The sequence below is a fragment of the Hibiscus syriacus genome, unplaced genomic scaffold (genome assembly GCF_006381635.1).
Source record: "Hibiscus syriacus cultivar Baekdansim isolate YM2019G1 unplaced genomic scaffold, ASM638163v2 tig00110895_pilon, whole genome shotgun sequence".
Taxonomy (NCBI): domain Eukaryota; kingdom Viridiplantae; phylum Streptophyta; class Magnoliopsida; order Malvales; family Malvaceae; genus Hibiscus; species Hibiscus syriacus.
In genome coordinates, this window is record NW_024062903.1 from 1,201,883 (window position 1) to 1,262,202 (window position 60,320).

General features: G+C 34.9%; 4 protein-coding genes, 1 long non-coding RNA gene and 1 pseudogene across 5 annotated transcripts; 4 read left to right on the plus strand and 2 right to left on the minus strand.

Annotated features, from left to right (window-relative positions):
- The first annotated feature begins 11,510 nt into the window (after window positions 1-11,510).
- LOC120146099 lies at window positions 11,511-13,447 on the plus strand. Its single transcript, XR_005518183.1, has 3 exons — window positions 11,511-11,761; window positions 11,852-13,094; window positions 13,212-13,447. It is a non-coding gene; the product is annotated as an uncharacterized LOC120146099 (long non-coding RNA).
- Window positions 13,448-14,979: 1,532 nt separating this feature from the next.
- LOC120146097 (alpha-amylase-like) lies at window positions 14,980-16,767 on the plus strand. The gene is made up of 4 exons (XM_039159753.1): window positions 14,980-15,088; window positions 15,180-15,309; window positions 15,622-16,406; window positions 16,497-16,767. The coding sequence occupies exons 1-4, from the start codon at window positions 15,002-15,004 to the stop codon at window positions 16,746-16,748; spliced, it is 1,254 nt and encodes a 417-aa protein (XP_039015684.1). The 5' UTR covers window positions 14,980-15,001; the 3' UTR covers window positions 16,749-16,767.
- Window positions 16,768-18,914: 2,147 nt separating this feature from the next.
- LOC120146096 (protein WEAK CHLOROPLAST MOVEMENT UNDER BLUE LIGHT 1-like) lies at window positions 18,915-23,496 on the minus strand. Its single transcript, XM_039159752.1, has 3 exons — window positions 23,411-23,496; window positions 21,330-22,277; window positions 18,915-21,118 (listed from the first exon to the last, which is right to left on the minus strand). The coding sequence occupies exons 2-3, from the start codon at window positions 22,242-22,244 to the stop codon at window positions 19,226-19,228; spliced, it is 2,808 nt and encodes a 935-aa protein (XP_039015683.1). The 5' UTR covers window positions 22,245-22,277; window positions 23,411-23,496; the 3' UTR covers window positions 18,915-19,225.
- Window positions 23,497-31,774: 8,278 nt separating this feature from the next.
- On the minus strand, window positions 31,775-33,054 carry LOC120145930 (annotated as a pseudogene).
- A 7,776-nt stretch (window positions 33,055-40,830) lies between these two features.
- On the plus strand, window positions 40,831-44,006 carry LOC120145863. The gene is made up of 7 exons (XM_039159586.1): window positions 40,831-41,186; window positions 41,270-41,358; window positions 41,451-41,595; window positions 42,769-42,867; window positions 42,979-43,101; window positions 43,351-43,619; window positions 43,718-44,006. Exons 1-7 carry the CDS (start codon window positions 41,027-41,029, stop codon window positions 43,826-43,828), a joined length of 996 nt encoding a protein of 331 aa, XP_039015517.1. The 5' UTR covers window positions 40,831-41,026; the 3' UTR covers window positions 43,829-44,006.
- Window positions 44,007-51,340: 7,334 nt separating this feature from the next.
- Window positions 51,341-51,925, plus strand: LOC120145931. The gene is made up of 2 exons (XM_039159632.1): window positions 51,341-51,555; window positions 51,679-51,925. Exons 1-2 carry the CDS (start codon window positions 51,341-51,343, stop codon window positions 51,923-51,925), a joined length of 462 nt encoding a protein of 153 aa, XP_039015563.1.
- The last annotated feature ends 8,395 nt before the right edge of the window (window positions 51,926-60,320 follow it).

Genomic DNA, 60,320 nt, shown 5'->3' on the forward strand with positions numbered 1-60,320 from the left:
CAAACCTATAAGCAAATGAAATTATTCTAATGAAATCTACAATTTTTGTTCTTCATTTGAACAAGGAAAACACTGGATATCTAGATAAGGGATGAGATCAATCACCCTTCATGTTACTACTTCTATTTTGACTTCCTTCTTCCTACCTTTTCTCTTGACCAGTTTCCTTTTGTGACAGTGGTGTATGTTGGACAATGTGATTTTTTGATGATATATAAGGTCGCTGGAAGTGATTTTGATGGTTACTGTTGGAATGGTTTTACAAACTTAAATAAGTAAAGTGTTCAACTCCTAAATAAATAAATAAAATTTAAAAATAATTATATTTTCAATAAAAATATAATTTAATTATATTCATATTAAAATTTATATCAAATAATAATAAATGGTTAATTGTGGAAATGCTATTATACTCTTTTATATTTATTTAATAAGGATAATTTTGTTAGTGATGTGCATCGGTGTGTCACATTAATGATGCGTTTTGGTATATGGGTGCGTTCTAGAATTTGTCATGTTTCATAATCTAAAAATAATATGGATATTTATTAGGAAATTAACTTTTTTAATTCATTGCTTCATTCATTTTATTTAATTATATCAACTAATAGTTGATAAAATAAATTTAAATATAAAACATTATTATTATTTATTTTATTTTATTATATCAATTAATAGTTGATAAAAATATTTTTTTATAGAAAGTTGATAAAATTAATTTAAAATATAATATAATATAATATAATATATTATTATTTTTAAAAGTGTTAACTATACGTTGATCACTTTTGTTTATGTTTTGTCTACTTTTCCTCACCGATTTAAAAAAAATTGGTCACTTTACTTTTTATTAACTAAGATATAGTCACTTAAAGTTAACTGACATTAGATATTTAACTTATTGATGACATGACATGCTAATAAAATAGATTAATTTTATTTTAACCCATGACATTCAGATAAAATACTAATTATGGATCTTTTTATAAATCAAAGGTAGTTTAGGGGAAAAAATTCAATTTACCCTTTTCTAATATGTTTTCTTCCCAAATTTAGCTTCTCCGCCGCACACTCCGATCGATTCTCCGACAAAATCCCCAACCACTTCATCCCCTCCACAGTGAATAACACAGAGTCAAATACCTCTCAAATCGAAGACGTTTGCCAAGCAATTTCTCTTGGTTGCATCCTCAAAGATACCAAGTTTAATGGTTGCATCCTCAATAACACGGGAAAATTCAAGAGTCACTTAGTTTGGCTCGTAAGATGGTTTATTCAGGTGAAGAGCTCGATGGATTCAAATTTTCGACGATTTTAAAGGCTTTTGCTTGTGGGAGTAGTAGAATGATGTTACCGTAGTTCTTAGGAAGGATTGCCAATGCCCAGATGGTGAAATTGAATGTGGAGCCTGATGAAGTGCTTTACACAGCACTGCTTCACTCGTATGTGAAGAATGGAAAGTTTGAATATGCGAGGATTGTTTTTGACATGATGTTGGAAAATAATGTGGTTTGCTCAATGGCATTGATCGCTGGATACATGAACAATGGATCGGTGGATGAGGCTGAAAATGTGTTTAACAAAACAGTTGGAAAAGATGTGGTAGTTTTCAATGCAATGATCAAAGGTTACAGTAAATCAGTTGAATCTGATAAGAATGGAATTGATATTTTGACTGTGGAGGGGATGAAGTAGTTGGGGATTTCTGGATAATTGGTTGGAGTGTGTAACGGAGAAGCTAAGTTTGGGAAGAAAACATATTAAAAAAGGGTAAACTGAAATTTTATCCCTAAACTACCTTGGATTTATAAAAAGATCCATAATTAGTATTTTATCTGAATTGCATGGGTTAAAATAAAATTAAACTATTTTTTAACTTGTCATGTCAGCAATCCGTTAAATGTCTAATGTTAGTTAACTTTAAGTAATCATATCTTAATTAAATAAAAAAGAAAGTAATCAAATATTATGTTTTTTGGAATTAATGAGGAAAAGTGGAAAAAAACATAAACAAAAGTAATCAACCGTATAATTAACCCTTTTTTAAAATAAGGGTAAACTACATAAATGAACACCCAACTATGGGCTTGATCTCGAAGTGACCACCATTTTCAAATTTGCGTAAATATGACCACTGAGCTATTCAAATGATTTCAATATAACCCCTTGTCGTTAACATTTAACAGAAGTATTTAAATGGAAGTTAACAAAATTGGTCTAACTAGGGTATGAGTCCTTGTAAAGTTACGTGTCACATTTTGATTGGATTAAAAATTTATGAAATTAAAAAAACCTCATCAGATTTGACATGTGTCACAATTTGATTGAAGAAATAAATTTATTAAATTAAATTGAAATTATGACTTAATTAAAAAAATTAAGAATTAAAGTTAATCTTGGTGATCAATTAATTGATTCTATAATATAAGGGATTTAATCTATAAATTTAATACATGACTAGATAAAAGATTTTAAAGTTAATGATTAAATTAAGGCATTAGACAAATTAAAAATAGAATCAGGATCAAATTACATTAAATGAAAATTCGATGAAACAAATCATATACAAGTAGTGACCAAAATGGAAGAAAACAAAGCAGGGTACCAGTGTCATGAATATGCAACTTTACAAGGACTCGTGCCCTAATTATACCAATTTTGTTAACTACCACGTAAACTATAACATCTTAATCTGATCCGACCCGAAAATCGAAGGACCAAGGTATTACACGGACTACTGAAACAATTGACCCAAAATTTTCTTTAAATTTCACATGTGATTAATCATAAGAAAATCATCCATGATAGTTATAAAGTAAAACATAATAATAATTCAACTTATAAAATAAAAGAAATATGCAATGGTAAATCTCCAAAATACAATAAGTTTGAATAGAGTTATGACTTGAATTTATACAAGGTTTATAAAGTTCATGCCCTCTAAATGACTCAAAACATACTATAGAAAACAACTGATCTAGAATGTATTTGTACGATAAGCTCATCATCGATCATATAATGACCTGCACATAGAAATAAATTTCGAACACTGAGCTTAAGAGAGCTGTGTCACACTAATAACTATACTATACTATATGCATTTATTTTATAAACATGCTGAAAAGTAGATGTATGTGCATACAGGAGTATTTAGTACGTGCTAAGGTAAGTTTAGTGGTGTGATCGGAGGAATTTTTCGCATCTTAAGATGACACCCTAGCCTATCATGGATACCCTCAGGTATCGGGGTGATATCTAAAATTTTCTACATCAAAAGCATACACCCGACCAACTTACTCCATCAAGTCTTAGGGCATCTATGCCTAGTCAAAAATTGAAGGCCATCCCTGAACCTCCTATAATGGTGAGCCTCTAATGCTACAAGCTCTCGTGCATATCGACTTAGTATAAGGAACTCTCACTCATACTCGAGTACAATTCTGTCGCCCTGCATAATATGCAGAAATTGGTCCCTCAATTCATCTCTCCGATATATATCTGCTGAAACTACGATAAAAAATACTCCTATATAGGAATCTATGGCTTCATAGAAAACTCTACATTCTTCCATAAATCGATTGTATCACCCTTCAGAAGGCTAGTGATACAATCTAACTTGCCCTCGGGAGTGAGATACAACTTGCGCAACGTATGAAGAGTCTCCCTAAGCCACTGGTTTGTTACGATGAGGTCACCATCTCTGGAATCGTAAAAGTCAATGGTCTTGTACCTATGGAGCCTCTCAACTTGAGACTCTTAAGGGGTTGGTACAGGTGGGGTTGCTGGTGCTGCAAAGGTAGAGGGTGCAACTAGAATACTAGGAACGATGTGAATTATCTGCATGTGTGTGAACTTGAGGTCCTTGAAGAAGGTCGCCTTGTCGACCCCTACATCTTTCGATACCTCAAAATCTAATTTTAGGACGAACTCGTCACTGGTATCATCAGTAAGGAAGACACGACTCTCTTCCTGACCTTCGTGACTCGGAGCAGTACTATTAGCCATTGTCTTAGTCTGCAATTAGAAAGAAAAAAGAGGTCATTATCATCATTCTATAGACTTAAGTATTATTGAAACTATAGAGGCATGTATTTAGACACACACTTCATTAACTCTAACATGCGGGCCCTATGAAGATCCAACCTGAAGATCGAAGGACCAAGGTATTACACGAACTACATAAACGACTGATCTAAATTTTTTTAAAAATTTTATGTGCAATTAATCATAAGAAAACTACCATAATAGATATAAAGTTAAACATAATAATAATTTAGCTTACAAAATACTGGAAATACCCAATGGTAAATCTCCAAAATACAATAAGTATGAACATAGTTATGACTTGAATTAATACAATGTCCATAAAGTACATACCCTCTAAAAGACTCAAGACATACTCTAAAGCGACTGATCTAGAATGTTTCAATGTGATAAGCTCCTCGCCGATCCTCTACTGACTTGCGCACATAAACAAATTCTGAACGCTGAGCTCACGAGCTTAGTATCACACTAATAATTATATTATACTACATACATTCATTTTATGAACATGCTGACAAGTAGAAGTATAAGCATACATAACTATATAGTACGTGCTAAGGTAGGTCTAGTGGTGTGATTAGAGGAATTTTTTGTATCTTAGGATGACACCCTAACCTCTCTAGGACAACCTCGGGTATTGGGGTGAGATTAAAAAATTTCTACATCGGAAGTATACACCCGACCAACTTACTCTGTTAAGTCTTGGGGCATATATGCCCAACCAGCAATTGAAGTGCCTTGGCACTAGCATATATTTTCAGATGATTCTAACGAACTAATCGTGTTCATCTACTAAAGTAGCTCGGGTGTCCTGATCATTTCCCAATAATCAAACAAGGGCTAGTTTTATGTCATCCTAGTTTTATTCCATTTCTAGTTGTGTTTGCAACTTTAAGGTGTTGTAACATCTCAAAGTCTGGGCTAGTAGTTTCGGGTCGGTAGTAAGGTCTGTTTCAGGATTTTTGATAAAAAAATATTAATATCCATATATTTAATTGATAAATATGTTCTAAAATGATTTAAAATAGTTTTGAATTATGATTACTATATTTAGGAATTTATAATTGGTTTTACAAAGTGACTAAATTGAACAATTTGAAAATTATGATTTTAGTGACCAAATTATAAAATATCCTAAATAAAAAATCTATGAAGCTTATTTTACCAAAGCTTATGTTCAGTGTTTTTCCCTCCAAGTTTAAATGTATCTTAATATCTCTTTTTGCCAAATTTCCATCTAGATTCATTCTCTTCATCTTTCCTCATTTTCATTTTTAATTGTTTCTTTCATTTTCTCTCATCCAAACACTATCATATTTTTCTCCCAAATTCTCTCTAATGGATGGAACTCTTATTTTTCTTCAATTTTTATTCCTTTGTTGTTGATTCTTGTTCCTTTCTTCTTGATTTTCTCTCTTCAATCAAGATCGTTTCTTCTATTTTCTTCCTCTTGTCGTTTTCTTCCTTAATCACTTTGGTGTTACCATTGTTTATCTTCATCTTCATAGCTAGTATGGTAATTCTCTTTTCCTTGGTTCATTTTTTCTTCGATGATTAATTATTTAATGTGATTGATGATTTTAATTGAACAATTGTTTTAAAGAGAAGTTTGTGGATTAAAAGTGATTTTCGGAGGTATTTAATGTTCTATGTTCTTGATTGCTTTTCAAGATTTTCTTGTGTTGATTAAGATTTTTTTATGATATTATTAATATACTAAATCAGTGTTTCAATCTCATTTGATTTGGATATCGATTTCATTAAAACAAGCTTGATTTTGATTTTTTTAGAAATTCGAGAATTAGAATTTGTTGAGGTTAATTCTGAGGTTTTATTTGAGTTTAGTTACTGAAATTAGTTGTTCTTGAACAGCTCTTGTTGAGGAGAAGTGGTATCGATTGAATCTAAAGTTTGGAGAGTAATTTCAGTAATGTTTTCAGCAATTTTGATCTTTTCGCTCTGTTCTAGAAACAAAAAATTCTGCTTTGTTTTGGGGGTGTTTTTTATGGGTTATTTTTTCCAAGGTGTTTGATGTGTTGATTTTTGAGGAAAAAATGGTTCTTTGTGTTTTGGTGAGCGTTTTCTAAGTGTTCAGAAGCTATTTAATTAGTGGACAACAAAAGTGAGTGACTTTCATTCTGTGAGGATGAATAAGTTCAAGGGTAAAAGAAGGTGGTTTAAGGTGTTCTTTAGCTTGAACTCTGGTATATATGATTCATTATTGATGCATTTAATTGATATGGAATGAGATGTGAGAAGTGGATGTGTTATGTGAATTGTGTTTGTGTTGCGAATGATGCATAGAAATTTAAAAAGCTATTTAAAATGATGAGTTGACCTTGTCGTTGTCCATGTATGTGTGGTTGATCATGATAACCAATTTCAATTAGTGTTTCAAAATGTGTTTGAAAGTGTATATGTGAAAAAATATGTATTATTAACAACCAGTTTTGATGAACTTGGATTAATTAGCTATTTATTCTTAATGAAACCTTTGGATATGAAATACATGCCTAGAAAAGAGTACTCTAAGTGTTTTATATAAGTGTATTTGATATCGGGGTTATACGGGGTAAGGTTGATGCGTTGAGCTATGCTTCGAAAAGATTACGGGGTAAGGTTGGTGCATTGAGCTTTATTCCAAAGTAAAAAGGGGGTTGTATGAAGTTTGTTTATCTAATGAGTGAGTTGTGTTTCAAACAAAAGGTCATTGATCTTTAATTGAGATAATGTGTGCAATGTGTGTGACTTGCTAAAGAGGTAATTGTGCGTGACTGTATGTGTTTGCTACTGGATATACAAGAATAAGATACATACGAATATTTTGGATTTTATGTGCATTTAGTGTGTAATATGTGAACACAAAAATATGACATGATGATATGAATGTTGAGGTAAAAACAAGTGAGGTGTGATTGTATATATGGTTTTCCTTTAGCTTTGATATGTACATAACTTATAATGTTAGTTGTTCACTAGGCTTTTTAGCTCACACTCATTGTTAAACACTTTTCACAGGATTAGTAGCCGCGTCAGAGGTGGGAAGCTAGTATTCAGAGTGGTCAACCAAGGCATTTCTAAATAAAGTGTATGTGGTTCAAATCCATGTGATGGTAATGTGGGAATAATTTTGGGACCTAGACATTTGTTACTATGTTGAGTTATAATGAGTGTGAATTTTTTGTGGACCATTAGTTTTGTGTTAGAGATTTTTAATTGGTTTGATTTGTTGTTTTGGAAATGTTTAATGCATGTTATTGGTTGAATTGATCATGAAAATAGCCAAATGTTAATTGGTACCTTAAAGAAGTGTTTGATGTGTACAGACAAGTGACACTAAGTGTACTAAACTTATTAGACTCACAGGATGCATGAAATGATCCAAAATGCATAATTGGACTAGGTGACTTGTGTTAAAAATGAACTTTTATGCAATGTTCAACTTTTGGTGCCAAATCCTTGTATGATGTCGTGACTTGTGTCATATATATGAAGTGGTATGAAACTATCCAAGCATGTATCTAGTCCATAGGATTGATTATGTGGTTTGATAACTCGTTTATGCATATTCTTAAGGATTCTGCACTTTTCCAGAAAAATAATCGACTCTTTTAGGGGAAATGATCGATCTCTTTTTAAAAATGATTGATCTCTTGGCTAGAATGATCGATCTCAAACTTTATGTTTTGCAAATGATTTATCCCCCGTGAAAAACGATTGATTTCTTGTCTATGTGCTCGATGAAAAAAATGGTAAAATTGCATTCATTATAGGTCATGTGTCCCTAAGTATTAGTTTGACCTCAAAATGTTTGTTTAAGTTTAGAATGGTCCTAAAATTGATTTGTTAATTAATATTAGACCTTAACTTGAAATTTATTGAGACTTGAGTTGTCACACTTTAATATACCTAATTACATAATGGAAGTGTCAATTGCATGTTTGCTGAAGGTACGCAACTTTTGAATTATTTATGTTTTAGTCCCTAAAAATGTATATTCAATTAAGTCCCTATTTGATATCCGATTAATTTGGAAATTTGCATGTCATTAATTAAGGATTAATTATGAATATTAGTAAGAATAATTATGTAATTTACATTGAAATTGTTTATGTGAAATGATTGTTTAACCCTTATTTGGTTGATGAATTAGATTTTGTAACGTTTTGATTTTTAAGTAATGTTAGTTTATTATTGATATTTTTTTTGCCACATGTTGCATGATATATGTTTTTAAATTTGAATGCTTTCACATAATGCACATGATTAGGATTTTGTTTTTTCCGACAAGATCAAAACTTAATGTACGCTCAGGTATTTGGGCATTTCTTCATAATCAGGTATGGGGTGTTACAGATGTTATCTTTTGTAGTCTTATTTCATATGTTCAGGCAACTCTAGACCCCTTTTACCCGAATATTTAACTTAAAAGGATTTCTTATCCAAATCATGATGAGGGTACTAATACACTACTTAGGGTTCAATACTTACGAGCTGAAGTATTGATACTTCCCTTGGTATCGATACAAATTTTTTGGTTTGATGTTTGGAAATAAAGATGAGTATCGATACATTTATTTAGGGTATTAATACCCTCTTTATGGTATGGATACTCCATTGAGTATCTGTACCAAAATGGCCTACTGGAATACAACTATAAAAATTGGTATTGATACACCTCTATGAGTATTGATACCCTAAAATAGTGACTCTCTATGAACTAGTATCGATACTCTTGACCCCCAGATGCCTTATTTTGAACCATCTAAATAATATTATCGGTATTATTCCTCCAGTACCGATATTCAGACCTAGAATACCCTATTTTGGGAATAAAAATATACCCGAGACCCTACCTATTCACCTTCCTAAGGCCACCAAAGTAATGTTTAAGTCTTATGTGAGTTATTAGAGGTTAAAAGGAGTCACCTTTCATGCTTAAAAATATTACAAATGAAATTCAACATGAAAACGCTTGGGCATGCTTCATGAACTAAACTAACCAACCATGCACATCTAATGAACTACATATGGTATAGACAAGTTAGAAATGTGTTATCTTTGTGCTAGGCTACTGCAAAACGTCCTATTTCAACCAAGAACCAACTTTTCCTTGCCTTTGGTCTTGAAACTTTCTCCAATCTCTTTCACTAATCACGACAAAGAAAATGTTTTATTAACCTATTTAAGATGAGGTTAGGAATATTTCCTTAAACTTAAATCTATAAAAAAAATTGAGTTGTGATCTATGGTTTCATAAACCCCCTTAAACCTCTATTTAGGGTCACTTGACCAAATCTTAATTTTAAATGCTTGAATGAAAGCTAGTGAGGAATGGATTAGAACTCTTACCTTGGTGTTTACAAATTGGACTTGCAAGATCACAAAGTTCCAACATTTTATTGATACTTGGAGAGGAAGAATGAGATGAGAAATAGGAAGAAGCCAAGCGAGCGTGGGGAAAACAAAAAGGAACTCAGACGTGATATCATCAAACATAAATATGAATAAATCCTTGTTTTAGAAGATGGAATATTAGCCTTTTTAGTCCTTCATCTTTTCTCATGAGACTAAAAATATCTTTTTTTTTATTTTAGGGTTAACCCAAGCCCAAATTCTCACCCTCTTGGATCAAGGCTTTACACAAAGCTAATGGGTTTACCTAAGGCCCTTACGGTTTAGATCGAGACTCCTAACCTAGGATTTGGGGCATTACTGATACATGCATCACAAGGCTCACATCAAAGGAAGATGGACTAACGCTTACAATTGATTAACGCGATCAAACCTTTGAAAAGAATATCAAAATAACAATAGACTTGCGACAACTTTATGAATTAGATCCTGGTATTATTTGGTTAACATGTCTTCTAAAGTTATAAGTGAATGTCTCTTAGCTTTCCAAAGGTTATTGAATCGTGTCAATCTGATATCAGGAACTCAAAATATGCTCGTTTTAGTGATGACATTGCATGCATAAATTCCTGTACAAAATTAATACGAGATTTTGTAATTATTACGTACTTTTAATATTTTTATGATTATTTGTAATATAATTTAATATAGGATGATGCATTATCTTTTAAGATTAAATTTATTATTTTATTAGGAATTAAGATCACATTAAAACATTATTATTAGTTTATTATTATTTAGTAGGAAATAGAATTAGAACATGTTTAGTTTTTTATTATTTTTATTCATTAGCTATCTAGAGCTATTTAAGGAGGCTTTTATTCAACTTTGTAATCAAATCTTTTCTTGAATACAATGCATTGAGAGTTTATTTTTGCAAGTGTTGATTACTTGTTCCTTCAAAGCTTCTTTTCATTAAGTTCTTTTCAAGTTCTTTGTGAGAGAGATCTTCCCACTCTGGTTTGCCTCTTCATTGCGATTAGGAGGGATGGTTAGAGTCATTTATCGAGTTTGCTTTTCATTGCGACTAGAAGGGTTCAATAGGATAATTATCCATCTATTTTCATCTTCCACAACTCCATCGTCGTCAAATCACTGTTATCGCCTATCACCACCAAAACCCCAATTTTGGCTAAGTATCTCTATCATTTTATATTCATTGTCTTCTTTTATTTTCTTATTTTATATTTATTATCCTACTCTTATTTCCTTTTATCAATTTCCAACAACCCTAAATCTCTTAAAACCCTAATTGTCATCTCCCCTTTAATTATCTCTTCCATCTCGTTCTTTGATCGAATCTAGAGCTTTCTAGGTTTGATTCTTTGACAAGAGCAACAATCCTTCATCTGATGTCGTTTCTCTATCAGTTACATAAACACCTCCGTTAAATGTTAACGGTATGTGACTACATTAAAACCATTTAAATAATCTAATGGTCATATTGACGTAAATTTAAAAATGGTAGTCATTTCGAGACCAAACCTCATAGTTGAGTGGTCATTTATGTAGTTTACCCTTAAAATAATTTGAAACCACTATGACTTCAAAAACTTTCTACTATGCATATATACCTCCATACTATTAAAGTAAATACTCAATATGTTAAAAACCTTTATTCAATATGCATTTATTATTTTTTAATAATTTTTTATAATCTAAAGTGATTCTAAAAAAAATTATATCATTGAGATTATTGATGTCTTTTGATAAATATTATTTTTTATTAGTTTAGGGTGAATGTAAGATAATATATGTTTTAAAAAAATTTAACAACTTAATAATGAAAAGTAACACTCTTATAATCTATGATGTTTAAATTTATAATCTCTAATAATAACAATAATTCTTTTAGCTAGTTAATTCGTGCGTTTAAATAAACATTATTAATAAAATATAATTTCTTTAAATTGTGTGGATGAATATAAATTTTGTAGAGAAATGGAAGTGACGTTATGGGTGTTCACTTTGATGAACATCATTTCTTTAATTTGTTCTTCATAGAAATGCGTGTCACGTTGGATGCGTTACCTGATCCTTTAGCCGTATAAACTATTGAATTCTCTCTCGTCAACTACCTTGTTCCACTGCCTTTAAAAACCAATTTCAACAGTAATCCAAACCCAATTCCCTCATTCATCACTTCTTCATTTTGCTCCATTTTTATTCTGTAATAATGGCCACTACTGATTTGAAATCCGATTACTTGTTTGAGATGATGAAACTTCACTTGGCTTCTGATGCTGGTAAATAGCTCATCAAGAAGATTGGCCTCGTTTACCAAATCAATATTGCCCCCAAGGTTAACCCTTAACGCTTTTTCAATTTCTCCCCCCAAACCCCTGTTCTTCACTTTCGATTTCATTTTAATGATCTGTTTATGTTTTTATAGAAAATTGGGATGGATGAGGTTTCTTACGTTGTTGATCTCAAGAAAGGAGAAGCTACCTAACGTTAGCGGAGTTGTCCTTTTTCTGCAATTATATTCTGCTCTTGTTTTTTTTTTTTTACTTTTCTTTTGTTATTATAGCGGTGTTTGGGTTTGTTTCTTTTGCTCTGCCTGTTGATAAATTGTAGCTTTCTAACTTGTAAGGATGGAATTGGGTTTGAAGTTTGTATCTTCTGCAACCTATATGTTATGTGAATATGTAAGGTATGAAACTTGAATCACACATCGAAAGTATTCTTCTAGTTAGAGCAGTTCTGGTATAATATGTAGTTTTTCTGGCGTTGTTTTCCAAAGAATTACATCAATTGGGGTTGAAACCATGCACCATATCTCTTGCTGCAACCGTGTCACACCAATCATGGGGCCGAAATAGTAGTGTATGTCCCGAGCTAGATTAAGTTAAGCATTGTGGCGTCCGATGGGGTGTCTTAATTGCGTTGTGATAGGTGTGCATAATTGCATGTCGTGAGAGTTAAATCTCACATCGAAAATGTTAGATTTCCTTATGGAATTTATATGGATTTAAGCTCTCATATTCTGATATTGGCGAGTTAACCATTGCTCCTTTTCCAGTAACTATATTCTGAAGCCATTAGGGATCTTTCCCTTTTCTTATGCCTTCTCAGCTTCTCTATCGTCTTTATTTGCGTATTCAACTATCGCTATGAAAACCGTAGCAAAGCAGATCCCATTTAACTAATTCAATAGCTTCACCATTGTTGTTTTTCACCATCAACACATCCTATTTAGTTTCTTTTCAGCTTTCCCTTCTTTCCTTTATTAGTTTTTCAATGGCAAAATCCATTAATTTCACCTAACTAGCAGGTTAGGGGGTTATTGGTTACCTAACTCTCTTTAACAGATGATCTTATGTTAAAGATAAGCGATACCGCTTGTTTCAGTAAGTATTTTGCCTTTTGAAATTGCTTCTCATGACTTTGCATGTGGTTACTAAATTATCTCTGTAGCATGCTCTTAGAGATTCAAGCATGATTACATCAATGAATAGATTTAAACGAGCCATTCACTCTTTCACTAATATGATTTATGAAGTTGATAATGACCTATTGCTCTGAACATTAGGTAAATATGAAGGGGGAAAGCCTGATGCTACGTTTTCCTTCAAAGACAACGACTTTGTAAAGGTCGCCACTGGGAAGATGAATACCCAGATGGCTTTTATGAGGTGAAAAATCTCAAATTTCTATTTCTTTTCCCTTTATTATTCCATGGGAGTCAGCAATGTTAATCTGCTTAGACTTTTGAGTCCGACAATTAATACACAGTGCCATTGATGATGTAGGGGTGCGATGAAGATCAAGGGAAGCTTGAGTGCTGCTCAGAAATTCACACCCGACATTTTTCCAAAGCCAGCAAAGATGTGAGCAGAGATGTTATGGTGCTTGAATGCTATGATATTAGTAGGTTACCAAATAGGATGGCTTCTAATCGTTAATGATTTGGATTTTAAAAGCTCCTGTCGTATTTATTGATCAATTGCAGCATGTTTATTTATTCCACTGAAATTATATGCTTTGTCGCACCATATTACTCATCTTTTGGGTCGTTTTATAGTAATGTGCAATACTTGTATCTACACATATTTATATCGATCTCGGATAACTTTATTTACGGATTCATATCTCGAAGCTTGTCTGGCTCGCTCTAGCCGAGTGGTCCTTGTTAGGGTGCATCAAAATTCGACCCAAGCTAAGATGATCGAAACTGAATTGACTTCTGATGCACCCTAACAAGGCCATGGATTGTTTTGCGAAGTTTACATATATGAGATGTACAATATTCATCATATTGTTCAAAGCTGAGAGATCGCACCGTATAAACATCTCTTTTAACAGGTTTTCCTTGAGAAACACGTCATTACTAATAACAAAATAACATTAATCTTTACTTTAAAATATTAAATATTTTTTTCTCAAATAAATAATTTTGTTTCTAAAGTTTAAAAAAAAAAATATCACGTCCAATCAAACTCTCAAATTCTGTTCATATTCTCCCACTCAATAAATTATTGATTCCAATGAAAATTTCAGAAAGAATCTTCTGCCGTTGAACACTAATTTAATTTTGAGTAAATTACACCAACTGCCACTTAATAAGTCTATTGGTTACTTAATTTTAGAAAGTCGTAATTGAATCACTCAATTAATCGATCGTAATAAATAGATTATCGTGTAATTAAATTGCAAACACCATTTTTATGTGGAATATTGTAACTATATTTCAAAAAAAAAAATGACCAAGTCAATTGATTATAACAATCATATCATGTAATATAAAATCTAGCCTTCTATGGTAGTCGATGAACCTTAAATTTCATCATAAATTTGATACCGATATCCTCATTTGATTCATTAAATTATATTCTTGAGAATATTTCTCGAAAGCCATGAAATCATTTTAAAATGTTCAAACTTCTTGAACCTCTATCTCTATCATCCACTGTGAGATGTTCTTTGTCTTGAGGTATGTTCTTCCTCTCACTGATGATAGCTCGACCACTGTTTCTATTCTCCAATGGATCACCAATATTTGAGAAGCCCAAAATCTAAATAACTCATTTGCAGTAAAATTGAATAAATTGATTGTAATTTTTCTTTTAAAATTACAATGATCTATTTGTAAGCTTATTAATAAAAGAGTAAACTATGGTGTAATTTACCCCAAAAATAATTGAAAATATTTTCCTACAAACGGTCAAGACTTAATTACATGAGCTTATTGTTACAACAGACTAATAGACTCAATTGTGACTTTTCAAAATTCAATGACTAATTAATAAACATACTGATAATAAAGTAGTATATACTGTAATATAACCTTTAATTTAAAAGTCCACGAAGCAACCAACACGCAGAAACGTTAAAAATTTCCCGAAATAAAACCAACTGATAGTTCAAAAAGTTGATATTCATCTTCCTCCAGCCAATAATTTCCCAACTCCGTAAAGCATCAATTACGCGTTAATGGCTAAAAAATCCAAAAATAAGCTGGCGAAGACACACACAAGAGATAGTTTAAAACCCTCAGCTGCTCTGTGCCCCAAGGACACACAAAACAAAACTAAAGGTAAATATGTTCAATTTACTTTGCTTCATCTTCGTCTTCTTCGTTTTCTTCGTTTTCTTCTCCCCTTTTGCCACCTCCACCTTATTGTTCCAGGTACTCTCTTTCTCTCTCTTATTAGGGTATGAATGTATGTTAAAAACATGATTTTTATGTTTGGGTCTTTGAATTTGGATTTTTTTTCCAGGGTTTCAACTGGGAATCATCCAAAAAGGCTGGATGGTACAACTTTCTCCGGAACTCCGTTTCCGATATAGCCAACGCCGGCGTTACTCACGTTTGGCTCCCACCACCCTCCCATTCAGTTAGTCCCCAGGGTACGAAAATTGAACTAGCTTAATCAAGTTCAAGCTTTAGTACAAAAATTGGTAAACGAGTTTAATCGAGCTCGAGCTCAATTGATGTTTGATGGAACTCGAGTCGCGTATTGAATCCCCAGTTTTGGATTATGCTTGATGAGGCTCAGACTTGCCACTATTCTGAATCGACTCGGCTCGATTACACCCCTACTATATATATGTGTGTGTGTGTGTTAACTGATGTGAATGATTTCCATGAATGCTGCAGGCTTTGTGTTTGTTAAATTGTGTTGAATTAGCAATCTTTTGACTGTATATGAATATGCTCAGGATACCTGCCGGGAAGGCTATATGATCTCGATGCATCAGTGTATGGATCTGAGGCCGAATTGAAGTCGTTGATCGATTCTTTCCATCAAAAGGGAGTCAAATGCGTTGCTGACATTGTGATAAATCATAGAACAGCCGAGAGGCAAGATAGCAGGGGTATATACTGCATTTTCGAAGGTGGAACTTCTGATGATCGTCTAGATTGGGGACCATCTTTCATTTGCCGAGATGATACGGCCTATTCCGATGGCACAGGGAATCTCGACAGCGGAATGCCCTATGAACCTGCCCCGGATACCGATCATCTCAATACGAGGGTACAGAACGAGTTATCCGATTGGTTGAATTGGTTAAGGACTGAAATTGGATTTGATGGATGGCGTTTTGATTTCGTAAAAGGGTATGCCCCAAACATAACCAAAATCTACATGGACCGAACTTCACCGGACTTTGCGGTCGGAGAGAAATGGGAACAGTTAAACGACGGACAAGAAGATTCACATCGTGCCGACTTGAAAGATTGGATCGAAGCCTCCGGAGGCGTCGTGACGGCATTCGATTTCACCACAAAAGGGATTCTGAACGATGCTGTGCAAGGGAAGTTATGGAGACTGAAGGACTCCAATGGGAAACCTCCTGGACTGATTGGACTCTTACCCCAAAATGCAGTAACTTTCATAGACAACCACGACACTGGATCCACACAAAACCAATGGCCGTTTCCAGCTGATAAAATAATGCAAGGATATGCTTATATTCTAACCCATCCCGGCATCCCCTCCATAGTAAGTTCACACACTTTGCACTTTTCCATTTTCGTCTCAGGGTCATTTTATTTCACTGACAACAGATTCTTCTGTTTTCTCGCACTCCAGTTTTATGATCACTTTTTCGATTGGGGGTTCGAAGACGAGATCAATAAACTGGTGGAAATCAGGAACAGGAATGAGATTCAAAGCACAAGCACAGCTAATATTCTGGCTTCGGAGTCTGAACTTTATATGGCAGCCATTGATGATAAAATCATAATGAAGATTGGACCAAAGATGGATCTTGGAAACCTTGTTCCTTCCAACTACCAGCTCGCCACCTCTGGGAATAACTATGCAGTGTGGGAGAAGAAGTGACCAAATTGAAAAAATAATTGAACAAAAAGAAACAAATTGTCATTTAGATTATGTTGTAAAGATTGGCCATTTGTTGTATCTTTTTACAACTAAGTTAAATTCTGGCAGAGTGTGAACTTGTAATTCATTTGGTCATTGTTTCTTCCATATTAACAAGATGAAACCATTCCAAACCAACTTCAACACAAAGAGACATCAAGGGCTTACCCCTCAACCTGCAAGCCCAAGCAAGTTTCAGCTCCCAGCACATGACACTCCTATTCAAGTGGCACAGACGTAGGACCTTCTCCCAAACCTTCTTAGAGAAATCACACTGGAAGAATAAATGATCTCGGGTCTCCATCTCATGTCTGCAAAGGATGCATAAACCGTCGACCTGCAACCCAAACTCAATTAGTCTACTTTTATTTGGAAGCCGATCTAACACCGTCATCCATGCTATAGTCGAATTCTTTGGAATATGAGCAGGGTGTCACACTAATCTCTCCCAAGAGACCTTGTCCTTCTTCAACCTAATCTCTCCCAAAATATGGCCAACCGAAGAGAAGGCTGAGCCTAACATCCCCTGGATGCTAGCAGCCTTGCTTCTGAGGCGCAACAAACATCTCCACACCCAACTACACCCTTGGGGATCCTCAACCTGCCAAAAGGAATCTCTTTTGAGAACATACTACTAGATCCATGCAATCCAAATCGAACCATCCTTCAAAAGAATCTTCCTGATCAATAAGAGGAAGCAAGCCTGGCTCCATCAGAGAAGGTCCTTAAACCCCGATCCACCCTCCGATTTTGGGCTGCAGATGGCAGTCCAGCTAACCCGAACACCCTTGATAAGCTTGTAATTATGGATGCTATGAAGAACAATTTGGATGAGCTGCAGACTCCCCGCATATGAGAGCTTCCTTGATTTTGAGTTTTTATTTTGGCTTCAATTATGACAATGAGCCGTTAAAATCTGAACGGTATGATGATGCCAGTAAAACCACATCATTTTGATGTGGTTACGATATTCAAAATAACGTTATTCTAGATATTAAATTTTAGGGGTGTATTGATTTATCATTAAATTTTTAAACCATTCACGTTGAACTTTTTTGTCTCCACTGACAATGAATCATCACCCTTCACCGGTCGTCATTCGCAACAAGATCTATATTAAAACGTTCGTATTTTACTCTTTCTTTTCCTAGGATTAGTTTTTCAATAAATTCACTAAAAATCGATGAAATTAAACAAAAAACCCTACCTTTTTTTAGGTTTGAAGACTTTCTCAAACTTGAGGGGTTGAAGTGTTTGTTCAAAAGTTAGAACGGTTAGAAGCATAAGTTTGAGATGACAATCAACATAACTAGTCTTATTGGATGACATCAAAGTGTTAGCATGTCTAACCTTTAGATAGATTTTCTTTTAATTTTGAGTAAATTTCATGGAAAACCAATTCGATGAGAAGAAAGATAAGTGAAATGTAAATATTTTGAAATCCATCTTGTGGCGAATGTCAATTTGTGACAGGCGGCAATTAACTGTCACTGGCGACCAAGAAAATTCAGTGCCTAAAATTGAACTTTTTAAAGTTAATGATAAAACCGATACACTCTTAAAGTTTAGTGTCTATAATAGTATTGTTTTCAGCATGAATAACCATGCCAAAACGACGTCATTTTGTTTGTATCGTCAAAGTGACAGAAAGATTTGGCCTCATCATCGTGCCGTTCAAACTTAATGGTCGAATATTATAATTGAAGAAAAAACCAAAGTTCAATGCTATAACTAAAGTAATCGAAGGATCAATGGTTTAAACGATACATGGTGTGTTCAGTGATATCCCATGTAGTTTACCCTTTGTTTAAATCCGGTATTATTCAACTTGCATACATACGAACCGGTCTTCTTGTATGTAAACTTGTATTTGAAGAAACGGTAGAAAAATATGTAGTTTCTTGGAATACCATGATTGTTGCTTATGGAAAAAATGGCTTGTTTGATGAAGAGATGATTTTAATATAGAAAATGAGAGCACAAGCTGTGGAAGCAAATTATTTAACAGCTGCCTGTGCCTTCTATCTGTGCTAATGCCAGCCCATGAAACCATCCATTGTTTTGCTATTAAAGCTGGTATTGTCAACAATGCTTCTGTAATTACTTCTTTACTTTGTGTACATGCGGGAAAGATGACCAAGTTCTTTTCATTCATTATAAACATCAATTTTACAAGACTTGACATCCCAGTAAATCAAAGCCTATACAGAACTTAATCATCTTTTATTTCTTCAGATCCTCTAGCCATATAACCCTTCCCCGTAACCAAAAGTGTATTCTCAACTTCATCATACATCAAAGAACACACAAAATTTACACTCTGAGATTATCTGGAAAATCTTAGTCGAATACTAATAGCCACTGAGACAACCCAGAAAAAAGAACTTGAGGTGAAATCACAATGGCAAATATAACGCAGCATTTCATCGACATACTTATTAGGTTCTGGACTTGGACTTGGACTTGGACTTGAACTTGAACTTGGACTTGGATTTTAATAGGCTCAACTTTTTTCTGTTAAAAAACATGGCTATCTTGGGGAACAGTTGCTTTTTCTTCTTAAAGAGCGCTGCTTCCGGAGATGATTCAGATTCCGTGCTACTTCCATTGACTGCCTTTGAGCTATCTAGAGTGCTGCAAGGAGAAGAAGGTACAGCTACACCTTTCTTCGTTTGTTGCGTCCCCTCAAAACTTGTTCTTGTAGGCTTTCCTCCATGACTCAATTCAGTAGCCTTTCGCCGCTGCTCATGTTCAGCCCTCCATTGTCTCAATTCATGCTCTAAGCCTAGCTTCCCTTCCTTGGCCTTCTCAGCCTTCTCCAAAGCAATTTTTAGTTGTTCCTTTCTTTCAGCCATCTCTCGATTTACTTCCGCCAACTTCTCCAAGCTACTGGACTGGGATCTCTTAGCTACCTCAACTTGAGAAATGAGAGCTGCCAGCTTCATGTTGGCCTGTTCCTCCGCCTCATATGCACATTTACTGAGGTCATAGTACTCCTCTAAGCAAAGAACTAAACCATCTGGCGAATCGACATTATCGGTTCTTTGAGCTGATTCATGACCTTGCAATGCTTTAGTAGCATCTAAAGCTAACTTCTTTGAAGCCTCAGCTGCCTCTATCTCCTTTTGAACTGCAAGTAATCTACTCTCCATGGTACTTGCTCTAGCCTTTGCTTGCTCAGCCTCTTCCTTTACTTTTCTCAGTTCTTCATGAGCCGTTTGAGCAAGTGACTTGGCCTCGAGAGCCTCTTGAGTTGCCTGCTGCAATTTTTTTGGCACCTCCACCATTTTATCTCTGCCCTCTTTTTCATTCATCTGCACTGAGTCTAGTCTTGACTCAGTGTTATCCGTGTCATCTTTTGGAGAAGCGACAACAAGCGGCATGCCTTCTGTTTGCTTAATGGTGGCAAGAGAGGACTCTTCCTTTTGAAGCTCTGATTTTAATGAAACAGCAAGCACTTTCAAAGAATCCACTTCTGCAGTTGTTTTTTCTATTTTGAGCTTCACCTCTTCAAGTTCCTGCTTTGCCGAGGCAACCACAAATGGTAGCTTAGTGAGAGTTCTTTTTTCTGGTGTGTCTGACACATCAGTGGAGTGTCCATTATTTTCCAAATTGAACTTAGACTCCCTATAAGCAGTTAATTCAGATTTCAAATCATGCAGAAGTATTGAAGCAGTGTCTAGCTTTGGTTTCAGATACTTTTCCAATTCGATTTGCTGAACGACTTTCTTGAGCTCCTCTTCAGTCTGTTTTAGATCCTTCTCCCAATGAAGAGTATCTTGGTCTCGGCCCACAGCTGCTCCAATCCTTTTCTCTTCTGCCACCATATGGGCAGCATTTGCAGACTCCAGGGACTCCTTTGTGGCCATCAGCTCAATAGTCAATTCTTCCACTCTCCTCTCAACCTCTTTCGAAGCAGAAACAGCTTCTTCAGCTTTCTTAACAGCCGTATCTCGCTCAGTCACCATTGAAGCATATTCCTTTCGTAATGTTTCCATCTCTTCGTTAATAGATTTCAGCTCTTCAACAGCAGCAGCATGCCTGGCTTTAGCAACCTCAAGTTGTTCCTTTGCTGCAACACTAACCTCATTGCAAATCCCTTGTTCCATCTCCTCCGCCCTGAGCATGGCAAGTTCAGAGTCTTGTTTTGCCTGATTCTCTTCAGTTTGTGCCCTCTCCAGGCTTAGCTTCAACTCACTTATTTGTTTATTTGTGCTGTCCAGCTCCATTAATACTCGAATTTTTGCCTCTTCAGCATCCACCGACCGTCTCTTATATGCAATCATCTGCTCCTGTAGTTTCTCAAGGTCTTGGCCCGCACACCTGCGCCTCTATGGCCAAAAAAATTTTCAAGTTACATTTAGCAAATATGAATGAATTAGGCAGAGAAAAAAGAAAGAATTATGTTTAATGGTCATTAATAGTTAAAAAAGACGGAGAACAAAATTGATGATAAACAGCATTCACTATACATGCCAAAAATATATTGCTGTAGCATAGATTATATTAACATTCACACCACTATAAATATATCTAATATACCTCTGGATTTTGTGTTCTACAAGATTTCCATCTAACCATTCCTCCAAACTTGGAACCTGCTTCTTTAACAGAATCAAAAGGTGATGCTGTATCAATATGACCTTTATTCAAAACACCTCCTTTTGTCAGAGCAGGGCTACCGGAATTTGGGTATTTAACCATAGAAGTGATCATCTTTTTACGAGGCAGAACAAAATGACTGGCATGGTCTACGTTCCCCTTTTTATCATATTCTGCCTTAGAGTCATTGATCTTGGAAGAGGATGAAGTAATGCCACCAAGAGAATCAGCACCTTGAGTCTGTTGTTCATCCAATGTATCTTTGACGGATCCATCAACAGAACTGGGGGCAACAAGATGGGGTTGAGTAGAATCATTGGGTGATGTTATCTGGTTATTACTTTTGGAATCAATGGAAGCAAAATGGGCATTTTCAGATTTTTGTCCATCAGCAGCATCTTGGGAAGATCCAACATCATGGGAGGAAGCAGAAGACAAAATCATGCCATTGTCACCGTTGGCAACAGAAGAACCAACAATTGTATCAGCTTGTTGAGGTTGCTGACCATCAGCAAAACCATGTATAGCTCCAACAGCAACTGTGGTGACATCTATGGGGAGTAAAGAAAGCTCACTGGCTGATGCTACATGGTCAATATCGGAATATCCAACCTTCGGGTTAGAAGGCGGAGGAACAATTGTGTCCTCATTATGACTATGTGAAACAGAACTAGTATATTTAGATGGATGCTCATCTGGACTGTCATGTACTCCCCCACACCTAGAACCTTCCATCAGCGTACCCTGATGATCAATCTCAGGTTGATCAGTGACCACTGATGAAGCTAAAGATGCAGTATCTATTATATGGTCTACTTGTCCTATAATTGGGTCATCAGATTTTGCAACCTGCATATGTGAAAACGGCAAGGAGTCTGGCCAAGGTGTCTGAAACCAACAAAATAGAAGCCATGTAAGGGAAAGGTAAAAGAAGCTCACTAGAAATCATTGCTTAGTCCATCTAATTCCAGAATTTGTATTTTGTCAGTGACAAAAATGTTAAAATGAAAACCTGAAATAATATGTTTAGCAAACATCCAAAATTTCAACAAACCAGTTAGTGTCTGCCAATGTATTCTTCAATAGTAGATCCTCAATCTAAGCACCGTCTATGTTCTACAATTTATAGCACATATGACAGGTTGAAAACAAGTTTTGACTAAAAAATCAGAAATGCAAGAGTAAACAAGCCCGATAAATTTAATTTCATGTAAAATCCCCTTTTCTGGTAATTTCATCCAAACTTAAAATAAATGGAAATAGATTTCTATCCCATATGGTCATCTCTCTTCAAACAACAAAACCAGAACCACATTCTAAGCTCAGCCCTGCAAATTCTTGTTAGGAATTCGAAGTGAAAAACAAATCAACGCAACATTAACATACATGCGCAAGATACGAGATTTAACCCGGTGAAACCTTTCCTACCTAACCTCCAAGGATGAGAAGAATAATAAACTTAATCAATAAATCTAATTCCGTAAGACCTAATACTTGGTCATCAAGGAACCTAATTCTATAAGATTTTCAGTCTAAAATTAATATTTAATTCGAAAATAAACTTAATTATCAAGTAATCTTCAACAACTAGAATTACAATAAAATTCAAACCAAAAATAACTTTTAGCCCGTTGCGTTCACAATTTTCATCAATTTGACCATTAATCTTTCAAAGTAAATAAGAAAACATCATTAATTGAACAATATAATTTTCCAATCATCTATGTATACAGCTTTTTAAGGGTCAAACTGATAAAAAGTATAAATGTAAAGAACTAAAAAAGTCGTTTTAACTTTTTATAGGCTCCATGTCGGCATTTAATACTGAATTTGAACATAAGTTAAAGGGAGGGATCAAGATTATCAAATCAAAAACAGTAGAGGGGCTCGGTTATTGAAAAAAAAAAAGGTAAAGAGACAGAATTTTAAATTTCAGTACAGAGACCACCGGCATATTTAAACCTAAAATAAAATAAAAAGAAATAAACAAATCAAATTAACAAATTTAAATGAAAGCTCACGGGAAAGGAGGTTGAGCTAATCCAAGTTGATCTGAATGCCGATTGTTTCTGCAATAAACAAAGAAAAAAAAAGGGAAATTAAATGAAGGAACTAAGCCAGGCTTCTCAGGTTATCGTTTATACATTCATTCAACTCGAATCCCAGCAATCTCAGAATTCTCAGAGCGAAGAGCTAAAACAGAGGGTCTGCCGCTTAATTCATGGAAGAAGAAAAACCATTTATTAGGCATAGATTAATAGAAAGCTAATTAACAAATTTCATTCCTAAAAACTGAAAAGAAATGTACCGAAAAGAACTTACCCTGACTAACCAGAAACAAACAGCGAAAGGTGGAGGTGTGTTAATTTATAATCAACGCCAGAAATACAGGCTAAAAACAACCATTACTAGTGGTTAATCCTTTTACACGTCAAACCAATGCATTTTTTCCTATTTTGATAAAACTAATTTTTATCATCCATTTTTAGTTTTTTTATATATAATTTAAAATAAATTATAAAGAAATTAAATACATGTTAATTATCCTTGACATGATGTATCTATTTTCTACGTGGGATCTATTTTATCATCCGGGTTTTTATACATCAGCTTTGCTTTATTTTTGTTGGAAGAGTAGATGGACATTCGATAATTTATAACTCTCTAACTTTTATTGATACGAAACAAAATACGTTACAACGACGTTATCCTAATATTACAACACTAGTTACGTCTAGTTAACCTCGTTATTCTAAGCTTTACTAAGTTCTCTCAAATTCTCTTTAGCTTTCACTCATATTTTTTCCTTACATTGTATTACTCTAAAAACTAACAAGCACATATATATATAGTGTATTAAAACCGCCTAAAACTTGTCGCCTTATAACTTCTTAATAATTAATCAAATCATAAGTACCACTTGTAAGCTTTGCTATCGACGTTGCCTTAATTTTAATTCTCTAAGTGGATAGTCCATGTCCACGTGTCGCCTTGAACTTTGCTTAATAATTAAGTATATTGTAACTTCATCATTGTTGCAATTTTATAATTTTTTTGTGAGACCACCTAAGCTTTTTACACAATTCCATGAATGTTGAGTTTAACTTTCAACACTCCCCTCAAACTCGACTTTCCATTCTAAGCTTTTCTAAGTTTGTCATCTCCAATCGATTCTTCATTTGTTATGGGATCACTCTTTGCAAAGAGACTAAATAGTAAAACATTATTTAATTCATAATCGTTGTACCTTTCTGGTATTCTTCTCTCTCTTGTGGATCTTCGAACTTTTGTGGGAGGTGCTTCAGAATCTTCTATTATGTTGCTAGCAATGTTGATGCTGCTTGAAGACGATGGTACATTTTGCTGAGGACCTTGATCATCAGCTTGTTCATCTTGATTGATAAGATCGTCATCTTTATCTTCATTAAAAAATAGTCCTTCAACTTTCTTTTCCTCTTTGCTCCATCTCCAATATTCTGCTTCATCAAACTCGACATCTCTTGAAATTATTACTTTCTTGGTAATAGGATTATATAATCTGTAAGCTTTTCTTCTTTCATCATAGCCAATGAAAATATATTTTTCTCCTCTGTTATCAAGCTTCTTTCTGGTATGTTCATAAACGAGGGCATATGCGATGCACCAAGCCATGAATGCTGAGTTTAACTTTCAACACTCCCCCTCAAACTCGACTTTCCATTCTAAGCTTTTCTAAGTTTTTCATCTCCAATCAATTCTTCATTTGTTATGAGATCACTCTTTGCAAAGAGACTGAATAATGAAACATTATTTAATTCATAATCGTTGTACCTTTCTGGTATTCTTCTCTCTCTTGTGGATCTTCGAACTTCTGTGGGAGGTGCTTCAGAATCTTTTATTATGTTACTAGCAATGTTGCTGCTTCTTGACGATGATGGTACATTTTGTTGAGGACCTTGATCATCAGCTTGTTCATCTTGATTGATAAGATCGTCATCTTTATCTTCATTAAAAAATAGTCCTTCAACTTTCTTTTCCTCTTTGCTCCATCTCCAATATTCTGCTTCATTAAACTCGACATCTCTTAAAATTATTACTTTCTTGGTAAAAGGATTATATAATCTGTAAGCTTTTCTTCTTTCATCATAGCCAATGAAAATACATTTTTCTCCTCTATCATCAAGCTTCTTTCTGGTCTATTCAGAAACGTGGGCATATGCGATGCATCCAACAGGTGTCCAACTCCTGGTTTCTGTCCACTCCATGCTTTGTTTGAAGTCATATACTTCACATTTTTTGTTGGACATCGATTCAATAGGTAAACTGCACATCAAACTGCTTCTGCCCATAAATTTCTTGGTAGATGTTTACCTTTTATCATGCTTCTCGCCATGTCAAGAATTGTGCGGTTCTTTCTTTCTGTAACTCCATTTTGTTGTGGCGTGTATCTGACTATCAGCTGATGGATGATGACATACTCTTTACAGAATTCTTCAAATAACTTTGATATATATTCACCTCCTCTATCTGATCTGAGTATCTTCAAATATTGGCCGCTTTGTTTTTCCGCCATTGCTTTAAATTCTTTCAATTTTTCCAGCGCTTCTGACTTTTCTTTCAAGATATAAATCCAACATTTTCTACTAAAATCATCAATAAAATTTAGATAGTACTTGTTATCGCCAAGCGATGGTATATCAAAAGGATCGGATATATCTGTGTGTACTATCTCCAGCGGTCTTCGGGCACGCCAGGATCTACCAACTTCAAAGCTTTGTCTATGTTGTTTTCCTTTTATGCAAGCCTCGTAGAATTGATTTGGAGGGTTGATCTCTGGTAGTCCTTTCACCATGCTTGTTTTTTATAACAACTTCAAACCAGAAAATCCAAGATGTCCATATCTTAGATGCCATAGCCATGAATCATCTTTGATCACAGTCTTCATGCACTTGACTTCTCCCGACTCGATATCAATTGTAAAGAGACGATTTCGAGTCATATCAGCTTGAGCTATCAATTCTCCTTCTTTATTTTTGATGGTAAGCGAGTGATTCTTCATCTGCACTTCATATCATTTTTTCAGGAGTTGATCGAGACTGATGATATTGCTTTTCAAAGCAGGTACATAATAAACATCTGAAATGTATTTCTTTTCTTCATTTTTCTTAGTAATCATGACTTCGCCTTTTCCTTTTAGTTCTACGTGCGAGTCATCTCCGAAAGTTACTCGCCCATGGACTGTTTCATCTAATTTCACAAACAGTTCCTTTTGTCCACACATATGGTTACTGGCATAATTATCAAGATACCAAATATTTTTCTTGAATTCTTCTGTAACATCCCAAATCAGGGTCAGTGACTAAATTGCAAATTTTAAAAGTTGTGTTTAATTTAGAAATGAAATTTAAAAGTCTTGGGATTTAAGTAAAGAATTTTAATATTGGATTAAATAGCAAAGATGGATGAACTAAAGGGGCAAAATGGTCTTTTCATAGGAAAGATTTTTTTTATCTTCCTTTTTGAGTATTATAAACGTGGGAAATATGAGAGAGTTCCAGACTTCTCTTATTCATTCTCTTCTTTTCCACCGTGAAGCCATAAGCAAAGGTAAGTTTCTTCATTAGTTGATTATTTGTTCAACTAAAGGTTTGGTTATGATTATTGGATGATAATTAAGCTTAAGGAAAGCTTAAATCATCTTAAAAACAAAGGATGGTGGAATTAGGAGAGATTAAAGATTAAGAGTTTTTGAATGAAATTCTGGAACAGAGTTCTTTACTCAAATTGGAAGATAAATTTGACTTGTCAATGGTTGAATTAAGAGATATTAAGTGATGAAATTGAATTTAGAACAAGAAGAAAAATTAGTGTGATTCTTGAATTCTATGTAGAGAATTAGATTTTGAAGTTAAAGATGTATTGAATGAGTAGTAATGAGTTTAAGCATGTATATGTAAGTTAAGAATAAGAAAGGGGATGGTATATGAAGTGTTTGAGAGGAAATAAAGTAATTTTCGTGCTGAAAAATGATTTCTGAGTTAGGGGGAATCAGTACCCATTCAAAGGGGTACCGATACCCTCTGAAACGACTGAGCTCCAGAATGTCATGAGGGTATCGATACCCCCAGTAGGGAATCGATACCCCCTAAAGAAAAAATGTGAATATTGGTTTAATAAGTTCGTTTAAGTTGCTAGTATCTAACTACAAGGTGTAGGTATCTAATGATTGCCTCAAAATGTACATTTATGTAGATTCTGCGCATAAAGCAATTCCGAAACATTTGGCAAGTAAGATCGATCAAGGGAAAGATAAGAGATTGGAATTGACTAGTGAGGCCAAGGTGAGTGCATACTAGTGATATGTAGTGTTTAATGGAAATAAGACTTGCGATGAGTCTATTTCCTAGAGTAATATGCATGAAGTCATGGACATAATTATGTGTGGTTATAATTATATGTGATTATCTGTATTACATTGATTGTATGTATGCATGACGAAAGATAATGATATGCTTTGTATATGCTATATGATTTATGTAAGACTTTATTATGTAATAATGGAAGAACATGGAATAAGTTATAGGATAGAGTCATAAGAAATGAAATGAACATGAGAGAATAAGATAATCAAGTATAAGTTATATGATATGGTATAAGTGATTATACGAGAAATGTTAGGAGACTCTAAGAGAATAGTATGAATTCGAGGGCATAAATAAGGATACATAAGTTATATAGGGAAGATTGATAAATTAAAGGAAACTATGGTTTATGTATTATAATGAAGAGCTACAAAGTTTTATTAAAGAGTATTGTGGAAGTCATGAGAAATTGAACTAAATAAATAGATGGTTTATGTGAGTGGAAAAGGAAAATGATATAAAATAAGTGGAAATTATTTATAAGATAGCATGAGACTAATTGAACATGTAATATAAACTTTATAAAGGAGTACTTGGGTAAAATCATTATATGATACAATTATAGATTATTACTATACAAATTATATTGAAATATGATATATGAGAATATGAGTAAGTTTATAGGATATTGATAGGACATATAAGAATATATAAATGTATGATGATATAAAAAAGGGAATACAAAGAAATGGAGCATAAGGTAGATAATATGATATCAGTTATTATATATCTATATGATATATGTCGTCAGGTAATATGAAAGGACTCTGAAAATTAATATAAGCTATGAGAAAGTGTTCTAGGTGTTTCTATGTGTTATATGAAGCATATATGATCATATATGAACAAGATATGATATGTATGTTTATATGAATATCTGAGAAATGATCTAAGCTATATGATATGATATATGTGATTATATGCACTTTGGGATATATGGTATATGACATGGATCTGTGTAACTACGCGAGAAAGTATATAAGATATGTGACATGTAAATGTGACTCATATGAAAATGTTCTATGAGTAATTGAACTATGTGTTATGTGAAATGATAAGTATAAAAGAAAATGCCCATGTTATGTGTCTTGAGAGCTAGGGGTATAGTTGGCATGCCAAGAGTCGAGGGTCTATGTGGTCCTTCGGGACATATATGTATTCTTTGGAACATGTGTGAAGTCTGGTGAGACACATACTTGATCCTTGGCATATGTATATGATTCTTAAGGAATGATATGGGGTCCTTCGGGACATATATGTATTCTTTGGAACATGTGTGAAGTCTGGTGAGACACATACTTGATCCTTGGCATATGTATATGATTCTTAAGGAATGATATGTGGTCATTCGGGACATATATATATTCTTTGGAACATGTGTGAAGTCTGGTGAGACACATACTTGATCCCTAGTATATGTATATGATTCTTAAGGAATGATATGTGGTCCTTATGGACATTATTATATGGCACTACGGTGCAATTCTACGCGACACTCCGGTGCAATTCTACGTGGCACTTCGGTGCAATTATACGAGCTGTGGTGACAACATAGTGCACAACCTCTATAGACTCACATATCTATAGTTCTCACATGTGTACATGGGCTTTGAAAAGAGAACATAGTTTGATATAATGATATGTGTATTTCTCGTGACATGGTAGAAGTGCATATATATCATGGTGATATGAGATGCTATGTGATATATGTATATGATGTGTGATATGATGTGTGCATGATATGATATATGTGTGATAGGGGTTATGGTATCTGTTACATAATATACATGAATATATGTTGATGTATATGTAAATGAGTTGTATAATTTGATAGCATAAAACAGTCATGCATGATTAGTGGGTATGAATTCCATTAGATGTATTTTTCTTTATGCCTCACTAAGTCATCGACTTAGCGTGTGAGTATTTCACACGCATGTTACAGAAAGTGAATATGGAAGCTGTGAGGAGCAATACAGGTCAGCATCTCCCTTACAAGATTTTATATCAGAAAATAGATGAGTTAAATGATTTTTGTTATTTTGAATATAGTTGGCATGTACTAATTGATTGAGTTAAATATGCTCTGATCGATTTTGGTTATTGTGGTAAAATTATGTAACTAAACTGCTTTTACTCTAAGGAAAGTTTTAAATTTTCTTTGAATTTTGTCAAGAGTCAAAGTTTGAAAAGTCAATGTGACACCTCGGACTCGTATCCGGGTCGGGTACGGGTTGGGGTGTTACATCTTCATTTCCATTATAAGTGAGGAATACACGAGATTTTTCAATTTTTTCTTCTTCAGCTGCTGTTACGTTATTTCTTTCTTCTTGTTTAGGAGCAGATCTACACTCATAACTATAATGACCATACTTATTGCAATTATAACATTGTACCTGAGATTTATTTCCTTGCTGATATTTGCATCTACCTCGGCCTCTGAATCCTCGTCCACGGCCTGATGTTGGATTATTTTCACTTATTTGATCGGTATCATATGATCGACTACCACGTCCACGAGTTCCTCTTCCTCCTCTGTATCTCCCACGATAACCACCACGATTTCCTCGACCTCGTGTGTAGCTGCTGCTAGCTTCTCCTTCGTTGATATTCATCTTGCTTTGTAGAGGTTGCTCCTAATTTTCAGAATCTTCATTTTGTTTCATTTTCTGCTCATGGGCTTGAAGTGAACCCACAAGCTCATCAATTGATATTTGAGATAAATCTTTTGATTCTTCGATTTTCACAACCATGTAATCGAATTTTCTTGTCAATGAACGCAAAATTTTTTCCATCACTCTAATATCGTCGAATGATTCATCATTTCTTTTCATTTCATTCACGACCGCTTTCACACGGCTAATATAATCATCTATGGTTTCTGTATTTTTCATTTTTAACATCTCAAACTCAGCTCTGAGAGTTTGTAAGCGTACCTTCTGTGCTTTTTCGACACTTTGTAGAGATTTTTGCAAAATCTCCCACGCTTGTTTTGTGGTCTTCGCATCAGAATTTTTTTCAAAGATAGATTCGTCTACTCCTTGAAAAATAAAGAACAACGCTTTTTTATCTTTTTTTGGAGATTCATTCAATACCTTCTTTTCTTCATTGGCCAGGGCTGCTTTAGCTGCTGCATTTTCAGGCTCGGTGTAACCATCCTCGATGATATCCCAACAATCTTGGGAGCCTAGTAATGTCTTCATTTGAATGCTCCAATTGCCATAATTCGTCTTTGTCAATCTCAGGATTTGTGGTTGACTCATGTTGGCCATCTTCTCCACCACGTTGAACTCGAACTAAGCTCTGAGGCCACTTGTTGGAAGCATAGATGGGCACTCGATAATTTATAACTCTCGAACTTTTATTGATACGAAACAAAATACGTTACAATGACGTTACCCCAATATTACAAAACTATAACACTAGCAGCGACTAGTTTACAAACATAACCTCGTTATTCTAAGCTCTCTCAAATTCTCTCTAACTTTTCTAAGCTTTCACTCATATTTTTTCCTTACATTGTATTACTCTAAAAACTAACAAGCACACACATATATATATATATAGTGTATTAAAACCGCCTAAGACTTGCCGCATTATAACTCCTTAATAATTAAGCAAATGATAAGTATCACATGTAAGCTTTGCTATCAACGTTGCCTTCATTTTAATTCTCCAAGTGGATAGTCCATGTCCACATGCCGCCTTGAATTTTGCTTAATAATTAAGCATATTGTAATTTCATCATTGCTGCAATTTTATAATTTTTTTTGGGATCACCTAAGCTTTCTACACAATTCCATGAATGTTATGTTTGACTTCCAACAATTTTTGCATGTGGGATCTTATAAAGACTGTTTGATTCGTGGGAAAATGCTGAAAGGAATAAAATTTATTAAAGCGATCTTCAATTTAGTAAAGCAATAATATAAGTGACAAAAGTTAATTGAAATTGAAAAAGAAAAAGAAAAACTAGGCCTAGCATTAAAGTTCGTCTCCCCCTTTAATGGAGTTTTTGCAATGAGCGATTGCAGATTGAATCGCTGCCTGCAGCTCTTCCATGGTGCTCTCACTGGTTGAAGAAGGATACCCTTTGGCTGCAGCAAGAAGTCCACTATTTGAAGGTGATGTTCTCATTGAAGGAGGAGCTGAATAATAGTATCCTCATCTCCTTCCTCTCAACTCTGTTTTTTTGTTCCTCAAATTACCTGAAAATGAGCAAGCTTGCCTCTTTCTTCTGAAGAACAACAATGGCCTAATCAATCTCGTGTACCTCTTTAACACATCGAATCTCATCTTCTTCTTGTGATTCTCTTGCTCTTCTGTTTCTCTAACCCCTTTCTGCTATCTTTTTAAACCGAACAAATGGAAAGACTTTGACTTGTTTTTCACTTTTACTTCATGTTTCTGGACATTGCCGTTTCTTTTTCTGATGGGTTGTTTTACAGACTTGAGATCATCGAATAAGTCTCTTCCGGGAATGTTGAAGCCGTCCGATGAACTCGTTGATAATCGTGGGGAGACGGGGGGGGTGAGAAAGGACATGAAGGGGAAGCAAGTATCCATGGAAGAATATGTCATCGGCCGGAGACAAATCGACGGCGATGGTTTTATGATCGGAAGATGAATGGAGAGAGATTGTGAAGGAGAATTCATGAGAAGGGGAGGTCGAGGTGATGAGCCTTTTTTTGTTTCCTCTTTTAACTTCCCTTCTTTTCCTTTATCTTCTTCTTCATGTTGATGATGGTAAGTATTCATGATTGATACTAAAGCTACCTTCAAACAGAAGATAAATTCTTAAATTTTGTTGTGTGAAAGAATGGGAGTATGGGGTTTTAATTAGATTCTTGAAAAGCAAAAATCTTAACTAAACTACCAAATAACTTATCTTTAACTAAAAACATATCTACTCAATTGTTTTAAAAGTAAATAATTTCTCTCTTTTATTTTAAAATTATTTGACTCTATTGATAATACGAATTAGTAAGGGTCTAAATGAACTAAGCTTAAACGAACAAGGTTATGTTTGTGTTAATTTATTTATTTTTGAATGTGTTCGTGTTCGGTTCATGTTCGTTTAAATTTTCAATATCGTGTTCATGTTCGTTTATTTATTTTTAAAAGTGTTCGTGTTTGTTCATTTAATGTCTACGAACGTGTTCGTTTATATGTTCACGAACGTGTTAATGAACATGTTTGTTTAGCGTTTGTTTCATGTTCGCGAAAGTGTTCGTTTATATGTTCACTAACGTGTTCATGAACATGTTTGTTTAGAGTTTATTTAATGTTCGCGAACGTGTTCGTTTATATGTTCAAGAACGTGTTCATGAACAAACTAAAGAAAAATGATAAAATTACGCCACCAGTACTTAAACTCCTGAAAATTCATAGTTTAAAATGCAACTTTTATCACGTGTTATATTTAATTATTATCTTCACCAATATTTAAAATATAAAAAAAATAAAAAAAAGGAAAATCTGGTAAACAAGTTGATAAACGAGTTCATAGAAGAGATTGTTTGTGAACATAAACGAACTGAACACACATATGTTCGTGTTCGTTCGTTTATTAGATGAACATAATTTTTTTTTGTTTATGTTCGTTTATTTAGCTTAACAAACAAACAAACAAACATAAACGGACGTTATACGAACGGTTCACGAACAATTAATCGAACACTCTGTTCATTTACCCCTACGAGTTAACACTAAATTCATCTAATATACTATTTTTAATTAAACTTATGTCATGAATTAATACTAACTCAATTAAGAAAGTATTAAAGATGTCTTTCTTAAAATAAATATTTTAGAAGTAATTATGTCATTTACCTTTTCCTACGTTATTTTCAACCAAGAATTATCCATATGTTATCTTTAAAAAATTCTCACTTTCTCAACTACTTATCTTTTAAAAATCATAATTATTGAATTCATCAAGTACACTCATTAGTTAAATGAAATATTTTTTTTAAAGTCTTGAGTTCGAATAATTATGTGTTGTAAATTAAAATTATAATTACTATCTATAGACCGATTTCAAAATTAGTGTTATATATTAACTTGATATCAATTTAATTATGAAATTATTAATATATTTTTATTTTAATGATAATTAATATTATTAAATGACATGAAACCGAGAATCAAAAGAAATTTAGATTAAAAACCATCAAAATTTAGGCACAACAGTCGGAGGAATTGGATGGAATGTAATTGTAAAAATCATATTCTTGCATCTCCATGACTATAAAACTGGGTTGTTCTTCTTTTAAAGACATAGATCCAAAACCAACAGAGTTGATTCAAGTGGTAAGCAGTTTGATGTTGTTAGTGTATAAATGTTAGTGAAGAGTTAGTTGTAAGTAAAGTTGTTAAGAGTGTTGTTGCTAGTTAGTTAAAGAAGTGGTTGCTAGTTAGTTAAAGAAGTTGTTAGCTGGCATTGTTAATCAGCTAGTATAAATGAGCTGGTTAACCTCCTATCGTGTATGCAAGATTATTGAAATGCAATACAAAAATTTCTTCTATCTTCTCCTTTATCTCTTTGTTACATTACAGTTAGAGTTTTATCTCAACATGGTATCAGTCGCTAATTCCTGGTGCTGCTGTGGTGTGGCTTCCTGCTGCCATTCATGAAACTCAAGTGCTTGTCGTCTGCCTTCATTGCTTCATCGTTCTTTACTTCTTGATCTGGTACGTGTTTCTTGAAGTTCAGATCTGTGTTCTTGCCCAATATAGTTGATCTTATGGCTGATCCGACTCGTGACGAGAATGGTTCTTAGATTAATTCCCCTACGAGCTGTACTGCTACTCGTGTAAGTCCCATTCAGCATATACCCAAACATGATACGGTTAAACTCACTGAAAATACGTATTTGTTATGGAAACATCAAGTGTCGTTAATCGTTGATGGTTATGGTTTGTTGAAGTTTATTTCGCCTAATATAGTTATTCCAAGTGAATTTGTTACCAATGATGCTGGGCAAATCGAGGAAAATCCAGAATTCTTGGCTTTCAGGCAACAAGATAAGTTGCTTGCCTCCTGGTTGTTAACTACTGTAAGCATGCAGATTCTGCCCCACCTCACTGGTCTTACCTCTGCAGCTGCTATTTTGAATGATGTGACACGTTTATTTGGTGCTCGATCTAGTGCGAAAATCTCCTCGCTTCGCCACACTTTGCATTCACAAAAGAAGTCTGGTCTGTTTATTCATGAGTTTTTAGCAAAAGTCAAAGCTGTGTGTGATTTACTAAATGCTTCTGGAAGTCTTGTGACTGAGCAAGAACATGTTAGTGTCATTTTAGCATGCCTAACTATGGAGTTTGAATCCGTTATTGCTATAGCTTCCAGGGAAGAGGTATCATTGGACACTCTCACAGAAATGCTGCTTGATTGTGAGGCTCGACAGAAGATGTTCTTAGGCGATGGACTCTCGGCCAATGTGGTTCAGTTAAAGCCTGATGGTGAACCGAATGTTAAAGATTCTATTGATGATCATTCCTCTCAAGTGCGTGATCAGCAGGGAGGTGGTTATCGAGGACGAGGTCGTGGACGAAGTTATAACACCAACATGATACAATGTCAATTATGTGGAAAGTTTGGGCATGTTGTCCAGAAGTGTTACCATCGGTTTGATCGTGATTACATTAGGGTTGGTGACTCTAGTACATCAGCTGGGAGTTATTCAAAACGACCAAATGGTTCAGGTATTGATCAACATCAACCTTCTGCAAGGGGATATAATCATACAGTGAACACGATAACATATCCTGGTCTTGTTCATGCCCCTTCCCCGTATTTGTATCCACTCAGTTCGATAGCTTTTGGTGCCTTATTTTGTTCCCTAACAGCCTTTGTTACTATCCATCTTCTGGGTTCGCAGTTGGTTCTCCTAATGATGGTTCAAACCCTTCTGTAGTGAGCCAGAATCCGTTATTGACACCCTCAACACCTGCAGCCTTTGTTTCGATGATTCCATCCTCAGGTGTCCAACCTCCTTTGAAGTCCACGAATGATGCTGTTTGGTATCCTGACACTGGTGCAACTCACCATGTAACTAATGATCCATCCGTTTTCCACTCAGGTATGGTGTACATGGGTGACAATGACTTGCACATGGGCAATGGCGATGGCATTAAAATTGCACATATGGGGAAAAGTTCTTTATATTATAATCTAAAACCCTTACTTTTGCGAAACATGTTACATGTTCCTAACATCAAGAAGAAGCTGATTTCTGTTTCACAGTTTACACGTGATAACAGTGTTTTTCTTGAATTTCACCCATATGAGTGTTTTGTGAAGGATGCTCAAACACGGCAGGTTCTTCTCCGAGGGAGGCTCACGGATGAGGGACTTTATCAACTACTCCCTTGTGCTGAGACGTGCTCGAATGCTCAGTTAAATCATGTTTCCATGGCTTCAGATCCCATGGATCTGTGGCATCGACGCCTTGGTCATGCTTCCAGCGAAGTAGTGAAGTCTGTTATGAAGCATTGTAATGTTTCATTTCATAAGAATAAGATGAAACATGTGTGTGTTGCTTGTATGCAAGGGAAGGCTCACAAACTTCCGTTTTATACTTCTACCTCGCAATATAATGAACCTTTTCACTTAGTTGTTTCAGATGTTTGGGGTCTTACTCCTTGTAATTCATTAGATGGTTTTTCATTTTATATTTCCTTTGTTGATATCGCAAGCAGATACACCTGGCTTTATTTGCTTAAAAGAAAGTCTGAGGTACAATCATGTTTTATTAACTTCTGTAAGCTAATTGAGGTATAGTTCGGCTGCAAAATTAAAATTTTACAAACAGATGGTGGTGGAGAATATCAACCGCTTAAGGGATGGCTGCAGCAAAATGGTGTTGAACATCGAATCTCATGCCCATGCACCTCTAAGCAAAATGGTCGAGCTGAGCGTAAACACAAACACATTATTGAAATGGGATTAACCATGCTTGCTCAAGCATCTCTACCCCTAAAATTTTGGAGTTATGCGTTTGTGTCTGTAGTCCATCTTATCAATAGGTTGCCCACTCAAGTGTTAGATGAAAAATCTCCATTTGAGATATTGTATCACAAGGTGCCAGAATATGATTTTCTGCGTGTGTTCGTGCTTCCCGTGCATGAGGTATGCCAATCACCACAAGTTGGAATTCAGGTCAAGGCAATGTACTTTTCTAGGATATAGCCCGTCTCATAAAGGCTATCGATGTTTGGATGATGATGGGAGGATGATCATCTCTTGACATGTTGTGTTCAATGAACATGTCTTTCCTTTTCAACAAATGGGCAACTTCTCGAAAAATAATTTGTGTTCTTCAGCGGTCTCTAATGGGTTTCTTCCTGTTGTTACAACTTTAGTCTTTGGACCGAGTGGAGTGAACGAGGGCATCACCCCGCATACTGTAAATTCTCCATCTACTAATGATTTGTTGTTACCTGTGGAACAGGTTATTGTGGACTCGGTTGATACGCATAAAACAACGTCTTCGTCTGCTGGTGGAATGTCTCATGAGGCGCAAGTTTCTACTGACTCAACAGATGTTCTTATACACTCTACACCACCTGGGAGTGTTGCTGAAGAATCACCACCTGGGAGTGGGGCTGAAGATACTGGTCATATACAACGTTCTGGTGTTGAAGCATGTTCTTCGCGTGACATCATGCCACCCACTCATATTGATCAGACTGCCCCTGGTCAAAACATTCATCCTATGGTTACACGTAGTAAGAATGGAATACGAAAACCCAAGGTGTTAAATGTGTCCTTGAGTGATAAGGAACCTACAACAATTTATAAGGCACTTCTTTACCCCCATTGGAAGGCTGTTGCACAGGCTGAATTCGATGCCTTGACTCGCAATGAAACCTGGACATTGGTCCCTCTTCCTAAGGGTAGGCGAGCTATGAGTTGTAAATGGCTTTTTAAAATTAAAAGAAACGCCGATGGCTCCATTGCACGCTACAAAGCTCGTCTCGTGGCTCAAAGGGTACTTGATCTCAGAAGGTTTTGATGTATCAAGATCAGATGCTTCCTTGTTCGTTTGCAGAACCAGTGCTGGTATGATTTATCTACTGGTCTATGTAGATGATATTATTTTAACAGGAAGTTGTGTGAGTGAAGTACAAACTGTTATAAACAAGATTCATGCAAAGTTTGCCTTGAAAGATCTTGGACTCCTTAAGTTCTTCCTGGGCATCGAAGTCCACTATGACTCGAATGGTTTAGTATTGAACCAACAAAAGTATGTGCTTGATTTGTTACAAAGGAGTGGATTTGCAACAGCTAAGGAGCTTCCTACTCCCATGATAACTCAGTGCAAACTCTCTGCAGTCAACGGAACACTTCTTGATGAAGTAGCTAACTACAGAAGTATTTTTGGTGCTCTCCAATATGTGGTGATCACTAGGCCAGACATTGCCTACGCTGTTAATCATGTCTGTCAGTTCATGCAGGCTCCTAGAGACTCACATTTCCAGGCAGTCAAAAGAATTCTACGTTACTTACAAGGCACATCAGACTATGGTCTGAGGTTTTCATCCTCGTCTCGACTATCATTGGTGGGCTTTGTTGATGCGAATTGGGGGGCTGATGTGGTTGACAGACGATCTACATCAGGATACTGCATCTATTTTGGTGGCAATCTAGTGTCCTGGAGTTCTCGCAAACAGCAGGTGGTTGCTCGATCCACTGCTGAAGCAACATATCGCAGTGTTGCCGCAGCTGCTTCAGAAATCATGTGGCTTATGTCTTTGTTCAAGGAGTTGCAGTGCTCACTTCATGGCAAACCAACCCTTTGGTGTGACAATACAAGCACGGTTGTTGTATGTTCTAATCCAATTCTCCATTCAAAATTCAAACATGTTGAGTTGGATTTATTCTTTGTTCGAGAAATTGTAGCAGTTGGCCGCTTACAGGTACAAGAGGTTCTAGCATATGAGCAGGTTGTTGATGCTCTCACTAAGTCACTATCTGCCCCGATGTTTATCCGTCATTGGCAGAAACTGTTGGTCACTCAGACTCTTAAGGATGGGTTTGCTTTGCTAACCAGCTTTTCCCAAAGTTTGAGTGATGATGATGAAGCTGAAACTGTGAATCACAAGGAGAATGTTAGTGTATATGAATTGCATGAAGAATGTTCATCAAAAGCCAAGGCTGGAAATGTGAATTGTATGAGGAATGTTAGTGTATAAATGTTAGTGAAGAGTTAGTTGTAACTAAAGTTGTTAAGAGTGTTGTTGCTAGTTAGTTAAAGAAGCTGTTGCTAGTTAGTTAAAGAAGTTGTTAGCTGGCGTTGTTAATCAGCTAGTATAAATGAGCTGGTTAACCTCCTATCGTGTATGCAAGATTATTGAAATGCAATACAGAAATTTCTTCTATCTTCTCCTTTATCTCTTTGTTACATTACAGTTAGAGTTATATCTCAACAGGTGTCACTTAAGTTATGTATCAGGTTTGATTCTTGGTAATTTATAGACCAAAAATGAAATAGATTAATTGAGAATTGAGGTCTTCCTAAAATCATTATATCTATTTTTTATATTTTTCTCTCAAGTTTATATCAAATTTTCAATAATTAATTTATTCTCTTCTAACAATTTGGGCTGATTATTCGAACTAACATTTATACTCATCTCCTATATGTTACAAAAGAAAATGGCATCATGTCATTTAACTTGTCACCATTTTTTATTTAAAAAGTACAACTTAATCTGATCAGGGATAATAAAAGTTTGAGAATTCTTGAAAATATATAAAAATAATTAAAAATCATAAATAATTAAAAATTATGTTTTGAATTTATATTTGTTTCTAAAATTATAATTATGCTCAAATTTTTAGACTGAAATTAATAAAATTTGAATTTTCAAGTATTTATAGGATTTTTGTATCTTTTGTTTTATTTAAATTATCTAATTTTAACGATGTTTAGTTTCCTTTTATTTTTTAATATACATGGTATCATTTCATTTTGTTAAATGTAGATAGTTCTATCATATGACCGTCTATTTTATGGTAAAGAACGACAACAAATGAGAGCGATGAAAAATGATATAAAAATCAAAATATTTTTAGTTGGACGTCACATAAAATGCCAACTTTCAAATATTCTCAGTTGAACTGAAAATGTTATAAAAAAATGTAAACTTTTTTATTGTCAACTGAAAATGTTATACAGAATGTAACATTTTCGAATGTCAACCAAAAATATTATAAAAAATATTTTTAATCGAAAATATTTTAAAATTTAATATTTTAAATTACGTCTAATAAAAAATGTTATGATTTTTATAAAATTTTTCGGTCGCACCTATCTTCCGCCTTAAATTAAATTATTTTTCTTTATATTCTCCCAAAAAATGCCATACGAAAACGAGTATGCAGAATAATAGTAAAGGGGTAAATCGGTAAAAGAATTGTATATGCACCAAATTGGTGACTAGGGATGGGCATGGGACCCGAACCCGACGGTTTCCTACCCGACCCGATCGGATCAAGTTGAATTCGAGTTTAGGGTAAAAATACTCGACCTGACCCAGTCCAGAAAAAATATAATTTTACCTTATATATTTAGGAATAATTATAATAATACACTTTACATATTATTTTTTTCAATTAAATCAATGTTTTTATTGAATAAAAATAATATTTTTTTTATTATTTCGAGTCGGGTTGGGTTCGGATTTTATTTAAAAAAATCGAGTCGGATTCGGGTCGGGTGGAGGGTATATATTATACGGGTCAGATCGGGTTTTGAGTGGATGAGTCATTATTTTCGGGTCAGATCAGGTAGACCAAAAATCCGACCAAACCCGACCCATGCCTATCCCTACTGGTGACTCAGATGCAGATGTAGTAATGTGAGGCAAATAAGATATTAAACCTATAATTTTTAGAGACATGAATTTCGTATTTTTCAATAATAACAGGGACCTAAGTTGTATTTACACCAAATAGTGATCCTAAACAAAATAAATTGAAATACCAGGCAAAATAAGTGTTGCGATATGCCTAGGTAATAGTACAGAGAAAAGGGAAAAACCAGAAGGTCCGGAACAACAGTGCACTGGAGCGGTTACTCCCTCCATTTTTACGTGGATTGGAAAAATCATAGAATAAAAGTGAATTTCGGTTTAATACTAGGATCTGGTGAAACCTATTTGATCCATTTGTTTGTGGGGAAGAAAAAGAATATGGTGGGATGAAGCGGTGGGCTAAGGAGGTAGGAGATGGCTAGAGAAGGAAGAGGACTGAATTGGGGTGGTCCGGGTCAGTGTTCGTATAAAAGAATCACTCTGATCGTTTTCTCCTTTAACATCGTTATTGTTCTCTATTGTCTTCATTCTCTCTATTCTTCTCTCTACATTTATTCCAACAAAGATGATGGCGGTGAGTTTCTCTAAGCTTTGCCTTCATTTTTTTGGAATTTTTCTCTTGATTTGTGTTTTTATTTTATATTTTATATTCTGTAGTTGTAAAACTTACACCAGATCATATAAGGAAAATGGAAAAATCACTTAGGATTCGAAGAGCCAATGAACCTATAGAGCTTATTAAATTGGTATGCAATTATGCTATTGTTTGTTCCTTTTTGTTTTTAATTTTCCCTCTGTTTGTTGTGGTAGTATTGAATGTTGATATCTGTAAATAAAGGTAAAGCGATTAAAGCCTGAACTTTGGGGTGGAGAATCAATGCCTGTAGCTAAGCTGCCACAAGCAGTTAAGAATAAGATAACCGAGGAGATACTGCAAAGATTGAGAAACTTGAGACCAAATGCTACTGCCAGCGAGCAGCAAGGTCGTTGTCCGCCTTAATATTCTTTTCATTTTTTCTCACTGTTTTGGTAATTTATCTTACTGTTTAAAGTGAACATGGTGCTGTGTTTCTGTTCATTCTTATTTGATAACAAGTGTTCTATTGTGGTATATTTATACATGGATTGAGCATTTATGTTTAGCATGAGTGGGTTGTATATTAAATGCAATAAAGACATTGCAATTTTAGTGCAGACAATATAGGTTTGAATTCTTTTGTTTTTGGGTACTTAGAGTATGACTACTGGAACATAAGATTCTTAGTGATCACATTCTTGATCTTTGCAAAGGCAAACGTGAATTTCTGATAATTATAAAGAAACCCATTTTGAAACATTGTTCCTGTCATCCTTGATGTGTGTTTTTGATGTTCTCATAAGCAGAGTACTTCAAAAGGAATTAATAAAAATAGGAGAGTTAAGTGCTTAACTATGCATAAGCTCTAGGATTCATGTTGTTTAATTTTGGCTGCTTTCGCCTCCTTTTTCATTTCTCCAAGCATTATAATATATTGATCTACTTCATCCGATAGGCTAGGACTGGATGCACTTTATAATGCAATCAATAGCCATAAATGGGATAGATCAATTCTCTAGTGTTTCTATGTTTAAGTTGCTTGAGTTTACGGCTATTCTCTAATTCTCAATTCATATATTTTCAATCACTGAAAAAGTGTATGATACTTTGAGATTCTTGATTGAATAAAAGTTTCAACATTCCGGTTAGGAGGATATATTTCTAACCAAAACTTGTTAAAGAAAAACAATGGTTTTTTGCTTGCATGTTTTTTTTCTAACTACCACTAACTTTAAAAAACCAAGGTCTAACTATAGATATAATCATTACGTAGCAGAATCTTTGCATGGTTGTTCTTGATGCTTTTGGAGAGTCACTTGTAGATGCACTTTTCTTCCATTTATTTTGGCCTATAAAGGGCCAACCTTTTATACTCTGCTTTTGGTTTTGACTTGTAACTTATATCTTAGACTCCTTAATGGTAACAGATACCCTTTTCAACCATTGGGTTAGAGTTACCGTTGAAGTGTTTGCTGTTCTTTTGAAGTTACAGATACCCTTTTGACAAGCATTATAATATATTGTGATTCTTGTTGAATGTTTGCTAGTTATTTTGTTGATTTTCATCTTGGGTTTACAGAAGCAGTCCAAACCTGGCGCCACAAGAAACTTAAAGAAGCCAAAATGTTAGCCGATGGAGGAAAGGGATTGAACTCAACTCTTCTGCAAGAGGAAGCAGGTAACTGATAATCCGAAAGGTGGTATATTTTGTTACTTTTAGTTAATTATCGAGATAAAAAGCTTTAACGATTTTTACTTGTCGCAGAACTTTAAACATAATATTTTGTAGGGAATTTAGTAAAAGTCTTGGAGTCGGATTGGGCTGCGCTGTCAGAAGAGATTGGCCTTTGGATACCCACTGCAATTGAGAATCAAGAACACAATGATAGGCCTGTGGGTGTGGAAGATACTGGTAATTGTTCAGTTTCTCCTGTTGATCAAAACCATGAATTTCTGTTGTCAATATCTACATTACTCTAACATGGGAGAGACTGTTGGAAAGGGATTGTATCCGATCCAACAAGGGTATGCTCAAGTTTTTTTTTTTGAAGTTTTTCTTTATTCATATAATTGGAGGATCATAGGTCAAAATAGCCTGCATATTATTAGTTAATATTATGATTAGAAATGGTTGTCAATGTGGTCTAATTCTCTTGTACAGAAGATAAAGAACAAATTTTAGCAGGGAGGCCTCTTCCACCAGAATGCAATCCTGAAATTCACACCGATTATGATGGTGATTGTGTTCAATGGGGTCTTTCAAACCTCCAAGAAAGTGCAGCTGATTGCTGCCAGGCTTGCCTAGATCAGGCGAAATCCGCGAAGCCAGATGAAAAGAAATGCAGCATATGGGTTTATTGTCCGTCCGAGTCCGGTTGCTATTCCCCAGATAAATATGAACACAAACACATGGTCTGCTGGCTGAAATACGTAAGTGTTCAATCCATTAAGTTACCATTTCTTGGCACATTTACATCCAACAGAAGTTTTTTGCAACTCAAAGCTAATAAAAAAAAACTGAATTGCAGTCAGAGAAGCCGTCTTTGAACTTTAAGGATCGATACTCTGAAGAATATAGAAATAGCCACCCGAATGTGCCTGTTTTCGTTCCTTGGGTATCTGGTGTCATAAGCATCTGAAGTCAATCCGAAATCTTGCTGTCGAATCTTCAGGATGCTCCATTTACATCTGATCAACCAGAAGTCAATTTTTTTTTATACCAGGAACAAGATGAGAATTTAAGAGACTTTTCTTTGTAGTTTAATCAATTCCATTGAGTAAAAACAATGGATTTTGTTGTTAGGGGTCACTTGAATGATTTCCTAAATAATTAGTTGACCATCTTAATTTGGTTCAAGAAAAACACTAAGCTGACACAAAATGTTTTTATTAAAACATTAATTCATTAACTTTCTGAAGGTAATTTACAACAACTACCTTAAATTATGAACAAGTAGCAAATGTACCAGCACCTGAGAGATCTGTGAAATGGCATGGTAGTTGGGTGGCTCGTTTGTTATTGGAAGATGGTAATCTTCTTTTTAAATGCAGTAAAAATGAAGATATTTCCTCATAAAAAATGGCTCTATCAGCTTTTGTAGTTTCTGTTGAGAGGAGGCAGGAGGACTGTAATGGAGTCTTGTGGCCAAGTGAATGGCTTTAGGCTGTTTTTCCTCATGCTCGATCGCTTGTTTTCTCATGAACTTGTCATTTTGACCTCCAGGAAGTTAATTCGACTTCCATGTTATTAAAGAAGCTGATTGCTGCAGGCATGCATTGGGAGTAGGTTGTGCAACTTAATTTCTTCGTCTTCATAAGAAACATATATATGCTTCAAGTCCTTAGGTTCTGTGAGGTAATAGATATGCATCTATTCATCATAACCTATTCTTTTCGCCCACAATCCATTCCTGCATCAATTTGCATTTCATTTTAGTCTTACACATTTGGTAATAAAAGAAAAATACAATGATCAAAACATTAGGCTAATCAATCCTTATTAGTTATTATATATACTCTTAATTGTTTTACTGAGGGAGGCTATCATCAAATGCTATGAATGAACTCGGTAATGTAAATTCTTCATTTGGGACATTTAAAAGGAAATTTACAAATACTATAAAACCTTAATTGACTATCAACAACATTAGTTTGGAACTTAGTTTTAGGTGTAAGGCTCACCCAAGAGTAAAGAGTTCCTGGAGCTTAAGCGTAAGGCGAAGACGTCCTCCTTTCATAGGCGAAACATACTTTTTATACTAACAAACCTATAAATTAATTATGGGCCACACCTATTATATATTGATTCACTCCAGAAGCTTGTAATCTCTTTCTCATACTCTACTCGTTCACCATTGCTTGCTCCCTCCTCAAAAATCAAGATCTATTTGTTTCCAAAGCATTTCAACAAAGTGTAGGGTTACATTATAATAAACTGACGATTGCACGTTCAAGAGTCAAGACACGTGGACATAGGATAGCTATAGATGGTTGCCACGTGGAATGATAATTCCTCCACACAACTCAACAAAAGAATATGAGAAGCACTTATCCCTAGATAAAAAGCGTCTATCCCTGCTCAATATCTTGTTCTCTACCCCTTTTATCAAAATTTGTCACGTATTGAATTATATTTGATTATTTTAATATTGAAAATCATTATTTAATTTAATTTTAAGATATATATATTAAGTTTATAATCAATTTAAAATCTCTATAGTATTCTAAATTATTGTAAAAAATAAATTTTAAAAGGAAAATATTATTTTATTTAAAAAAATTAATTAATTTCACTATTAAATAAATAAATTAAAAAACCCAATGATGTTATAAAAACAATGTGGTATGTTTTGGTGGAAAGGGCAGGATATTATAAATATCCTGACGGATGAACTTGTGTTGTAACGTTTATTTTTCAAAACGAAAATGGTTTTTATTTTTAAAGTGAAATAAATCTATATATTTGGAAAATTGAATAAATTTTAAAATCGGAGTCGTAATCGAATTTTGGGTTAGGTAGGTCGAGTACCTAAAGTATCTTAAAAATAATTTAAAAATTATTTTTAAAACAAACTTGATCTACATTTACCAGAAATTTATTTTTAAGTGATCGGAAGTCAGTTACGTGTGGGGAAGAGTAAGCACTCCTACAACGCCCAAAATTAGTATATAATCGCTTATACATCATCGTGATGGTGAAATTAAAAATACTAAAATCAAACATTATTTCACGAATTATTTCAATTCTCATTAATTAATTCGTTTTGAACCCAAAGAAATATTCCCTATTTTGAGAAGAGGCCACTGGATTTACACGTCCTCCAACGAGAATGCTTTCCCATCTACCTCTTCCCTATACGAGAATATTCCCCATTACTTATTTAGGATCTCATATTACGCACTAAGGGTGTGTTTGGTTGGGGGAATATGAGATTCTCATGGGAATGAAATCCACATTCCCCCGTTTGGTTAGCTCGGGATCCCATTCCTGGTAATGTAAGATTACCAATAGTGAATTTTTTGTATATTATCGGGAATGTCATTACCTCCATTTCCTTAGGTATTGTTGGATTACCGACGTTTTGGACTAAAATGCCCTTAATTTTTTTTCTTTCAAAAATATCATTCTTCTGTCATTGAATAATAAAAATTTTACGAAAGTTAAATTACAAATTTATCCTTAAACTATTTTAGATTTATAAAAAAAAATTATATGAAGTTCAGGGGTTAAAATAAAATTTTATCATTTCATTAAACCTTTTTATATTTTCAATTTTGTAATAAAAAATTATATAAATTTTATGAATTTTATTTTTTTTAAAGAAAATATATAAATATTTTCTAATTTGTTAAAAAACAAATATATAATAAGGACAATTTGGTCAAATATACATTCCAATAATCTTTTATTCCTTTAACCAAACACGGTAATCTTACATTCTTGTTAAGCCAACCAAACACAAAATACAACATTCCCAGTAATCTTATTCCCTGGTAATCTTACATTCCCACCGGTAATCTTACATTCCGTGAACCAAACGCACCCTAAAAATTAAAGTAACATATAAAAAATGAGCAAATACAAGATCATTATTAAAAGGTAATTATCATTCATTTTTTTATTAAGACATACTTGATTATTTTTAAAGTTCGCTTTCGTTCGAACATCATATTGAATCGTACTACATCGATAGGTTGTACTTTTCACATCCATTCTACAAAATTCATTCTTAAAAATTAATGCGAGTATTAAATAAGTGTAATGATAAGTATTATCGGATTTTAGGGGTATTCTAACATTTTTTAATAAAATATTTAAAAAGTTAACCATATTAATGCCCTAAAATAAACAAATGAATGCTAACATAAACTTTGATACAAGGTAAATATAATTAAAAGAGAAAATAACCTCAGTGACCAAAAATCTCAGATAATATACGATTTTGACCAACTTTTTTTGGATTTGCGAAAATGACCAACAAAATTGCAATGCGATCTCTAATTCGCATTGCGATCTCCACTATCGCAAATTCGCGTTGCATTTCGCGTTGCGATTTTTCATTTCGCGTTGCGATTTTCCAGTTCGCGTTGCGATAGTCTACAGTTGTCGTTGCGATTTTCCAAATTCGTTGCGAAAATTCGGTGTGATAGTTAAAAAAAATATTTTGTTTCTCTAAAAAGATAGTATCCGCGAGGACGTGTCGAAGACACGTATTACCACGACCACGACCACGACCCGACCCGACCCGACCCGATCCGACCCGATCCGAGACGAGAAGGACGGCGGCGGCGGCGGCGCGCGAGAGTCCCCCTTGTTCTCTATCACTCAACAAGGAAGTGAGAAAGCCAAGCCTTAAATACTATTCCCAATAATGTTTCCAATACTATGTGGGATTTGAGCATTACCAACACTTGTTCCCAATACTATGTGGGATTGAGCCTTAAATAGTGATATTATTTTTGAATGTTTTGCTTAAAATTGCAATAATCGCGATTGATTGTAGATTGACTTTTAATTATGACATATTTAATCGTATAATACTAATGCAATTGGTTGCTAATTCAGTTGTTTTAAGGTGCATGATTGTTAATTGTTTCCTGAATAATCACATTGTATTGGAAAAAAGTGTTGGTAATGCTCAATCCTACATAGTATTGGAAACACTATTGGGAATGGTATTTAAGGCTTGGCTTTCCCACTTCCTTGTTGAGTGATAGAGAACAAGGGGGACTCTCGAACGCCACCGCCGCCGCCGTCCGTCTCGGGTCGGGTCGTGGTCGTGGTCGTGGTCGTGGTAATACGTGTCTTCGACACGTCCGCGCAGATACTATCTTTTTAGAGAAAATTCTTAAGAAACAAAATCTTTTTTTCAAACTATCACAACGAATTTTCGCAACGAATTTGGAAAATCGCAAAGACAACTGTAGACTGTCGCAACAACAACTGTAGACTATTGCAACGCGAAATGGAAAATCGCAACGCGATTTTCAACTATCGCAACGCGAATTTGCGATAGTGGAGATCGCAATGCGAATTAGAGATCGCATTGCGATTTTGTTGGTCATTTTCGCAAATCCAAAAAAAGTTGGTCAAAATCGTATATTATCTAGAATTTTTGGTCACTGAGGTTATTTTCTCTAATTAAAATGGCTATATCAGAACTAAGGCAAAACCACGTGGATCTATTAGTAATAAACTATTTTTATTTTATATAATAAACGTGTAATTGGTTCCAAGGATGATCATTTAATAACCTAGAAGGATCTAAAGTGTAAATATTTTATTTCTTAGAGCATGGCAAATTAAGAACTAAAGTGTACTGAAACTAAAATTTAAGGGGTCAACTCAAATATTCAGCCAAAATAAACAAAACATGGATGATGACTAGAATATAAATGGAATAAAATAGAGTACTTGAAATGAACTAATTAAAGTATAGCATTTGGTGACCAAAATGTAAGGTTACAAAGCTACAGTGGCTACAAAAATAATTATCCCAATTGTTGAATGCGCATCATCTCTCCCTAAAAAACGACACCATTTTGGCACGAGAATAAAAGGCCAAAACATGGCTGAAAATGGCATCACTCCCTCATTTTGTTTCTTTCCTCTCTTTTTTCCCAAAATGAGAAATTTCATTTCTCTGACCTTTATCCTCATCGGGGGAAGCCAAGAGTACTCCGACTGTCGTGAAACCTTTCCAGCAAATTTGATGGAACTACCCTTGAAAGAGTTCGACATGATCCTAGGTATGGACTGGTTGTTTGAGCAAGATGTCAATTTGAAGTTCAAAGCCAGGCAGCTCAAGTTCAGGGAAGATGATGACACCAAATTAGTAATGAACAGTGGGAATTCAAGCCAGTCAAGGTTAGTGTCTACCATAAGAGCCCAACAGATGACCGAACAGGGTTGTGAGGCCTTCTTGGCTCATGGGGTTGATACCCAAATCTTAGTTCCATCATCTTTGGATATCCGAATAGTGCAAGATTTTCCCAACGTGTTTCTAGAGGAATTTTTGGGTTTGTCGCCCGATCGTGAGATAGAATTTGGCATTGAGGTAATTTCTGTCGTAGCCCTAGTGTCCATTCTCCTTATCCGCATGGCACCAACAAAATTAAAAAAGTTAAAAACTCAGATTCAGGAGTTACTAGAGAAAGGTTTCATCCGACTGAGTATTTCCCCTTGGAGAGCGTCGGTCCTGTTCATGAAGAAAAAGAACGGATCAATGAGGTTGTGCATCGACTACATACAATTAAACAAGTTGACCACCAAGAACCGTTACCCATTTTTGAGGATAAATGATCTCTTTAACCATTTTAGGGGAGCGTGTTTATTCTCCAAGATTGACTTGAGGTCAGGTATTATCAGTTGAAAGTCAAGGATATCGATATAGAGAATATAACTTTCAAGATAAGGTACGGTTATTACAAGTTCCTAGTGATGCTGTTTGGACTCACCAGTGCCCTGGCTGCATTCATGGACTTGATGAATTGATTTTTTTCAACCTTACTTGGATCAATTCGTAGTAGTGTTCAAGACGACATCCTAGTGTACTCTCACTCAGAAGATGAGCATGATCAATATCTTCGCATTGTTCTTCAGATCATTTGAGACCGTCAAATGTATACCAAGTTTAGGAAGTGTGAGTTCTGGCTCTCACAGGTAGCATTTCTTGGGCATATAGTGTCAGCGGATGGCAACAGAGTTGACTCTTAGAAGATTTGAGCAATAGTTGATTGGGAACTACCTAAGAATGTTTTAGAGGTACGAAGCTTCCTAGGTTTAGCCTGATATTATCGTCGTTTCATTCAGGGCTTTTTATGATAACTACCCCTTTGACTAAACTGCTTCAGAAATGAGTTTCCTTTTTTGTGGGATGAGAAACGACAGAAGTAATTCGACCAGTTAAAGACCATCCTAACTCAAGCCTAAGTTTTGACTCAATCGGAGTTAGGTAAGGACTTTATAGTTTTCAATGATGCCTCGTTGAATGACCTTGGATGCATCTTGATGCAAGAAGGAAAGGTGGTGGCCTATGCATCTCGTCAGATTAAACCCCATGAGCGTAATTATCCTACCCACGATTTTGAGCTAGCATCTATTGTGTTTGCCTTGAATATTTGACGACATTACTTGTTTGGTGAGAAATGTACATCTTCACGGATCACAAGAGTCTTAAGTATCTACTCACCCAGAAGGAGTTGAACCTAAGATAACATATATGGGTTGAACTACTCAAAGATTACGATCGTGTAATAGATTACCATCCGAGAAATGCCAATGTAGTAGTAGACACCTTCAGCAGAAAATTAATATTAGAGTTACGAGCCCTTCTGGCATGGTTAAGTTTATCCAGTGGCACTGGGTTGTTAGTTAAATTGTGAGTTGAACCATAATTGGTAAGTGAAGCCAAGAGATTGCATAGTTCATATGATTGGTTGAGAGCTCGTATTGAGCAAATATGTCAGGGGTCGGCTGTGCATTCTCGCAGATGCTTAGTTGTGTAGTAATATTCTCTAAGAGGCGTATTACATTCCACTCTAAGTGCATCCAGGCATTAATAAGATTTATCAGGAGCTTCGTCGATTGTTTTGGTGGCTGGGCATAAAAAGTGAAGTGTTTGAGTTCTTCACTAGATGTCTAGTGTGTCAACAGGTAAAGACGGAGCACCAGGTTCCTTCAGGTCCGCTTCATTCCATTTAGATTTCTTAGTGGGAATGGGACAAAGGGACCATATACCTTGTGACCGGGTTACCAATGACTAGACAGAGGAATAACGCAGTTTGGGTCACATCTGACCGTTTGTCCAAATCAGCTCACTTCCTCCCACTTAGGATGAATTACACCTTAGAAATTAACTCAGTTGTACATCTGAGAGATAGTGAAGTTGAATGGTGTACCCAATTCCATCATATTAGATAGAGATCCTCGCTTTACTTCCCTTTTCTAAAGAGCCCTTCATGAATCTTTAGGCACCAAACTAAATTTCAGCAGAACTTTCCATCTCGAGATAAATGGCTAGTCAAAACATGCTATTCAGATCTTGGAGGATATGCTTAGGTGCATTGTTATAGATTTTGAGGGAATTTGAGAAGACCACTTACCTTTGGTGGAGTTTTCTTATAATAATAATTTTTAGTCGAGCATTCAGATGGCCCCGTATGAGGATAAGATAGTAGGTCCAGACTTAATCATAGAGACAGAAGAGAAAATTTGGTTTGTTCAGAACCAATTAAAGGAAGCCTCAGATAGGAAGAGGTCTTACGTAAACTTGAAGAGTAAAAATGTGGAATTTGCAGTTGGGGACAAGGTATTCTTCAAGGTCTCTCATTGGAAGAAATTACTTCGCTTCGAGCACAAAGAAAAGTTAACTCAACGCTTTATAGGACCTTATGAGATGCTTGAGAGACTTAGACCAGTGGCCTAGAGATTAGCTTTGCCCACAGATTTGGAGTGCATTCATAATATGTTTCATTTATCTATGCTCAGAAGATATCGTTCCGATCCTTCTCATGCCATACCCCTAGAGCAAATCGATGTTAGTCCAGATATGACTTATTCAGAGAAGCCAGTTAGAATTCTAACAAGGGATGTGAGGGAATTAAGGAGTAAAAAGATTTCTTTGGTTAAGGTGCTATGGAGGAACTATGGTGTTGAGGAAGCGAATTGGGAAACCAAGGAGGATATGCAACTCCAATACCCTCACCTCTTCTTTCCATGTAAATTTCGAGGATGAAATTTTCTATTAGGAGTGGAGAGTTGTAATGCCTCGATTTCTAGGTTAGAAGTTTTGAGTTATTTACATTTTTGGGAGATTCCAGGCCTTAGAAACGTTTTAATCTTCCTCTAAGTTTTCCAATAACAATAGTAACTTATATGTTATTTTCATGTTAGTGAGAGAAGTTGGAGAAACCTTTCAAGCCAAGGGAAAGGAGAAGCTAGTACTTGGTTGAGTTTTTGGGGATTTTAGCAGCCTAAGGTTTCAAGGCAACTATCTCCTAACTCAATTCTACCACATGTAGCTCATTAGATGAGTTTTAGTTAGTTGTATGAGTTGTAGAACATGTTCATGGTAGATAGCATTAATAGATGTTTTAGTGTATTATAAATTCTCTTTATGACCCTTTTAATTATGCATAACACACTAATAACAATTGGGCACCTCAATGGGAAGTTTTGGGGCAAAAGTTGGCAACTTTCAAGGTCAAAACTAGGGATTTTTGAGTAGATGTATTAATACTGGAAGAACAATACCGATACTATTTTTCAGTCAAGAGTAAAACAATACAAATTTTAGGAAGAAGTATTGATACTGTTGAGTTAATTGATTGACGAATATGGCCAAGAGGGGGGTGAATTGGCAATTAAAATTTGGTGGAAGCTTTTGCAGAAAATTGAAAGAAATTTGCACAGCAATTTAGAGTGGTTCGACTTTCTCAACCAAAGTCTACGTCCACTACCTTAGCTATCCACACTAAGGATTTTCCAAAAATTCACTAATTTGTCTTTCTTTTGAGGACAAAGAGTAACCTTACAAACCCTCAAGAATTATACCCCAAATTCTTGAGAACACTCTCTCCCAAAGAGAACAATACAAATTTGCAAACTTACAAGGAAATCCTCACAAGGTAGATTGTTTGCACAATTCTAGAACAAAGAAAAGAACACTCAAGAATGAATACAATTGAGCACAATAAGTGTTCTTGAAAGCAAAATGAATATTGAATGAAAAATAGGCTTGAAATGCTCAAACTTGAGTTTTGATGCATTCTCTTTGATTCTCTCTTGATTCTAGTTGCTTGATGTTTCTTGTTTTTGATCAATGGCTTCTAAGCTTGCTTAAATACACATTGAATAACTTCTGAACGTTGGGGATCATTAATGAAGGTTTTGGAGCCGTTTAAGTGTGAAAACAATTAATATTTATGCTTGGAGCGTGGGGGGAATCGGTACCCCTAATGGGGAATCGGTTCCCTAGGTGTAAAATTCAAATATTTCGACTGTTGAACAGTGGGGGGAATCGGTACCCTGGGGGGAATCGGTTCCTCTGAGCATACTGGAATTCTCGGAGCCAACCTTCAGGGGGAATCGTACCCCCTTGGGGGGGATCGATTCCCTCTGAGCAATCTGGAATTTTGGCTTTGAAATGGTTCGAAATACTTTGTAAATTGTTTGAAATTATTTTAAGTTTAAAACTTAATTTTACACTTGAGTAAGGATTAAAAATGACATTTGAAAGATTTGGAGTAATATTTTGATATTCGAATAATTATCGAATATACTTAGAAATATTTGGAAAATCTTAAAATTCATTTATCTTAATTTGTTATATCGAAATATCAAAATGTTTTCAACAATCTCCCCCTTTTTGATATAACAAAACATTTTAGTAATTTTAAGATTTTGAAATCAAGTTTTGAAATTACTCCCCCTTACTCTAACACTTCTCCCTTTTCAAAAACTCCCCTTTTAAATTAATAACATTTCTCCCCCTTTTTGTTAAATAAAAAAGATTTGTAAAAGAATTTAAACAATGTTTTGAAATCATTTAGCCAATTGATTATATATAGTTTAAGCTGCTAAGATCACAATCAAGAGAAACGTTAGCCATTAGTTCATAATCATATTCATAAACAATGTGACATGGCAAAATTGGTCATATATCTAACATGATGTAAATGATGAAAGAATGAAGAAATTTAACCACACCAAATATATAAGTTCAAACATCCATAATCCATCAAATAAGTTCAAATATCCAACAACAAAAGGAAAACAATTCAAAAACATTCAAAATGTTTAAACAATAAGCTTTAAGTTCAAAGTACTAAAGCAAAACACAAAATCAAGCATCCGTAGGAGGATCGGGAGGAGGAAAACGAGCTCGCATAGCGGCCATATCATGAGTGAGTTCATTAATACGAGCGTTGGTTGCTTCATTGTTTGCACGCATTTCCTGAAGAATTTCCAATTGTTGAGTTCCCATTGTGGATAAATGGGACTCTATAGAAGTAAAGCGCGAATCTATGGTATCATATAGAAAATCGAATGTCTCTATAAAAGATTGAAAATATGGGGTATTTTCAGAAGATCAAACCCATTCACCGGTGTCCTTATTCTTTATCCATCCCGCTCTCGTTAAGGAAAGAAGATTAATTTGTTTCTTTAGAGGAAAGACGACATCTAGACCTACTCTAAGCCCGGCTTTAGAAAAAAGATTACTCAGAATGCAACCGTAAACTAGAGATGAACAGAGTTTCTTGTTAGGAACAAGATTTACGGTTTCAACGATTTCAACAAAAATAATCAGAGGTAGGTTTATTTTAATACTGTTTTGGAAACAATGTAACCACCAAAGATCTAAAGCACGAAGAGTAGAGTAACGACCTCCGGATGATCGAAACCACCAAGAAAATCATTAGATGAAGAAAACGATCATGAAGGTCTAAGACACTCACACTATCCCTTCTTTTGTACCGAGAACCTAAAAGCTGTTTTTCATTTGATATACCATCATTATCTAATCCTAATTCATTAGCTATGTAAGCTGAGTCAAGATGGATGAATTGTCCTAGGAGATAGGAATGAACTGCTATGGTTTTTGTTTGAGCTCGATTTTTAACACACACGACATTAGAATAGAATATGCGAACAAGTTGATGGTAAACTATAGGTTCAAGGTCACAAAGTTTATCAAATTTCCACTCTTGTGAATGAGGAAGATATCTAAAATTGATATCTATCATAGCTTGACGAGAATGGATACATTCTTCTCTAATTTTGTAAGAGTCAAAATATTGATAATACCAAAAACGATGATTTCTAGGAGCAGGATGATTGAAGCACGAGTTTTTGATAGTCATATTAGGATCAATGGGATTAGGATTAAGAATTAGAATTTCAGGAATAGGAGGAGGATTTTGAGGTGGATTTGGTTGACGGTTTGAGCGACTAGATGATGACCTAGCACGTTTAGGATTGGACATTGTTTAGAAATCAGAATAGAATGGATAACCTGCAATTTAGAAAACACATGTATGCAATTCAATTAATCCCAAAACTCAATTGAGTTCTCAATATTTCAAGGTTCTCTAAACCAATCCTAATGGGCAAAGTTTTTGAAAACTATTAAAAAATAAGGTTTTAAAAATCAGTATATGTATAGTTTTCATAACAACAACATAATTCAATCAAAACACGATAATTTGAAAAACAATTTTTTTTATTTCAAAAATTTCAAAGAATTTTGGAAAATTCTTGTGTTTTTGATGAAATTAGTTGTAAAATCAAGTTTCTAATCACTAAACAATCAATGCCCGATCACTATTTCTATCTAGAACTAATTGAAACTAGTCCTATGTTCAAAATTAATGAAATAGAGAGTTTAGAAAAATTTACCTTGAAAGATAAGATTAAGTGGATTTTGATGTTGTTTGCACGATTTTAATGATGCTAGCAAGTTTAGAAGATGATATTTTGAAGAGAATTCCGATTAAAAACATTGTTTTGAGGCAAAGTGGAGATTTGAGAGAGTGGAGGGGAGAAACGACGTGAAGAGAAGAGAGGATTTGAGGTAAAAACAAGGGTTCTGCCCGATAAAACCAGAACCCCAGGGGGTATCAATTCCCCTAGGGGGAATCGGTTCCCCTTCAAAGGGGGAATCGATTCCCCTTCAAGGGGTATCGATTCCCTCTGCCCTATAATTTAAAAATCTATATTTTAAACACTAAAAATGCTAAATTAATCTTCTCTAGTGGTATTGGCAACTCATATATCAAAAATTAATTATGTTCAATCAATCAAATTAGTCCTTAAACTACATTTGAACATAAAATTAATTTTTCATCAAAAATCATAAACTCCCCCTAACTAATAGCAATGAATGTAATCATAAATTACTATTATAAGCATTTTTCATTTAGTCTTAAAAGTGCTAAAATTATTTTAAACACTGAGTGAAGATAGGTCAGTTAAACCTAATTCTCTCCTAAGTGTCCAAAAACGTTCCTTATCTAAAGGTTTTGTAAAGATATCCGCTAATTGATGCAAAGTATCAACAAATTCTAGAACTACATCTACCCTAAGTAAGAACTCGTCACTAGAATTATTGGGATACGATACACAGTTCTTCATTCTACCATTGCGACTACGCTCAAAACACAAAACCATCACCACTTCTGTAAAAAATGATACAAAAAAGAAGCACCATCAAGATTTCAGTCTTATAAGAGTGCTTTCAATACCTAGGAGCAATGTATTCACTAATACCTTACTATAACTGACCACTGGGTCCTAAGATCAATTCAACCCGACGCTTTGATACCACTAAATGTAACACCTTAATCCAATCCAACCTAAAGTATGGAGGATTTAGATGTCATAAGGAACCACCTAAGTGCTTAACATTTTTTTTAAAATCAATACTTATAATCACCATTTAAAAATCAGTAGTTCAAATAGTAATAAAATACTTTTATAAATCGGAGCTCCATGACACATAATTTAAACCAAATAATAGAACTCAAAGTTTACAATCCTTAATACATAAGTAAGAGTCATATGAATACATATGCCCACTACAAGTAACCATACAATACTCTGTGAGGAAAGATGGAAATCCTACTATGACGGTGCTCCTCGAATGACTTAGTATACGAAACTAAGATTTGAAAACATTTGAATGCCGAGCTTATAGATCCCAGTAATATATAATCTAGAGCAGCATATGAATCTCATAAACTTAAGCATGTTAGAAGACATGATATTAAGCAATAGGTACATGCATAATACTAATCAAGTGCTACTTGCTTAAGGTTTTATAGTTCTACATCTTTAGTGTAAGTCTCACGCTTCTCTTAGTCTCTAATAAAGGCCTCACTATTAGTAAACATATACTAGGGCTCTATCTTCAGTGTCATCCTATAATGCATCATCATGCAACACATAATGATAGTACCTAAAATCACAAAGACTCAGGTACAATCACACAAACAAGGGTAGGCATCATGGTGTAGTTGAAGGGTCACTTAGCATCTAGGGACTCATACCCATATCTCTTACCCAAAGTACCTTAGATGAAACTTAGGTCATACAGTGTCAAAATCTTCATCTAGAAAGGCCCTTATTGCCTAGTACCTAAGATGCATTTGGGGTTACATAGCATCAAAGCCTACGTCCTGCTAGTCTACTCCTTAGAGCACTTAAGCCGCCTCTAGGGTCACATAGCATCGGAGCCTACGTCCTACTAGCAACTAAAATGTCATCGTAGTAACTTGGATATGTTTAGATATTTCTTAAACAATTGGACGATCGTCACTCACACACACAAGTAACTCATGTATCCTCATCATTTCTCGAGAGGCAAAAAAAAAAGTATAAATCTTATAAAATCTTACCTCATAAGGTTATTATGGTTATCACACATGTAACATTTTTTTTAATTTTAACACTAGTAGGTGAGATCACTCCTCACTTACTACAATTTTGTTTGTTCCTTCTCCTAGAATGTTATGCTAGAACGTAATAGTGATTTAGTGTTTTATGCCTTAAGGTAATTCATAATCATTCTCATCACACTTACCATCAGTTCACCCTTGAACTGATAAGGCACCTTATACATCTTTTATTATAGGTATTCATGTAGTACTCACTTTCTTCTATCAAACTTGTCATGTTATTCATCGTCGTACTCGTTGGTACACCATTTGGAATAATCCTTCATTCACGATTACTTAATACGTGTTTGATTGAAGCTACGCGAAAATATTTTGTCTAGTACGGTTACTTCAGTCATAACCCACTCCAAAGAGTATTTGTAGGAACCTTTTTTCCATTTAAATCCCTCACGGACTATTTCCTACCATTACCGGCCATTTGGCACTATCGTAAAAACGTCCTCAAGACAAGAATCAAGCAAGAATCCCCATCATGCTTAAATACCCAAATCCATATCAAACATCATGATTATGAAACTATAAAACCACAAAGGATTATAAATACACTACTTTAGCTTGAGAACCAGAAATGAAACTTATTTCTTAGCCACACTCATATCCTTTAGGGTTTGGTTCCTCAACTCCCACTTTCTCTAGTAAACAAGGAAACCAAAGCTTTAGATTACAAAACCAAAGTTGTTGGAGGGATTAAGCATGAATAGAAAACTAAATAGAACATAGGAAAAGCCCTTACCACAATATTGGATCTATGGATATTGAAGGGAAAAGGAGGAAGAAGATAAGATGAAAGATGAGAAGAGGAAAAATGTTCAACTTTCCCAAAACCTACGCCCAAATATAGGTAAAAACTAAGGATGTCATAGTCTTTTATATCAAAGGTATAATTGCACTTTTGGTCCTTCGTATTTTGCCTTGTCTTTAAAAATCCTCTTTTTATAGCCAATCGAGCCTAAATTATACATAGTTAAGCCCAAAATTGACCCAATGCTTTTAATTGAACCTCCACCCAGTCCATAAACCTCTTGGGTCAACCTGACACTACCGACACAAAATTCGGGGTATTACAACTCTCATTTCCTTGAAAGAAATTTCGTTATCGAAATTTACTTGGATCGAATAACGATTTACTCTCAATTCGAACACCTAGAAGCCTTAGAGCGTATAATCTCTTATCATGTTTGATCTTCATGGAAGAAGTTCCCGCAATATAACCCAACTCAGAACCTTTCAAAATCGATCTACGAATTTCCAAAGGACATGACCTATGTCAAAACTTAGGCAAAAACTTTCGAGAAGCACAAAACCACCAATCCTCATTCTGGTTATTCTAATATGGAATACTTAAAACATTTTCATGAGGGCAATGCTACTCCATGATTTTAACTATTACTATTAAACCCTTTTTGATATCTAGCTTGAGACAATCAATACATCAACTGTTTGAAAACTATAAGTCTCTCTTATTGAACATATGTAACTCATCATACTACATGTCGAGCTCTTACAAACATTTTCCATCCATGGTCTCTCTACGTAACTTTGATTCAATATTTATACATGCTACTCTTCTGATATCATTTTCCTTGCCGTTCACATACGCACAAATCAACAAATATTGCATCTAAAGTAACCATGGTTGAGAATCGAATACTTACTTAGCGAATTAGTTACATTTGTCCCTTCTAGAGAGAACTCAACACAGAGAAAAAATATCTCACAACTGCATCCTGACTTAGGGTTTTATGACTCAACATATGTACTAAAGACTGTTTACTACAACTATACTATTCAAGGTTAGATAACACTAGTTAAATAACACATGAGGTACTTGGTCTCCATTAGCCTTAAGCATAAAAATCCATCAGGTTTTTTGTCATCACATGACACTAGGAATGTATATAGATCACGCTCTTGTACAAACACGAATATAACAAGAATAAAGTTTGGGGTTGAGAACTCAAACACTTATTTAACCACGCAAGAAGACTTCACGGTGTAGCCTAGGTCACATATCACCACAGGACTTAAACCCTACAAGTCTATTAACAAAGTCACTTTGGATTGGACCTAGACACACTCATATTAGGAAAGTTCATCCATTAACCCCACATAATTAGTAACTCACTTCGATTCTTAGAAGTTTTGAGTAATCTATCACACATGATTAATGATCGCAATGTACACTACTCTACGTCACAAATGCATTTTCTTGGGGATATACACCTCTAAATCCCAAATTAGTATTATTCAATCCCTACGGAGATGGTTGTATGAACCATCGACTCTCGAGCCATACATACACTCTCTTAAACTCAGTTATATCATTGAATAACCACCTATATGCTCTCTCATGCAAATGCTCAAGTGAATGGTTTTACCAAAAACATTTCTCATTAGAATCAACCCTCAACTCAAAAAGAAATAATCAAGAGGTCTCTGCACCCCGAGACTCACAACTCACTATCTTACCCATAATACCTTTAGTACATAAGGTAAGATCCAAAACTGTTGCGTAAAAACATACACCCAACTAACTTACTCCTCATGAGTACAAGGGGCATCTACACCTAGTTAGCAACTGAAGTGCCTTGGCACTAACTGAGTTATATCTTGATATTTTCTGGCAACAAGATGACCTCTACACTGGTTAGAGAAACTTGGGTATTCTTAATACTC

Bases quoted from the DNA above. Each gene is read 5' to 3' on its own strand.
- LOC120145931 (XM_039159632.1), top strand. From the start codon at position 51,341: ATGGCCCCGTATGAGGATAAGATAGTAGGTCCAGACTTAATCATAGAG. The intron at 51,556-51,678 runs GTTAACTCAACG...ATCTATGCTCAG, and splicing joins CGCTTCGAGCACAAAGAAAA to AAGATATCGTTCCGATCCTT.
- LOC120146096 (XM_039159752.1), bottom strand. From the start codon at position 22,244: ATGCAGGTTGCAAAATCTGATGACCCAATTATAGGACAAGTAGACCAT. The intron at 21,119-21,329 runs GTATATTAGATA...TTTTGGCCATAG, and splicing joins GTAGAACACAAAATCCAGAG to AGGCGCAGGTGTGCGGGCCA.
- LOC120146097 (XM_039159753.1), top strand. From the start codon at position 15,002: ATGTTCAATTTACTTTGCTTCATCTTCGTCTTCTTCGTTTTCTTCGTT. The intron at 15,089-15,179 runs GTACTCTCTTTC...TTTTTTTTCCAG, and splicing joins CCTCCACCTTATTGTTCCAG to GGTTTCAACTGGGAATCATC. The intron at 16,407-16,496 runs GTAAGTTCACAC...CTCGCACTCCAG, and splicing joins ATCCCGGCATCCCCTCCATA to TTTTATGATCACTTTTTCGA.
- LOC120145863 (XM_039159586.1), top strand. From the start codon at position 41,027: ATGGCTAGAGAAGGAAGAGGACTGAATTGGGGTGGTCCGGGTCAGTGT. The intron at 42,868-42,978 runs GTAACTGATAAT...AATATTTTGTAG, and splicing joins TCTTCTGCAAGAGGAAGCAG to GGAATTTAGTAAAAGTCTTG. The intron at 43,102-43,350 runs GTAATTGTTCAG...TCTCTTGTACAG, and splicing joins TGTGGGTGTGGAAGATACTG to AAGATAAAGAACAAATTTTA.